Raw genomic sequence first — 72,089 nt, forward strand, 5'->3', positions numbered from 1 at the left:
ACACACACACACACACACACACACACACAGAACACAATTCTGAAGAATTCTTTCTCTCTACCTGGTTGAAATACTCGAATGATACTGAGAAGAATATAATGGGTTTAATCCTCTTTTTTTTTTTTTTTTTTTTATTTATTGTTGGGACAGAGAGAGACAGAGCATGAATGGGGGAGGGGCAGAGAGAGAGGGAGACACAGAATCGGAAACAGGCTCCAGGCTCCGAGCCATCAGCCCAGAGCCTGACGCGGGGCTCGAACTCACGGACCGCGAGATCGTGACCTGGCTGAAGTCGGACGCTTAACCGACTGCGCCACCCAGGCGCCCCTAATCCTCTTTACTTTAGGTAACTCATTTATGGTTCATTTATATCAGCTTGAAGTATCTCAATGGGAAGGAAGACTTAGAAATGGACTAGGAATCTAACTGATGAGTCAATATGGACTCTCATAGCAGCACAGATGGGTTTTCTGGAGGCTCTGGGGTTAAACAGCAAGACCAACCACTGCCTGTTTAAAACATGGTGAAGGTCCTTAAACTCCTTACCTAATCTACCTGTCTGAGAAATATGAAGAGGTGCCTATATAAAGTATGCATAGATGTTCATCATTACAAGTAAACCACTTAGAGAGGCCCTGAGATAAAGGCACCAACTCTGGGTTAGCTCAGTGAGACAAAGTGGCAGAGAAGGTAGGTAACTCACCAAAGACACAGTATTTGAACTGAGTCTTGAGGAGTTACTACTTTACAGGCAAAGAGGGTCGATAAGAGAGAACAATAATGATAATAATAACTAACATTTACTGAGTGCTTACTATGTACCAGGCACTAGCCAAAGTTTTGAAATATATAAACTCATTTTTATCCTCAATAACCTTATGGAAATGTTGGTATCTGTATTATCTTCATTTTACAGATGAATAAACATGGTTTTGCGCACGTTACATGTTTCTGAGTAGAAAGAACAACATTTGTAAAAGTATAGCAGGGTATGACTAGAATGCTGGGTACAAATGAGAAATATTAGTAGATAAGAAAGGAAAAAGAAGCAGGGGTGGGAGTCTATAAAGCCTTGTAAGTATGATTCTACTTGGAAGGTGACACTGGAATTTATGTAACTGTGATTTTCTCTGCAATACATATGTATTACTTATTTAGAAAGGAAAATCAGTGTAAGTATAAACAACTTTGGGAATTTGAGCATGAGGGATAGAAACAGTGTTCTCATATGAAGACAGTAGGTAGTTGATGAAAGGGGTAGGAAGCAGATTCATAGAAGGCACTTTCACTATTTAGATTTTGCTTTTAAGATGGGAAAGTCCTGGATATATTTACAGACCAAAGGAATGATATTAATGACACCGTTGGAAAATGAAGGCAATAAAATGATGTCAAAAAGCTTGGGAAGAAGCCAGGGTGGAAGGATGATGGGCACAAGATTCTGAATAAGGGGATGAAGGGGTTCTCCTAAAGTGAGCACTGATCTAGGCAGACTTAGAGGCACAGGAATTCAAAGAAACTCATGATTGCTGAATATGCTGAATATGGCTGCTAAATCTCTGAAACTTTAGCAGTTCAGGGCAATGCAGGGCAAGGCCATCAAGCCGGGTTATTGCAGAGGGGAGGGTGTCTTATTGCCATCCTAGCTGAAGCCACTATCTCTCTTACCTGAACTGTTGCAATAGTCACATAACAGGTATTTATGCCTTGTCTCTTGTTCATCTTTTCCAACATGGTGGCATGAGTGATCTTTAAAAAGCATAAATCACCTCATGCCACTCCACTATTTAAGACATTTTAATAGTTGCCAATGAACTTTAACAAAATAATTCCTTTTTATGGTGTATGGGCCCTTTATGATTAAGGCCCCGTCCACCTCTCATACAAGATCTTCGTTACTTATCTTCTTTCAAACTCACGCAACAAACTCACTCAACTAAGGGCCTTCACATTCCCTATGTCATTCTTCCTCCAGATTTTACATGTCTGAGTCTTCTAGTCACTTATGTTTCAGATTATGTCTCCTCTTTAGAAAGACTGTCCTTAAAGTAGCTACCCATCCATCACCAACCCTCTGTGATGTCTCCTTGCTTTATTTTCTTGACAGCATTTGTCAGTGAATACTATAGTCTCTTGTTTTATTCATTGGCAGTCTCCATTCCTGCTCTTAAAATGTACGTTCCATAAGACTAGAATAACAATTACAATTGTTGCAACTTCAGAGTCTATAAGAGTGTTTGATCCATGGCAGGAATCACCTTACCCTCTCCACTCATGTTGGTTGGATGGGTGAGCTGAGAGGCTGGGCCTGTGAAACACAGTCCAATTTTTTGGATTCTGAGCCAAACCCTTAATCTTATAGGCAAAGGTCTGATGGTCTAAGAGGCTATGGTTCAAGATAGGGACAATTAAGAAATTGTATCAGTGAGCCCTGGTGAGAAAACAAAACCAACATAAGAAAAGGCACTACAGTAGCGTGAGCACCTTAAACCTAGTGATGAGCCATCATAATCTTCTAGAAAGTCCAGGGAGCATTATTCGCAAAAGCTGTATTATTGAGAGACACTTATAATGTAAAATACAAACATTTTACACACTCAGAATTAAATTGTATTGCTTTCTTCTGATTTTCTAAAAAGATAAAGTGTAAGGTAATAAAACAAAAGCTTTGACTTCCCACCAAGTCTCTCTCTGATCTTTATTCCTTAAAGTTTCTGGATGATCTTACTACAAACGTAGTTTTAAACACAGAAGGTAGAGGCGCCTGGGTGGCTCAGTCAGTTGAGTGTCCGACTTCAGCTTATGTCATGATCTCATGGCTCGTGGGTTCGAGCCCCGCGTCAGGCTCTGTGCCGACAGCTCAGAGCCTGGAGCCTATTTTGGATTCTGTGTCTCCCTCTCTCTGTGCCCCTCCCCCACTCATGCTCTGTCTCTCTCTGTCTCAAAAATAAATATAAAAATTAGAAAAAAATAAAACACAGAAGGCATATTGAGATTTGAGTCTCGGAGGGAAATTTGAAAGAATCAACATGTTGCTGAGGGGCCAATACAATTTTTAAGTTATTTGAACCATGTGCCTGTTTCTGTTAGTGATGGTGTTGGGGACATCTCCAACAAAAAAGGCAGAAAAATAAGAGTTCCTTTTAGAGTCAGCATGGGAGTCAAAGCCATGTGTGCTTTTAAGGACTAGGACCTGGGGCCTTTCTAAGGAAGAGATTGGATAGCTGACAGGTGCCCTTTGCTAGTTCTAACACTTCTTCAAAGCAGTACTCTTGTTACCAACAGAAGATATCATTGATATACACTAAATGGTGAATCCTACTCAAAGGAAATAAACCATTTCCCCATATCAAGAGGAATCTTTAAGAAAGCCTTGCCTTCTAAATGACCTAAGATAGCATTTAAATGCAACATAGGAAATTGAATTCTCCATGCCATTTAAGAAGGAAGGAATCATCTGGGTGAAAAATTACTGTAAGCTAAGTTTGGAAGCAAAGACTATGAAAACCAGTATTCACGGATTTGAGTCTCAGAGGAAAAGGTTTGGGGAGAGGTGACTGTTATTATTACTAATAATCAGAACAATGATAATAAATGAATTTAATCCTAAAGCAGGAGGTATAATTGACAGTGTAGGCATGCAAGTCTTATAATTACCCGAGTCTCAGCTGTGCCTGGGCAGTGAGAGTGGGAAGAACTGGAGAAAGGAATTACAATTAAAAAGAAATTGACATATATGAATTGAATCAGGCACATTATCTCCAGCTTCTGGTTCAGAGTTTGTATTATAAAATTAAATAGAGAGGCTAATTATACTGCAGGAAAACTTCCTCTGAACTCCACAGTTTCCATCAGGCAAGAAGAAATGCCAAACAAGGAATGAGAAAATAGGAAGAAGAATCAGAAGTTTTCAAATTACTGATTTCTGATTACAAGTGTTCCACTGAGAAAACAAGTAACTGAAAAATGGGATAGCTGTCAAGCCTGGAAACCCAGACACAGACACATACTAAATGTTTTCCTGATATTACAATACGTGACAGTTTTCATGACATTGGTGACATGACATCCATGACAATTAGAGTATTGTGATCTGTTCAATGTGAATAGTCACCTGTTAGCAAACGTAGTTCAGTATACTGTGCAAAATTGTGATAAACACAGTATGTTGATGTCTTTCCAACAATCTTTACATATGTGTCTTTGAGGCTCTGCCCTAAATTACTTGTGCCTCTGATTTTCATTTAAGAAACATGTGCTTTGGGCATGCTACAGAGACAGTAATCAAGAGTATTCAGAACTGGGGGACATGAAGCCTATTCCACATGGTCATGCCATTCACTCCAGTTTTGGAAAATTCTATTCGGTCAGTCCTATACCACTTTGTTACAATAATGGGATGGTGCTTCATTCTGTGGGAAACCTTTTGAGTGGGCTTCTATTAGCCATTCAAGTACGGGCATTAACTGGGTCACCTAACATGGTCAGATCTGGTGTATTTCCAGACTTTAGAGCCAAACTGTAGACCAAAGACTGAGAAACATGATGCAGGATGATCCCTACTGCAGGGCTTTAACACAGGCTCTTCTTTTTGCTTGGAATACTCTCCCTTCTCCTCCTCTTTGGTCTCACCAACTTGTCATCCTAAATGGCATAGTTCCTGTACTGCATCCTCAAGAAAATCTTTCCAGATCAGAAAATAAGCTCAGGTCCCTTTATGCTTTTTAGCATCCTGTCCTCCATCATACCTGTCAAGACTGCGATGAAATAATTGTGAAATTGGTTTTGTTTTATGGCTTCTTCCCATGACGTAATTCTATGAAGACAGGCAGCATACATCTGTCTTATTCAGTCTTTCATCTCAATCTAGATTCTTCTACACAGTACACAGTAGCCAGTAAATATTTATTAAGCAATTAATCTTCCTTTTTCAATTCCCTACCACCATCTTGAATTCAAATTAAATACTAGAAAAAAGAAAAGAAAAAAAAAAGACTACAAAGACCCCTTTTGCAAATGCCACCTCTGCCTTACAAGAGGTTTGCCAGAATTTCCACAGTCCTTTAGGGGGGAAAAAGAAACACTTCCACCTACCACCTGGGTCTCTCTCTCCTCAAGGAGTTTTGGAGAAGGCTGGGAGATCTGGCGGAGGCCTTGTTCAATTGTAAAATCATTCCCTCAGCCTCATTTATTGAGCTCTTTGGGACACAACATGATTTAATAGCGCCAGACATGACAAAGCCATCTCTGATATTTTCTAACATAATCGCCTTTCATTGTACATTGCAAAGGAAAATGTCTCTTGAATTTAAAAAGAATGCTGAGATAGGAAAATGTTCACAAGAGAAGAAAGAGGAAGCTCTCTTAAAAACTAACATGGTGAAGAGGAAAACAGAAGAATGTAGCTCACTGAAAATGAGGGTGGGGGAGAGAGAGAAACACACCTTAATTCCCCTCTGATCAATGACATGACTGGCACTGTTTTATGTGATTTATATTTCCCTGTAATTACTATGCACATAATCACAACATACCAAAGATTAGTGTTCTAAGACATTTACTGCAAATCTCAAAAAAAAAACACCTATCTAAAAAAAAAAAATAAATTAAAAAATAAAATAAAATAAAATAAAATAAAATAAAATAAAATAAAAAAAAAACATGAATCTCCCTGTAGCTATTAGAGTCAAAAGCACATTTTATAGGAACTTTCTGTATGGCTGTATGGTACTTTCTCTATGGCTTTGGAAGTGAATTTTGTTATTTATCCCCTTCTTCAAATATTTTGATCTACTTCAGAGCCTCCAGAAATCTTTGTTTTCTGGTTGGAAATGTTGATAGAAATGATTCGCTGTAGAAATGGCCTTGGGAGTATCCTCACCACCTACACTCAAATTTCCCCTGAAACCTCCTATTTGTGATTTTTTTCATTCTGGCCTTCAATCATCTCTCCTCCAATGAATGTAAACCTTTGGCTCATACTTAGTGTAATTACTTAATCAAAACCTATTTCTAGTATATATATACATCCCCATAATAGCCATGACATTAATTCACTGATTTTTTTGGAGCCCTATCTGTGTTCTTAGAATGAATTACTCCTCATGAGGGGCAGAAAATATGTGGGGGTAATTCTGCAGCACCTATTAACTAGCACATGTGAAGTGAAGCTAATCAATATGTTACAGTGCTAACTAATACTGATGGAAACTGAGAGCCAAGAGAACAGACTTTATTGCCAAACACTGTATGATGAAACTCAATGGCATGCCAACACACTGACTTATGTTTCATAGCATAACAATTCTGAAGTGACGATTCCAATCCTTGTCCCTCTGAAAAATATACACATCTGACATGTAGAAGACTGAGCTATGCCCATTTCTGGGTGCAAAATATTCCAAGTGTGTGTGTGTATACACACACACACACACACACACACACACACACACACGTATATATAATAATTTAATTCATATTCTCTCTGAGGTGGCCAGGTAATGAGTATTAGAATGAAAGTAAAAAAAAACAAAATACACAAAAATAGACGCCCTAAGGAAACACAAAAATATTCAAAGTTTTGCCTCAGTATACAGAAGGAGTTGATAGTATAATTCTTACCAGAATTTTGCATTGATAGTAAGTTTTACTATATAATACCACTAATAATAAATATGAAATATAAAAGTGTTATATATAAAATATGTAATATGTATTTATTATATATAAATATTTTATAAATATATAAAATACATTTATGAAATATTATAATACTCAAGGCTCCACTACACCATTTATTACCTTCCAAACTCCATACTTTTCTGACAGTATCGTTGTTCCTTGTGTGTATTTCATATATACTTAGTTATAGCTGAATTGAACAAATTATACCCAAATCAGGGTGCCAATGTAGGGCAGCTAACGGGCGAGTAACAACAGTGCTACAAGAGCACAAAGCTCAGGGGGAGGCAGAAGGCAGTTCTGGAGATCCCAGCTATAAGTGCCAACTTGAGGTCTGTTGATAAGAGGTTGAGATTCAGAGAAAAAAAACAAAACACAAATAACAACAGAAGAAAACCAGGTGCATGCTAGGAATCAGACATCACACTGTTATTGCAACAACTGTAACACTGAATGCCTGAAGACATTGGACAAATGCTTTCAGATTTATTAGTGAAGATGATTTCTAACCTATAAGCTTCTCCCACAGAGAGTATTAAGTAGGGGTAAGAATGGATAAGACATTCTTCAGATAGACAAAATCTCAATGGTTGTACTTTTCACCTGTCCTTTCTCAGAAGGCTATTGGAAGACGCACATCTTTAGAATGAGTGAGCAAACTAAGACAAAACTTGAGGTTTAACATAAAAGTGAAGCCCAGGGATTTCCCAGAATGAGAAGCAAGGAAGATCCAAGATGACAGCTGTAAGGCTCAAGACATATCAGACTGGAGACAGAAAGAAGACTGTCAAGGATTTTGCCAAGAAAAAAGTATTAATGATAGATTACCTGTGTGGTATTTGTTTGTTGTTTTTATCGAAGAATAATTGACATACAATATTGTATTAGTTTCCAATGTACCACATAGTGATTTAACATTTATGTCCATCACAAAATTATCACCACAGTAAGTGTAGTTACCATTTGCCACCAAAGAAAGTTGTTACAATATTATTGACTATATTCCCTAGGCTACATTACATCCCTGTGCCTTATTTATTTTATGACTGGGAGACTGTGCCCCTCAATCCCCCTTCACCTATTTTGCCCACCCTCCCATCCCTCCCCTCAGGCAACCATTAGTTTTTTCTATGATTCTATGAATCTTGTTTTAGATTCTATACATAAGTAAAGGCATATAGCATTTATCTTTTTCGGACTTATTTCACTTTTGCATAATACCCTCTAGCACTATCCAAGTTGTTGCAAATTTAAGATTTCATTCTTTTTTATGGTTAAGTAATATTCTTATTTATATATGTACATAAAGAAAATATGCACACTTGGGTTGCTTCTATATCTTGGGTACTGTAAATAACACTGTGATAGGAGTGCATTTGTCTTTTCTTGAGATAAAGAAAATTTTTGTTTTCTTGAGATAAATACCTAAACGTGGAATTGTTAGACCACTGTTTTATACTATACCCAAAACTAAACTCAATGAATTAAAGACTTAAATATAAGACTGAAAACCATAAAATTCCTAGATGTAAATGGGCAGTAAGTCTTTGACATGGGTCTTAGTGATTTTTTTCTGGATCTGCTTCGTCAGGCAAGGACAATAAAAGCAAAAATGAACAAAGTAGGCTACATCACACTAAAAGGCTTTTGCACAGTGAAGGAACATCGACACAATGAAAAGGTAACCTAGTGAATGGGAGAAGATATTTACAGATGATATTTCCAATAAAGAACTACCATCTACAATATACAAAGAACTCATAAAATTCAATATAAAACAATCTCATAAACAATCTCATTAAAAAATGGGCAGAGGACCCAAGCAGACATTTTTTACAAGAAGATATACAGATGGCCAACAGGCACACAAAAAGAGGCTCAACATCACTAAGGATCAGGGAAATGTAAAACAAAATCACAATCAGGTGTCAATTCACACCTGTCAGAATGGCTAATATCAACAAGAAAGAAATAATAAGTGTTGGAGAGGATGTGGAGACAAGGCAATCCTTGTGTGCTGTTGGTAGGGATGTAAATCAGTGCAGTCCCTATGGGAAACAGAATAGAGGTTCCTCAACAAATTAAAAATAGAATTATCATACCAGCCAGAAATTCCACTTCTAGGTATTTACTTGAAGAAAACAAAAACACTACCTGCATGTTTATATTGAGAGAAGTTTTATAGCTATGTTGGCTACAACACTGATAAGTCGTTAGAAAAATAAGTTATGAGATGATGAGGGTATTTATTAACAGAGTTGCAGAAGAAAGGAAATATCGTAACAGTAGGATGTTATGTCAGGAGCAGGCATTTATTCCATTTTTTTTTCACTGCTTGTACCTTCAGTTCCTAGAATAGCACCTGGAATATTCTAAGCACCCAGTGAACATTTGTGGAATAAATGAGTACATGTATGATTTTACATTTTTCTCAATAAATGAAAGTCATAAAAATGTAAACTCATAACACTGATTCAATCAAAATGTGACAGAATGTTATTGGCAAATTGAAGGTGAGGAAATGTGTATGAGTTGGAAGACGGAGGGGGTGAGAAAATGCAATTCTTTTATTCCAGAGTCATAAGATATTAGCTAATATGTAAAACTGAAAAAGTCAAGAAATAGAAGCATATCATTAGACATACAGAGGAAAATATCCAAAAAAGCAACTAAGAGGGTTTCCAGTGTGGAGTAGGACCATGAGGCACAGGGAGATGTGGAAAGAGACTGCTGTGCTTCTGCTGTTGCTTGCTTGTTTTCTTTTAGGTTTCTAGACACTGTCCTCCCCCTCCACTCCATTGAAGTATAGTTGACATACAATATTATATTAGTTTCAAGTATACAACATAGTATTATCAACATTTATATATATTACAAAGTGATCACCATTATAAATGGAGCTACCATTGGTCTAGATACTTTCTTAACTTGGGTTTCTCAGGAAACAGACTCTGAGAGCTAGTTCTGTGTGGGGAAGTTCTGGGAGGAATGCTGTCCAAGTCTAGAGCCAGGGAGGAGGTGAACTTCAAAGCAGTCACAACAAAGACCTAAGCTGACCTCAACACTCACATGGGGCTTCTCTAGCTGGAAGGCCCTTCCCAGTTGTGCAGACTTGAACAAACAGCTGGATCCTTTATATATCCTCTCAGCCCCATCCACTACTCACTGGATATGGGCACATCCACTGGAAGGGGCTTGACTTTGGGCAAAGCGGCTTCTTTAGTCAAGGACAGCTCCAGTGAAGGAATCAGCTGATAGCCACCAGCTGGCACTCCTAGTGGTCGAAGTAACTATGCCTCTGCTCCAGAGTAATGGTGTCTCTGCACTAAAGTAATGGAATACTGGGTGCTGGGCAAGGTTTTGAGCTATGCAGAGGTATTATTTTGATAAATGTTAAAAACTTCAAATTAATACATGCTTATTGTTTACATTTAAAAAGGTGGGCGTACAATCTGCCCCCGGACATACAGATTTTAATGATGAAATCAGAACCTAAAACCAGATTGGCCCATCTCTAAATCTCAACTAGTTGTGTGGGATTGAATAACCGAACCATCTCTGAGATTCTTCCCATATAAACATTCCATGAAACTAAAATCTCAAGGCAATAAGCAAAATCTTTGCAATAACTATTGTAAACTTAGTCCTTGAGAGGAAAATATGTTTCAGATGCAATCATTTTATTATAACGTGGTTTACTATTGCCATCTTTGCTAGCCAACAAAGACACTGTCTAAATTTGAAACTTGTCTGTTTTGAGTAGACATTAAAGACCTTATTTTTAGAACTGACCTGTTTAAATATAGGTGGCTGCTGTCTTCTGCGTCTATACCTGTAATAGCAGATCAGTATGCTAACTTTCTGTAGAACACCTGAACTCAAAATGAGCTCATATTTAGAAAATATTTAAGAGCCTTACCAGATTGTGCATGAAGGCCGAAAGATACTCATTCTTTGTTTCTCCAAAGCCTGGACTCTTCAGGTGCCCAATGTTTGTGTAATAGATTATTTGCCCCACGAGAAAAGAGGCGTTTTGTCTGTTTTGGATTTCTGCAGCCCAAGTGCCTAGAATAGTAGCTAGCCCATACTAGGTACTTAATTTACTCAAACATTTGTTAATTGAATACAAAATCCAACTTTTGAAGTTGCGTTTGGCACTGCAGCTACACATTCCATATTCTCATAAAGTCAACTCTGGAAATACAGCGTTCTCTAAATCAGATTATAGTACTTTCGGTTTGTGTTAATGAATTTGCCACTTTATCAGTAGACACATGTGTGGTGATAATGCTTTTACTATGGTCCCATCTTTTCAACAAGAACCACCGTTCTGTAGTCCTCTTAAATAGCAGAGCCGGAAATTACTTGGCAATCACCTTTTCTTTGAATGAGAAACAGGGCAGAATCAGAAACACAATACCTACATAGAGAGAATTATTTTTTTAAAAAAGTAATCCTTTCAAAACTTGAAATCAACTAGGATATGGAGGCAATTATATTACAGGAGTTACAGAGCAATGAAATTATTCTGTCCAGTCTTTTGCATAAGTGGTCAGGAATAACATTTGCATATGTTATATCATATTGATTCTTGTAGACAGAGACTCAATAAAGACAAAAGAACACATGCAAAAATAAATGCCTAGGAGGGAAGATACAGAAGACACAGATGGAGGCATCTATTATATTCGGCTTTACAATAAAACAACAAAAATAATAAAGCAAACAAAACCAAAAGTAAACAGCAACAACAGCAAAACCCCATCCAGGTCAGTTCCCTTTAGTGTAAAGTGTCTATTTCTACCTTGTCCTTGCTCATTTCTCCCACATGAAATCTGCTTTGAAATGTCATTCCCCCCCCCTTGCCAAACAGAATAGATAGGGCAGTAAGAAACTAATAATGATAATAATAATAATGAGAAATGGCCTCAGAGATATATTTCACGTTTCTTTCTTTCTCCTTGTCTTTCTTCAGAGGAATAGCTTCCCAGCCAGTGGGGCATTAATCATCAGAACAGCAGCTCCGAGATAAAGCCTGGGTGAAATTTCATTGTGCATTATAGTGTGAGTTGTGGGTGCATGAATATGTGTCTCTCTCAGTATCGGGAAGGAGAAAGTGAAGAGGCAAAGGAGAAAAATCTGTCATTTTATATACTCATACTGCTCAAGATGGTCAGGACTGGTTCCCCATTGTTACTGCGGATTAAAATCATTCATGTCCTTCTGCTTTCATCAGAGGTCACCTCTCAGAAAGTGGGATAAATATTATGACAAGTTAAATTCTAACTACTTTTTTTTTTAACCCATCTGCCTTGGGGCATGTACCAGAGTAAGGGACAGGAGGAGGGGACTGTGGAACCAGGAGCAGGACTGTCTGATGGTATATGTTTTTCCTTGTTAATCCTCAATTGGGTATCCGTTCCCTCACTTACATAATGCTTTGGGTTAGCAATTCCTGTTTTGAAGATCCCTGAATGAAGTGTGGGGAGACTGTCTGGGAGAGACGGCTAAACAGAGGCTACAACTGCTCAGCAAGGAGCTGTAAATACCTACTAGATCCCTGCTCCCCAAAGTGAGGTCCACACCCTGCAACACGACAGCATCTGGGAGCTAGCTACAAATGCATCATCTCAGGCCCCACCCCAGAATGGAGTCACGATTTGTGCTTTAAAAAGGTCACCAGGTGACTTGTGTACACAAAACAGTTTATGAAGCACTCTTCTAGCCAATACATGCAAACACATGAGCATCCTCTCCCTCCCTTTCTTTTTTAATTTTTATTTATTTATTTTGAGAGAGAGATAATACAGAGGTGGAGAGAGAGAGAGAGAGAGAGAGAGAGAGAGAGAGAGATTGGGAGAGAATCCCAAGCAGGCTCCATGTTGTCAGTGCAGAGCCCAATGCAGAGCTGGAACTCACAAAACGTGAGATGATGACCTGAGCCAAAAGCAAGATTCAGATGCTTAACTGACCGAGCTACCCAGGCGCTGCCTACTTTCTTTCTTATGCAGACACATACCCACACAGACACACACCCACACAGACACACACACACAGACACACACACAGTTGGGATGAGAGATAGAAGAGGCTGCATTATGTACACAAGTCAATCAAATTTCCATCAAGTAATTCTCTCAGTGACTGCTAGCCACCACAGATATGGTGTGCATGTATTTCCCCAGCCATCTCATCCCTGCATGATGAGAAAACCAAGGAGAACCTTGCATTCTCCATTTAGCTAACAGAACTAGCTCTCTAGACAACCCAAGGCATTAATTAGATGGTTTCAAAAGGCAGGGCTGTCATAACAGCTTCAGTGTGTTTCTAATTTTTACAATCATTCAAACATGCACCAGAAAGGTATGAAAGCACATCCCAGCCCTCCTACTGCCTTGTCAAAGACAGAATGGAAATATCCATCTTGAAAGCTAGCTAGCAATGACTGCTATTTGAACCTCAGTTTAAATAAGAATCATTGATTCTTTCTGATGACTCAAGAGACATTAAGTAGTTTATCTTCTACATAGAGGTGGTCATTGTGGAATTCCTTCTGAAAGTTTTCAGCAAAGAAGAGGGAAATGAAAAGCATCATTATTTGTATCGTGATTTTAACTATATCAAAGATATTCTATTAATTTCTCTCAACCTTAGCCATCCAATCCATGAAATGGGCAGGTGGTTCTTAAGCAACATAATTACAGAGTATTTATGCTTATTATCTCCTCTCCTTTCTTCAACTTTCCTTGTCTTTCCTCCAGTTCATTTATCCAGCCACCAGCTGTTACAGTATGTGCAAGGCACCACATTAGATACTGTTGAAGATATTGGAAAAAAATGTGAATCTACTCTTAATGCTTGTTAAATGAGGAAAGAAAGTGTTTTCCTTTGATAAACATTACTGAGCCCTTTTTTGTGGCAGGTGCCATGCCAGGACCTCAATGCTGAGTGATGAGCTGCATAATGCTCTTGCTCTCAGTGTAGTGGTTTCTCATAGTATCTTCCATCAATGTTCTTTCAAAAGATTCTGAAGACAGGTGACTGTGGAGCCAGCGGTGTCATAGGGTCATGATCAGGGATAAGTGGGTTCATATAACATACTCAGCCATAAGACAAAAACAAAAGAGCTAACAAAAGCAGGTCGAAGATTCCCACCGACCTACACACACACATACAACCAGATAAATGAACCTCAAGTAAATTTTCTCTCCATACCAATGAATAGAAGCAGTGGGTCATTAGAAATAATTGTTATTTACCTATATTTAAAGGTAGGTTTTAGGAGAATTAAGAATTAAGTAATTTGGAAAAATAAGAAGGAGAAGAAATTGGAGAGGCAAAATGGGTAACATTATATTTCCAAAAGTGTTCTGAAAACTCTGAGCATTAGAAGAAGCCCTTGTTATTATGACAACAAATAAGCCCTAAGGAAAGAGAATTTAAGACCAGAAGTGAATAATATGTGCACCAGATACAAGGGGACCTTCCTGGGACTCATTATTATTAAGGCAAAAATTTAAGAGCAGCAAAACCACTGCTAATGACCACTGTCACTGATGAGCCCCATCAAGGAGGGGACCTGTCGGGGGTAAGGTGCTTGGAAGTGAGATCCAGCCTGTAAGTATTAAGAGGTGTGTGTATTCCCTGAGAAGGCGCTGGTAGATTTGTATGTTTTGACTAATACCGACTGAGGGTTTACCTATGCTGCAGAGCTCTAACAGTGTCTGAGACAAAGATCCTGCCATCCAGGAACTCACATACCATGAAGTAGAGACAATAAACAAATAAATATGTGGCATAATGTCAGGTATAAATAACTGCTATGGCAGACAACAAAGTACCAGGTAGTAGAGAGTGTTCTTTTATAGAAGACGGTCAAGGAGGTCCTCTCTGTTAAGGTACCAAATAGGCAGAAACTTGGATGAAGTAAGGAGTGAGTCATGCAAATACCTTGGAAGAGCTGCTTCAAGCAGAGAAAATGACCAGTGAAAAGATACAGAGGTGCTTGATACGTTCAAGCTGGGCTGGCACTAATGACGTATTCATCTAAGGTATAACATTTAGGGGTGCCACCCCAAATCACTTATTCAAGACACATGGTATTATATTGCAATATTTTGGAGTCAATATCAATGCAAACAATTTTCCATAAGCAAAATATCAACATTTTAAATACAGACAAGATCCAACTCTGCAACTGTACAACCCTTCTCGCCTCTTCTTTATCTGGGCCCTATGTTCAAGGAAGATCAAGAAGACCTATGTACCTGAAGCAGTGTGGCAGAAAAGAAGGCCAGAGAGCAAGGAGGAAATCCATACATCACACAGTAAGGATTTTGGCTTCAGACTTAGCCATGTAGTATGTTGGGTGATTGGCAAAACCACCTGGAGCTTTAGAAACGTTGAGGGTCCTCTACAGTGAGTAGTCAAGAGCTGACCCCACTTTTCTCCTGGTTGTTCAAAATAAGAACCATCACTTTATCAGCAGGTCTGGTGAACTTTCTATCCTAGAAATATTACATCCTAATTAGAATGGCATCTCTACAACTTCTCACAATTTGTAGGTTTCCTGCCTGTCTATGATAAGGACCTTCTCCTAGGACCCTATAAGGGACTAACCTCAGCTTTGGGAAGTACTGATCCCATCCACTAAAACTAAAGTATTAAAGAGGGGACCAAAAGAAATGACACTGTATTCTCTTCCCTGGCCTACTTGTACTATCAACATATAGGTCTTTAAGAGGTAGGTAAACCCACCAAGCGTGCTCGCTCGCGCGCTCTCTCTCTCTCTCTCTCTCTCTCTCTCTTTTTCCCATGAGAATGATGTAATCCCTGAGAGAAATTATCACTGGAGTCTTACCAGCTAATGAGAAAATTAGAGTCCAATTCCCTCCCCCCTCAAACTATTCTTTGAGAGGGGAAAAGAAAGTACCTGCATGAGGGTAAGGAGAAGACAGAAGATATTTCTTGGCTGGCAGCTTAAGTCTAATTAGACTGACAAATCTTCAGCGCCTTCCCCAGTTATAAGGCTTGGCAGGAAAGGAACGAGCCCTGGAGCCGCACATTATGTAAGGCTGTTAATCAATATTAGTTGAGCCCTAATCCTAAAAATAAACTTCCCCTGGAGGTTTTGTTGTCTAGTGGTAAAAGTGAGGGCTTGGAAACTGTGTAGACTACTGTCTCACTTCTGTCAAGCCGGTGGCAGAAAGAAAAAGGTGGAGGGGCCCTGAGGGGTAATTCCTTAGGCAAGTGCAACCATTCCTGATACCACGTGATCTACCTCCCATTATAAAGCATGATATTTAGGATGAGGTAAATAGACTTATCTTGTATCCCAATCTAAGACAGTTTGGTTACTCGAAGAACCTTGAGAAAATTTGGCGTTCTAGCCAAAATCTCAAAATGCCATTGATAACTGTATTCTGTAAATGTGTGGGTCATGTGTTTTGTTGAATCATATAAAATTCCTGATACTTGACCATTTCAATCTATAAAAATGGCAATTTCATACACTTTGCCCTAATAGAACACTTTGATGTAATAACCATTCAGCAAAGCCAATTCCTACATCAGAAAATGAAAGACTTTTCTACAGAAATCTCTTCTAATTGAGGAGTTGAGGGCTCTGGTTCAATCTGGGACATTCAAAGGAAATCCTGGGTTATTATGGGGTTGTATAGGTCTAGACAAAATTGTTCTCCTGTACTGGGGAAAATTAAAAAGGGAAACTGTTTAAAATGGAACCAGGAGGCCAAGCTCTACCACTCTTGGTCAATTTCAGGTCCAACAAGAAGAGAGGGACCTGGTAAGTTGATAATACATTAGCTACTACTGTACTCTCCCAGCAGGAGTTAAGAAAGCTTTTCTCCTCCCCTGGTAACAGCCCAGCAAATGAGAGACCTCCACAATTCAGCCAATGAACAGCCACTAAACTTTGAACTCCCAGTTCACTCCAACACACTTACTGTTTATGATACCCTTCCCAACTCCCTTCTTTTCTCTATGAGACCTGTCCTCTCCTGTGTTTCCCAGACATGCCTATGGTTTTCCTATAGCTTGCTTGTCCCAAATTGTAATTCTCTGCTATTCCCAAATTAACCCATTTTTGCTGGTAAAATAACTGAGTTTTATTTTTAAAGTTAACATGCTTATATAACCAATCATACAGGACATCTAAGCCTTATGGGGATCTGTGAGTTCTGGGAGAGCCTCTTGGTTTGAAGTGGTTTCCTTAAGTCTAGGATTTAGTGAAATCCTAGGATTTAGGATTTAGTGAAAACTTATGGGTAGGTCATGGCCTAAGTTCTTTTCATGCATAGTCATATTTATTACTCACCACAATAGGAAAAGTACTGTTATTGTTATACCCATTTTACAGATAATGAAACCAAGGCTTAAAGAGGCCAGTCAACCTGCCCAGAGATACACAGCTAAGTAACTAGAAAAACTTGGAATCCAGCTCAGAAATTCTTACTCTAGAGTACACCCACTTCCCTCAAATATATTGGAACTCTACCTGAAATAGGCAGTATGAAGGATCAAGTTTTTAAACACTTTATTTATTTTTGAGAGACAAAGAAGACAAAGCATGAGCAGGGGAGGGGCAGAGAGAAGGAGACACAGAATCTGAAGCAGGCTCCAGGCTTCAAGCTGTCATCACAGAGCCCGATGCAGGGCTTGAACCCACAAACCATGAGATCATGACCTGAAGTCAGATGCTTAACCAGTTAAGCCACCCAGTCACCCCTGAAGGAGCAAGTTTTTAATCCTAAGTTTTTTCTTTGTTTTGTTTTGTAATAGTCAATATCAAAGCTGAAGTGTGTTTTTTACTAGTCCCAGCCTAAAACTGAAAGCAGACCACAAGGAGGAATTTCCGTATAGGTGCTGTTACAAAACCTAAAAAAACTGGCTTCCTTCTGGAATTTTTGAAAGTGGTTCATCTTCAACTGCCAAATTTATGAGTTCGAGGTAAGAATGAAGTCTCACAAAACTCTCAAGTCTTTCATTTCTACTGTTTATCAGGATAGCTCCAATCTGGCTGAACATTGTGATTTTCTGGTAATTTTCTGGTGCCAGGCAGCACTGGCCAATGTCAAGGTGACTTTACCAATGCCCAGCACAGAAAAAGTGGGTCACGATCAGTATCCTGCTAATAGCATATAAAGGATTCCAAATGGTGATTTGCACAGAACACACTGAATTCTTTCTCTACTGATAACAACTCGGTCTGTAGGCTTAAGGTAAGAGAATACACATTATTTTTGGAACTACTTTCCTCTTAGCCGTTTCCTGCCTCATAGGAACAATTTGGTTCTGGTGACCACTAATTTCCAAAGACTTTTATTTCTCACTTTTGCCTTCTTCCCTGAATGGGTATCAAGAAATTTGAACACAGACTGAGTTAAACTTTTCCATTTAAGAAGCTGACCTATCGGTGTCATGATAGTAACCCTGACACAGAGGTCAGTTGTAATACAAATGCCTGCATAATTGCTTGGGCACCCCTGGTAGTAAAACCAACAGGAAACCCAGTGCAGTTCTCTCCTCTTGGTCCTCTCTCATTTAGGGGAGTGTGGGGCCACGACTCTCAGAATCTGGATCTCTCGCCTCTCACAAACCTCCTCTATCCATTCTTTGTTCCAGTTGGACTTGGTTCTCTCTCTCAGGAATTACCATCCCTGATTTTGACAACTTAGCTTCTGATATGTAGCCAACTGAGATTTGTTTCTCATCACCATGTACCCAATTATACTCATCCTACAAGGTCCAGTTCCATTCCCACCTAATTTGTGGGATCCAGTCAAGCCATCCCATACTAACCCCTTCCTCTCCCCATACCACTACCATTTGTGGGTCACTACCTCATATTGATTGCTCATGTCAAACTCCATGATGGCAATGTTTCTGGTTCTTCTTTGTAACCTTAAAAATATGTGTGGATACATTTCATAACAAAACATATTCTTTGAGGCCCATAGAACCCCATGGTGGTTTAAAATGGAAGAGAAAAGGGGCGCCTGGGTGGCTCAGTCGGTTGAGTGTCCAACTTCGGCTCAGCTCATGATCTCATGGTTCGTGAGTTTGAGACCCAAGTCGGGCTCTGCGCTGACAGCTCGGAGCCTGCTTCGGATTCTGTGTCTCCCTCTCTCTCTGCCCCTCCCCCTGCTTGTGCTCTATCTCTCTCTGTCTCTCAAAAATAAATAAATGTAAAAAAAAAATTTAAATGGAAGAGAAAATTAAAGATGAGGAGTGAGCTATCAAAGAAGTCCATTCCTGAGATCTTAAAAACTTTTCATTTGCCAGGACACATTCCAGCCTTCAAATTCTACCTTGACCCTCCTTCAAATCCCTATCCCCCCAAAACCGCCTAGCCCCCACTGTGAACTACAGATGCTACTGACAGTGGAAGCAGACCCATTTCCTGAGGTAGATCCTTGCCTGAGAGGGTATTGACTTCCATACCAAATGTTGAGGACAGAGTATAATAATGTCAAAACATATTTAATCTTATTCTTTAAGATGTACCTGTTTTAAGAATTTTACTTATATTAACTCAGCTAACCCTCACAACAATCCCATGGTGTCAGCAGTACCTTGGAATACCCTTCCCTCCCTCTAATTTTACAACTTGGTAGGCTTATATTAGTTACTAATTCTTGCTCTCCTCCCATCGATAAGTGAGGTTAATGTCTCCCTTCCCTGAAACTTGGAACAACTTTCTCTAGGAGCCCTAAACCTCTATGAAAGAAAGCCTAGAAACTACATATAGGGGGTCATGGATCCAGCTGAGTCCAGTGTTTCTAGTTAACCCACCAAGTCACAAGGTGTGTGAGTGGAGCCAGACTCTCCAGACCAGTCACTGAGTAAACTCAGTCAGTTCCATGTAGAGCAGAAAAATTGCCTTGCTGAGCCCTGCCCAAACACTAAGTTATGGGAAAATTTGTTTCATAACAATTGCTAACTAGAACATATGTTGTGTTAGGGTCCCCTCCCTAAGGAAAGAAAACACAAAAAGACAAAAAACTCAAGGTAACAAGATACGTGACAACATCCCTCATGACCTTGTAACATGAGACCACTTAATCAGACTGCATGTTTGTGTGTGTTACCATATATGGGAGACAAACAAGTAGAAAATATATAAAAAAAACTATGCTAGGTGGTGTTCAGGGCTCAGTTCTTTGGGTATGAACCCAACCGAGCAGTGCCCGCATGAATAAAGCTGCTGCTTGGAAAGAAAAGCCTTGGGGTGTCATGACTCTCTGTGCTAGAATCCTGCTACAATGTGACTTGCTCAGAGTCACTTAACTCATATGAAGATCTAGGTTTTAAACCCAGGCAGCCTGACTCCAAGTACATGCATTTAACCACTGCTATAGCCTTACCACTGAAGAAAAAAAATAAAACTATCCAAAGCACATTGATCATCCTGAAGGGAAAACTGTCTGTAAGCCATGCCTCAGTCGCTAAGTGACAGGTATGTAATAAAGCCTTTTTTGTTTTCCAATTTATTCAATAAATATTTATTGAGCACCTACCTCTATTTAAGTACTATTACCCACGCATTCACTTTCTCAATGTACTCATCTGCTTCTCAATGCACCCACCTGCTTTCTCAGTGTTAATTTTTTTTTTTTTTTTTTTTTAATGTTCAGGAGGGGACCTGGAGATACTCTCCTTAATATAGGGTGAAGACCTGATGTTCAAGCACCATAGCTGTGAGTAATTTACACAGTGCATATGATCCACAAGCAGTTCTCTAACAAAGAAGAGCATCAGAAATATCAAAGTAGTGATTACTTCCAGGAGGCTGGGGCATTGAAGGGCCATGTCAACTCAAAAGCTATTTGTTTATGTTCACACACAGGTAAGAACAGCACTGAAGGCACTTTGCAGGTTTCCTTTGATCTGAAATCAACACAAATCAAAGCCAATCGGAAACAAACTGCCAAATGATATTTTCTTAGCTTATGTTTAAAGAAAGAACCACTGGAGGGGCATCTGGGTGGCTCTGTCGGTTGAGTGTCTGACTCTTGATTTCAGCTCAAGTCACGATTTTACGGTTCATGGGATTGAGCCCTGTGTCTGACACTGTGCTGACAACATGAAGCCTCCTTGGGAGTCTCTCTCTCCCTCTCTCTCTCTCTGCCCCTCTACCACTTGTGCATGCACACGTGTATGCTCTCTTTCTATCTCAAAATAAACTCAAAAAAAAAAAAAAAAAGGAACCAATGGATTTTTGTATAACCATATGGTTTTACACCAGGTTTTGATGCTTATTTTGTTTTTCCCGGATGAGTCTAATTTTAGGACAACCCTGGTCCAGCAAGGCTATCAAAGCAAAGGAAGCCAGAATAGAGTATCATCTAGAAAAGGCTATAAGATTTCATACATGATCGTTCTGGTAAACGTGAAATCCAGTCTTTCCCACTTTTTGTTTTCTCCCAGAGGTCAAAATTTTATGAGTGTATTTCACCCAAGAAAATTAGCTAGATCACATAGGGCATATTAGAGCTTCTGAGACTGACCTTCCTCACCCAAAATCGTCAGAGTCTGGGAATTGTCCTAAATCTTGGGTCCCCAGTCCAAACACAGGCTTGATGTAATCTGTACTTGAGATCAGAAAAGGGTTGGAGACAAGGCAGGCTATTGCATTTTTATGTAACCTAGGGCAAAGTTCTTATTTGTTTTAATTTTTTGTAGTTTCCAGTTTTTATTTAAATTCTAGTTAACTAATATACAGTATAATAATAATAATACAGTGTAATTTAATGATTCATCACTTACACATAACACCCAGTGCTCATTACAACAAGCGTCAGGGCAAAGTTCTTCTGGCTAGTTGGCAAGAACAAAAAAGTCCGCAATCCTTGGCATGATATTATTTCCTCTAGCTAATCTTTACAAAGAATATGGAGCTTTTTAATCCCTCATTCCAGTTTCATCCAATTCTGCTAGTCCACTGTCTTTCCTCTAAGAGTTTGTATTTACAAACCCTTAAAAGCAAAGAATGTCAACATATTTATAAGTCATTTTTATAGCCATTGCAGAAGCAAAAGGAAAGTCATGTAGATGAAATCCAATTATCACTGGACTCAAAGGGAAAGAAACACACCAGACAGGAGGCTATTAGAGAGAGCATGCTCCAGCTGTCCACATCCTTCACAATGACAACAGGTTCTATGATGTTCAGAGTCATAATCACTTGCAAGACTTCTGTACTTTGTACCCTACTCTTCTCTGGAAGCTCTGGCTTCCTTAGTTTTTGGAAAGACTCACTCAGTCTGCTCCTATGTGAATATCTGCTGTAAGAGGGAAAGCCAAAAACTGATAATTACCATAGCTTAGTCCCTATATCCCTATGTATCATTAAATCGTCCTGCGGTCAGTAAAAATTTGGTCTTGAAAAAGACTGTAGGACCAGCCATTCCTATGAAGAAGAAGCCATTTGTTCCTCTGCTTCCCACAGAGTTAGCAGAATGTATTATGACAGAAACAGAACAAGTCTGCCAGGACCTGTGCAGACAGAACTATCCTTTCACCAACCATAAACAGATCTGCTCTTGAGCTATAGAGAGTCATAATAGAAATATATATTGCCTTTTATCTTCTTTTCAGTGAGTAGAGTGAAGTGTCAGGAGTTATTGCTTTAATATCAGTAGGGAAGAAGCTATTTCTTTTTCCACCATGTATGTAGGTATACATGCAAGGGCACACACAACTATACGACTGCTATGTTAACCAGCTTCTTAGCCTTTCTAAAACACATAAAATTGGCCTGGTAACATCATCAGTGCATACAGCTTCAAATTGTTACTGTGGGATCCTGTAAGGAGCTGTCTGGATATTTCTGCTTAAAGAAAAGGGAAAAGGAAGACAACAGTTTTACCTCTACTTAACTCACATAAACTTAATTCAGAAGAATGAGAACACATAGGGGGCTTAATTGATTATTGACTTTATGTTTACAATGCCCACTGAAGCCAATGGAAGGGTGATGTCAAAGACTCAATTGAGCCCCTGGATAATGTCTTAAAACTAAGAAACAGAAAGGACAAGTACTGATCTACTGAATCATCTATAAACACTAACTAGGCTAGGGGTAATTTCCCCACAAGCAATTGGAATGTCTTATTTTATGCCACAGCATTTAAGGCTAATAACTCGATTAACCTCCTATTCCCTACTAACTAGATTTATGAAATGCCAAGGGAGTCAGCAAAGCATTAAGCTTTAGCGTGGGTATAATTACTTTTAAGTGAAAAAACAAAAAGTGTTTCCACAAAACTAAGGACTTCCTACGTAGCTAAACTCAGACCTTCACAATTTCTAATGTAATTAGGATCTTGGTCAAATACAAAGGAAACAAAATGGATAAAAAATAAGTGATTGATCAACACTTAAAAATTTAAACAAAGACTGCATTTTGTAAGGATTAGTTAAACTTCTAGCTTCAATTGTCCTTGATTTAATGCTACTCATTGGTCTCAAGTGAATGGTTCATGTTTCAGCAAAGCCACGAAGAGGATGTGAATAGAACTGAAGTAGGATATAGCCTTTCCTAGGATAACAAATTTTCCTTCCCCCTTTTCCTTTTTTGCTATTGAAAAGAAAAGAAATGAAATGAAAGGAGGGAGTATTTCATACTGAAAGTGTTAGCCATTCCTCATTTTGAATAACAGCCTTACCATTTCAGCGATAAATATGATAGGGATAATAACCCATGAGTGCACATAAAACTTTTATAACTTCTTTAGCAATGACTTTGTCTTTCTCTACTCCTAGGTCTTACTACTATAAGTGTCTATAGGCATCCTTCTTACAAACATGGTAAGTCAGATACTTTAGCAATATAGCAACACTGACATTATAGTAATGTCTCAAAGACAATCAAGAAGACTCAATTAATAGTTGTAGAAAGGCTTACCTGAATGCTTGCTGTAGAACGATTTTTGCGGGTTGTAGTAGTAGCCATTGTAGTGGTGGTTTCCATGACAGTGGTAGACATTTCTGGTGGCATGGAGGTCGTCTGTGTTGTTCCCAAGATTGACGGGACTTCTCCCACCAACCGGACACTTCCATTGATTTTAATATTGGGGTTGTTCTCAGCCGCCATGTTCAGTACTTTCAAACCATCATAATAGAGCCCAGAGAGCTGCCCTTGGAAGAGACGTCCTTTGTCTTTTCCGCCAATGGCTATTTGCGCCTGGGTGTTGAAGATGGTTAACTGCCGTCCTAGTGGGTTGGGTGAAGGAAACATTATTATTCCCATATGTTATCTTCTTTGTCTTACCTGGTCTGAATGGACCAGGTATCAAAACAGCCTTCCTTGAGCAATTGAAGGGGAGAAAATTGGATAACAAAAACTCAATAGATAGTAGCAAGTAACATTTCACTATGTTTATCTCTTCCACTGTCTAGCTGAATATCCTAGATAAACTGAATAATTGAGTCTCTATTTCATTATTGTGAGGAATGAGAAATATTGGTTCAATGATACAAAGCATTGAAGTATTCTTGGTGGGTATGTAGTTGTGGATGACAGAAAGTAACCCCCAAATCAGGTGATAATAGTAATAAATACCTGTTGTATTCATTTTTACAGTGTCACAGAATAACAACTAAAAAGAATTATATATGGCAAACAAAAACTCTGTGAGGTAACTTATGACACTGAATTAAAAAAAATAGGTCTGATAACTAAATTAACTGAAATTAAATTTCAATTAAAGACTTGGATTCATTATAGATATGAACAGTTTACTCACCAAATACCTCATTTGCTACATAATACATAATATTCTATCTATACTTGACGTTTATTAAACAATAAACATCATGACAGATAATTTCCTATCTCTTTTATCTTTGGAGAGGGCGGATTATGGTCACACAACTATATCTCTCCCTAAAATATGGGAAATAAACAGGCATTGATAATGTTTCTGGGGCAGGGGAAAATGTCATTCCAAATCAATGCATTATAAAAGAAAGGATGGGTATTAACGAAAAAAAGAGACACAAAAAACTCCTTAAAATGATATAAAGGTATATTAATATGTTGAAGACTATCAGTAGCTCAACTTATTTGGAGTTCCCATTTGGAGAACCATTTGTGCTTCTCTGAATAGAAAATTATCAGAATGAAATCATGACAGAACAGAGTCTAGAATAGTGCAACTCAATTTATCTTCCTCCCAACTACCTCCACTTAAAAAAGCCTCTCTAGTGCCAGGTCTTTCCCAGAAAAACCTAAACAGCTTTTTAAGGCCAAGGCATTCTATGCTATTATTTCTCCAGATAATTCCTCCTGCTTTTGCATATGGATAAGTGGGGGAAACTTATTAATAGAATTAAATATATCCTTTTTGAATTTTTCTCCACTTAAGTCAGTAATAAAACAATGCTCCACAAATTCTCAATCTAATCACTTGGATTATTTTTAGCTATAAATGACTGGAATGTTCTGTTATTATTGCCTGATTATTAAAAGGGAGTTTATTTTTAAAAGACTAGGGTTTCTGCTCCACAATCTCTAATTTGAATAGAGGCATACTCTGATGTTTGGGCTCTTATCCTCTACCACTATTACATGTTCTTTAACTCTATACAATAATTACCTATCCTTGAATTTCTGGTATATAATGTGGAATGCCTTCTGAATGCATAATAATGGATGAAACAAAAGAGGCAAAGAAGGGAAAATGCATCTGCTCTTTATACAAGAGTCAATTCTGCTCATGGGGAAACTCTTAACAGCATAGTCAAGAATAATTTATAAATAATACCTTTTTGGAAGCTTCAAACACTGCAGTATGGAGAACTGACCAAACAATTTTGTTATAGTGAAAATGATCTACACTCTATAAAAATATTTGGAGCATGGAAACGGAATCTGTTGGACTTGATAACAGAATTGTCCAGATGCTAAGGGAACAATCAAAATAGATCTAATAGATTTCCATTATTTTCCCACCAATTTCTTCAGTGCTCTGTGCACATACATCATCACCTGCCCTTTGGTCTCTCATTTCTCACACAAGATGCAGCAAAATCTTCAATGAACAATAACACTGGATAATGACCTGCAGCTCAAATCTCTTTACTGTTATTTTTTGACTACAGCTTTATCTAGGAGCCCTAAGCTTACTGCATAAGAAATGTTATGATGGAAAGGGAGAATAAATACACCCCTATAGGCATAGGCATTGGGGGCAGCTTAACATAATAAAGAAGAAGCTGCCTAAAAGGAGATCTCTAGGCCTCAATTCAGTAGCTTACACCAGATAGCCCAACGTCAAGCTATCCCTTCCATTCACACAACTGTTGGCCAACATCAATATTTACTCATCTCCTTTTTCGTATATGCTTTAGCATTGATGATCAGTTAATAGACATAGCTAGTTATAGGTAAGAGATTTTATATTTCTAGTATTTCTTAAAGCACTTCACATCAATAACAGTCCTCACCTTATTTTCCTGGTGATATCATTCTGACAATTATTACAAATAAAAAGAGAGAGAAAATTGAAATGCAAAGTTGAATTACACTAGCTAGAAATGATGGATCTCTTTCATTCCAGTTGCCACATTACACTCCATAAAGTGGTCTTTGCTTGTTCAAGACTAACCCAAGCATGGAGAAGGGCAAGGCATGTTTTCTGGGCTACACAATTAAGCCACTGCTCCATTTCTGGCTATGGTTGTGATCTCAGAGAGATCTGAGTAATTATTTCTTGAGAAGAAGACACTAGTTGGGTGAAATAGGGAAGGAGGTTGTCTATGCTTCAATTTTCCATCATGCTATGGGAAGTGTATGGATTTCTGTTTGCTTATTTCATGGTCTGTTTCTGGCTATATCTGTTTTTCTTTTGGTTATAGACCCTTTCCTAGCCTTCTGTACCTTGGATTAGGAAGTTAAGAGTAAAGTTGGCAATCACTAAAGTAATAGTGGGAAACTCTCAGTTTCCCACCATCTCTTCCTCTCATCATTTTACCTCTCCAACCTAAGCAGGAGTAAGGGAATAAACTGGGAATCAGTCATCACTACCCTCTCCCTAAAAAGCGATATTATAAGGGACTGACTGGAGAAAGTTTTATCATTTGCCCCAGATTTCTCAAAATCAATGCCAGATTTCATTATTGTTATTCATTATGATCGATTGTGTTTTTTTTTATAATAAGCAGCCATTATATCTATATCTATAACCCAAACTAAGAATTGTTCTATTATCCATAATACTCAATTTGGTTATACTAGTACTGGGTTTGTAGCAGGTTACTTTCTGTTTTGTTTTAGGTGCCCATGTTCTTGGAAGTCATTATTGCTACCTCATTTGGATATCAAGTTCACATACTGCTTAAATTAAATCTTTGCACGTCTGCAGACAGTGTCACACAAAGACTAATTAATTAAACCTCAGAACACCCTTGGGGAATAGGCAGTATTATTTCTCCTCTCCTCAGATGGGAAATCTGAGATATAAAGAGGTTAAGTGGATTGTCTAAGGTCAGAAAGTATCAGTCAATAGTAGACAGAGCCAGAAAACAGACTCAGGGATGTTGTGACCCACATCTCTTCTCCAATGACAGAAATAACTTCAAAGAGGCATTCCAAGTACTTTCCTGATACGTCTGCCTATTCATCCTTCCATCTTTACCCTTTTTCACTCATTGTCTTTACAAGGTCTTTTGGTATATATTTTCTACTCCTTTTGAAGGGAAGGTTAGCTAGACAGAGGAAGGGGTAAAGCAATAGAATGAATAGATGTTACTCACCCAAAGTGTAAAAAAAAGTAATTTCCGTTAAAATAATGCAGAAGAGAGAAACTCCAAGATTGCAAATACCATTTTCAATATTATATGCATATATGAACATATACATATTTGGTTAAGAAACTAGAAAGCCGCCCTCCATCCCACCTGAACCACCCTTCCCCCTCGATTTGTTGTATATTTCAAAGTGTCTTTCTATATGAAAGCCAACTGATAACAATGCTATCAGCAGGAAAACTAAAAGCCTACTCATAACTTTATAATGGTTTATACAAATGAAAACGCCTGGCATGCTCTTCAACTTAGACTTCAAAAGGCAATGGAGTAAAAGAAAATATTATTAACATAAAATTGAAAGAAAAAAAAGTTCTCTCAGGCACATGAGACTCAGACATGCATCTAGTTTTCTTCTCCTTTTTTAAAAAGTGAGGCAATCGTAGTCTTTAATGTTAAAGGGACTTTATGAGCTGGTGATTACTAAACGAATTATTTGCTTTTTAGAGTTATTCTTAATTTATTTTTAATTAGACCACATACGTTAAAAACAGGGCAAACAGTTAAGTCTCAGTGAGGATTTTCCGTGTTTAAGGGTCTGAATGTTGTCACCCAACTTAAGACTGTAATTAAGCTTGCTTAGGTTGCATATTAATATATTCAATTACTTTTTGTGTGTAACTACATCAAATCTCTACGAATTTTAAGAACCCACTGAAGGTCTTGAGACAAGAGTAGCTTGCACTGGCTCAGGAAAGAAGGGAATAAATAGCTTCTGAAAATAGAGAATTTTCTTCATTGGAAGATAATAGTTTACGTCGTAACAAATAGAAGCCACACAGAAAATTCTAACATCAGGTATAACCGCTGCCCTCTTTTATTAACAAAGTGGTTGTTTTCTTCAGTAAATCAGAACTGCTGTTTTGCCTTTCATGAGCCTTTCTTTTCCAACGCATTGTCTTAACCACTTCCACTTTTGTTGCATAAATATTAAACACATAAGGGTATTATACAACCAAAGTGTAAAATAAGCTTTTTTTTTTTTAGTTTCAGCCAGCAACTAGGACACAATTAACCTCTTATGAAATACTTTTGCCTCTGTAAGTTTGAATCTAAAGGCAAAATTCATCTTTCTCGTTCTTTGTTTAAAAACAAATTGTTAAAAAAACACTGCTCCCCTTAATAACATTTGTCTTAGGCAGTTTATGTTATAAGAGTCGATCTGATGATTGTTTTGTTATCCATGCTAGAGAGTAAAGCCAAAACAGCCTCAAGATGTAAGTTTAAAGAGTACTTTTGAAATTTCTTTAGAAAGCTTTGGTATAAGAGGTAATTTAAAACAAATTAACAAATAATGTCATGCAGTGGTTAAATTGCCATAATACATTTCTTTTTTAGAGGATCCTGAAATTTCTTGTTTGTGGTTATCACGCTGATAGCAAGCTAGATGTTAGTCCCTTTAACTGTATTTTAATGGCAATGTATTATAGCATGATTTATCAACATATGGCAGGTGGAAGCTGACACAAATTATAATGAAAATTAAAACAGTCATTTATGCAGCAGGCGATTATCATTTAAGGAACATTTATTTGCAGGCTTTAAAAATGAGGGTTTAGAATCAAATGATTTTAAAATGAAAGTTTTAACGACGGTTACCTTTTTCCTGCAGCCACTCCTCTACGGGCCGGTTATATTTGAAGGGGATTTTCTGTTTTACCATTTGGAAGCGTTCATTATCAGTGTTGCCTTTAAAGTTTAAAAAACAGCTTAAAAAACAATCTGAAAAGTCAATACGTCATTAAAAACATCCTAGGTTGTTGGTTTGTTTATGAAGTTTTTAGAGATAGATATCAATTTATCTTTAGTAGAGGTGGAGTCGAAGTCACTCTGCCCATGGTTGACAGGTTTGAGGTCAGGCTAGTCTTAGCTATGCAGTGCTCCATCATCATATTTTGGAAATGGAGCATGAGATGGGAATCCATCTCACCCCAACCACACCTCAATTGGGCCAATGGAGGCACAGGATTTTCCTGGTTTGTGAATAATTTGCCTACCAGATCGGCTTTATCTATGGTAGGAAACTTGCATTGTCTCAGTCATGCATGATCTACTCTCACAGTACTGAACCCTATCAGAAGCATGGGGTCATGTACTTCCTTATTCTCAAGTGTTTGTAACTGCTCTAACTTCTGGTGGAGGGAAGAAGACAATTTAAGTCTTGATGGCCAAGGGTGACTTCTTACTCTGAGGCCTTGGTATCTCATCAACTATGTTAAATAGAGTATCACAGATGATTCTTTACATCTCTATTCATCTGTCCGGACTTGTTCTACATTTTAAAAAAGAAGAAAACCCAAAGTAAATATTTGTAAATCAAAGCAGCTATAAATATAGTGATAGAGTATTAGCAGACTTTTAAGTACCTAAATTTTATTACTACTAATAGATGCAAGCTTTATATGTTTATCTAGTCTCTCTCTCTCTTACCTTTCTATGAGAGGTCCTTTCTGAACAAGTATCTATTCATAAAGCCTGTTCAGGATACCTCCTTCAGGCATGAAATATCTAATTAATTTCAAGCCTCAAACATAATGCTTTTAACTGCTACGATGCCCCCTTATTCTTTTTGTAACTGTTGTTACCACCCTGGATGATTTGTCTAGTTAGGACAGACTTGGAGAGTAGTATTGTAGAGATATACCCCTAATGAATATGCTTCAAATCACAAAATAATGAAGCCATGTTTGGGGAACTGTTCTGTCTCATCAACCAACCTCACAGTGATCAAGCAGAAACTAGTGAATTTTAATTCATGAATTTTCACTCACAGCCCTATACTGGAACTTAGGGAATCCCATTCCAAATTACCAACATTAAAAATGAAATAAAAATTTCAAAACAGGTGCTCTTGGAAACGATTTACAAAAAAGTCTAAAAGCCAGAAAGAATGTTAGGATTAAATATAGCAACAGGCCAAGTTAAAAGAAGGTCACCATGGCATTTCAATCTCAGAGCCACCTTCTTATAGGAATTATTGACAGAGAAGATTCCACATGTGACTTAACTAGTACCTGCCTTCCATGAGGTATAAGATGGGAAAGGGGTGGCTATGTTGGGAGATGTTTCCAAGATTTCCCATTCATTTCTGCTATGAACAAATGATTTAAGAAGGTGACTCATTCTCCTTCCCAAGGAATAAAAACTAATAACAAAAACAACAACAAACACAAAGCTCATGAAAGAGACAACTATGGATCTGTATCCAGCCTCCATCATGGTATCTTCTCTGGTTGGGATAAAACATAATATTAACATATCAAAGGATAACCTACAATGAATGGAGTATTATTTTTTACACAAATAAAAAGGAAAGGGAGAGGCTGCAGGCAAGGAGAAAAAACAGAAAGGCAACTTCTTGGGGCGCCTGGATGGCAAAGTCGGTTAAGCGTCAAACTTGGACTCAGGTCATGATCTCCCAGTTTGTGGGTTTGAGCCCCACGTTGGGCTCTGTGCTGACAGCTCAGAGCCTGGAGCCTGCTTCGGATTCTGTGTCTCCTGCTCTCTCTCTGCCCCTCCCATGCTCATGCTCTCTCTCTCTCAATAATAAATAAATGTTAAAAAAAAAATTAAAAAAGAAAAAAAAAAGGCAACTTGGTGTTTCAAACTTCAGGGCAAAAGAAGTTAGTTTTATCTGCTAATGTAGTTACCAATTAGAGATTATCATAATGATCCTCCTTGTTAGATTTGGGTATTCAGAATTCTATTAATCCAAAATGAAGTTGGGTAAATTCTTACATGTCTTCACAGAAAAGGAGCATGCACTTTTCTGAAAAGAACCTATATCTCTAACTGTTAATCTTACCCCTAAAGAAGACAGACAACATGAGGGATACCATCCATCTTCATAAGCTTTGACCCCTCTCAAGTTTTAGTTACAACAAAACTTTATACTGAAAGATAAAGCATTATACTGAAAGATGGCAAATGGGTTGTGCCAGATTCACCTTAAATATATTCTATTACTTTGGGTTTTCTGTAACTTGTTGTTGGCTGCAACATTAATATAGTGATATCCGTCTCTCCACTCACTGTGGAATGGATTAGTGAAGTCGATAGCAAATATAAAGCTAAATATTCTTAGAAACATGCAGGGTAAAATCAGTAGTATCCAAAATTCCAAACTGCCAGAGTTGTATATGCACTAAATTAAGTAAATTAGAAAGCACAATGATTTACTTTCTCTAAATACATAGGGGCTCTTGGTCCTCCTAAGCATGCCCTCCCCATACACTCTGTCTCAAACCTAAAGCTCTACAGAAGATAATTTTGAGGCATGGTACACGCTAGTAAAAGAGAAAACTATGTTGGGTAATCAATAAGCGATATGTTGGGAGGACAGCATAGCCATGATTCAACCTTAGACCCATGGGGAAGTGAAAGAGAGAGAGTCATTCTTCTCCATCTCAGCTTTAAAGACATTTAGAAAAAAGTTTTAAGTTTTCCACACCAGACTGATAGTGTCTGGCACTAATGATAGTGATCTTGCATACTGTTAAAAGTTGTGAAAGATGGAAGGTCATTTGGAAAACCAAACCGGTTTAAATTGCCACATTAACATTGTTCTTAGTCTCTTTTCATGTTCTTGTTGGTTTTTATTTTAATTTATCTTAAACATTAGTAAGAACTGTTTTAGAAACATGTGCATGAGAATGAGTTCATTTACCCCAAGCCCCATTTGCTAGACTGACTAAAGAGTAAACAACCTTCTAAACATAAGAATTCATAGAGAGCGAGTACCCTGAAAGCTGAGCAAACCTTGTAAAAATTAATGTACATTCGTATTAAATCCTTAATGACATTCAGTTGTACATTTCATATAGCAACCAGTATGAAAATTTAAACAGAGTGAAATCAATTCTTCAATAGAAAGTAATGATATCCTCAAGAAAGAATGGCCTTATGAACAGTAATGTCATGATGTCACTAAAACGAGACATATGTGCATTACTAATTAGACCAACAAAATGTAATGACCATACTTCTCAAACACACTGAGAAATCTATAAATTATACCATGAGATCTTTAAATAGACAGTTCTTAAATTACTATATAGATGTGACACTCACCTACAAAGAACTGAGCTTTAGAAAAGAAATTAGTCACATTTTATTCTACTTAAAATAAAGGTGTGTAGGTGAGTGTATTTGTGTGTGCGTCCATGCATTTTTTATCAGAAATTGATATTTTTATGCCACTGGCCTCCTAAATTCACTTGCATTTGTATCATTGCTTCTAATTATTAAGTGTTTCAACTCCTGGAGACGCATACAACAGGCACTGTTGAATTATAATATTGTGAAGAACAGAATACTCTGAGGTGAGATTATTGAGGCCCAACTGGTTCATACATAGCTTCAAACTTTATTCAGAAATACCTCATGTTTCTTACATTTGAGTGAATCTATTTAGGATAAAAAAAAGAGAACAGAGTAAGTAAGACAAAGAAGGCAAGTTGACCCTTCAACAGTTCCCCAATACATCAGACCCTCTTTGTTGTCAAGCACTCCCAGAGGAGTAAATTTGAAATTTGTTGTCAGTCCCAAAGGAATAAGTATTCTTTAAATAGAAGAATGAAATGATACAGAGAACTTTTGTATAGCAAAGAAAATAAATTTTACAACACCTTTATATACTCTCTTGGTCCAAATGCAGATCCTATTCATTAGCTATTATACTTAGTTTCTTTAAGCCATAATTAATACAGCACAGGAGTTAAAAGCATGGGCTTTGGAGACCAATTTAGCTTTGGGTTCTAACTTTAGCATTTAATAGCTGTGTGACCTCATGCAAGTGACTTGGCCTCAGTTTCCCCATTTCCCAATTCACCATTGGACCTAGTATAAGATAATAAGAGGTACAGCATATTCAGAACACGAGTATGAAAAACATTCAAGTTTTAAAAACCATTATTAATACAACTCAGTTGTTCCCTAATGATCTAAAGGGTGTACTTCCATGGCCTCAGGACTTTACCAGGCCTCCATTCAAAACATGGGCATATTCCATTTGGTCTGACAAAGGTTATCTTTCAAAGATCAATGAAACATAGAAAAATAAAACATCCTAAATATCCCCTAAATCTCCTAGCTGTTGCTCTTTTTAGATTTCTGAGTCTTTTAAAATATACTCAGCTAACCCCATTTCCAAAACAAAGTGGGTTTCTTAAACCACTGAAAATAAAGGAACAATTCAGGCATTGACTAATGTGATTTCTTGGTCCAGCCACAGGTAATGAGGATATACTGCTTCTGTGTTGAGGAAGAGTGTCCTAAAGGTTCTGGCAATTTGCACCAGGCTGGCAGAAAATTCCTATAAATACCATCCGAAATGTTGTCAAGCACATGGACATGCTAATAGGAATACTGTAACAGCATTCATCTGTGCAAAATTAATGCCAGAGGTATTTTTTTTGCATTTTGTTTTGAGTCCTAGAATAAAAGGGAAAAAAAGGTTTTGTTTATTGTTTTCTTGACACTAAAAAATGAGACCATGGGTCTAACGAACAGTCAAAGAATGAATACTATGTATTAGAGCCAGAGGCAAAAGAAAATCGATGTGAGTAGGCTCAAGTAGTAGGGCTTTCAGAGGTTCTTACAAAGTCTCTCTCCCTAAAGAACACTTCGTGAGTTTCAAAGCAAATATAAGACACTAAAGAAAAGGAACTGGGGAAATTCTCTAAGCTTGGCTCTGGTCTCCTTCCTGATGTTGACTCAGATGAACTCCCCTCGGAGTCAAAAAGTGGGCTACTGTGCTACCCAGAGGGCACCCTGAATGTTTGGCCACTTGTAAGTGATGGATTAGACCTCAACAAAAACCAAATAACTAGTATTTATAAAGCGCCTTTCAACCAAAAAGTTCAAAATGCAATTATAAGCATCATCTCATTAATCCTCAAAACCACCTTTGGGGCTAAAGAAAAAAGAACTATTTATATACTATGAGCTTGATCCTACCATGTGCCAAGGAAAGAAATTAATCTCTTGGAGGAGAAAACTGATCAACTGGGGGAAGTGAATTAACAGACTAAGAGCACAAGGGCATTATTAAGTAAGCAAGATTCTCCAGACTTAGTTGGGTGGTTCTGTGAGCCAAGGGATCCACCTTTCCCAAGTGATGAGATGCTTGCTTCTGGAAAGCAGTATGGGTCACCCAGGCATACCCTAACTTGGCCAAGGAATCTTACTATCTCATGTGTTTTGGAAACGTTCAGGAATGGAAGACATATGTGGAAAACCATATTATTCCCTTCCTGTATCAAAGTAATTTTGTATTAATTCACCATCTCTAGGCTACTGGAGTTAAGCTGTTGAAGCAAAGATGGCTCAAACATGAACGAAAAGAACATTGGCTGTGGAGTCTGAGAGACTCTGGGTGAAATCCTATCTCAGACATTTACCATTTCTGTGAACTTGAACAATTTACTTACTTTAGATGACTAGAGTTTCTTCACTTAAAAAAAAAAGAAGAAAATAATAACTTTTATTGCAAGGTTTTATACAAATTAAATGCAATAATCCAGGAAAGAGCTTAGTTTAGGAGGTGTTCAAAGAGGTTGAGAATGGGGAGAGTTTACAATTTATTTTAATTCTCAGGATCTTTCCCTAACACATGTTGAGAGATGAGGACCATGTTAGAGATGTAACCCTGGTCAATGTCCAGGTATCCAAGTGACCATGTCTCAATTCCTTAATCTTTGTTCCTGGCTGAGGTGAGTTTTTGTGCAAATACGTTAACATTGAACTTCTCTTTCATATCCCAAATCTAAATGAAAGTGCCATTTCTGTTGAAATGTAATTATATTAAAGACCATTTACACTGATGCAACAATGAGAACATATATTACCAGTCCCTACCCTTTCCCTGCATGTTGATGCCAGTCTCAACTCTCTTTCTGAAGCCCTTTTCCCCTGAAACTTCTCATTTCTCCTCACCCATAAAGGATACTTTCAATCCCAGAAATATTACTAAAACAGGACTGCAATATCTTTGTTTACATAATTTCAAGGAATATTTTCAAGCAATTTCTAATGGAATCTGCTTCAGTACAATAGATCTATGTAGCATCTATTCTTTATTTAAGAGCCACTTTCAAAAATGACATGCTACAAATTAAAATATAAATAGGCTACAAGATTTTATTTCCTTCCATAATTATTCCAAAATACGAACTAAAGCTAGACTAGTCAATAGCAATGTCTGAATTTTGTCTAGTTCCTTTCTGGTAAACATGTTTAAAATATCTATGTCTTGTGTCTTCAAGCTGTATTTTCTTCATATATAAAATGAGGATTATAATAATAACTGCAACATGGGGTTGCGGTGAGAACTAAAGGTATATAAAGTCCTTAGTACAATGTGTGGCACAACTTAAGTGCTCAGTACATGACTTGTCCCTATTGTTGCTATTATTAAAATAGTGCCCAATTCAAAAGGGTTAAACTCAAAAGACGGTAAACTCACAAAAATTACTTCAGTACACAATTTTTAGTGTCAAGTCTTTTCAAATTTCCTTTTGACATGAAGCGCTAATGTCCAGTCTTCAACCATTTGACATATGACCCCTTCCAGATCCCCCCAGGCGCCTTTTATTCTTATCACTTATTTCCTCCTTGAGGCAAAAGCCACAGTGTTATTTTGGGGTCATTTTTCCCTGTGATTCATGCATCCCTGTGTCTTCTTGTGTCTCTTTAATCTGTTTCTTTCATTTCTTTCTAGCAACTTTCCTCTCTCCACTCCCTTTTCCCTTTCATTCCTGTCATGCAGAGGAAATCAAAGTCAATGTTTTTAAAGGCAGAATGCTAGAATATTTGGTAAAAAGAAAAAAAAAATATCATGCATGTGCAGTGTTCCTATACAGCTCAGAGGATAGGTAGGAAGTATGGAAGGACAACTTTAATGGGTAACAAATATAAACATTTTCATCCTCATCAATAGGAAAGTCACACCAATATCAACATGTCTGATGCCATGATAAACCGATACTGTCGGAATTCTTCTGTTTAGATCTGACGGAACTGCTGGTATTTATAAATTATAGGTCTTCTAGACCCACCTCAAACCTTATACGTACAAATGAATATATTATTCCCAAGGGATCTAAAGACCACAGTCACTGTATTGTGTACTACCCACCCTTGATCTGGTTAATATACTGGTTTGCAACACTTGTCTAAACAAACACATCATGGGACTGTCACACATGAGGCTTATTTCCAACTAAAACCCAGCACGATTTCTAACTGAATTGCCCTCTGCAAAGTTTTGGCCATCTTACGGTCATGCAACACTCTTTATGAACTTCAAAGCAGGACTTTAATTACACCCCATTAAATTTATTCATTTTTCTTTCATAGCAGCATTCCGACCTGATAAGAAAATGCTTAACTCTAGGCCTTTTGTCTCTTGTAGGAGACACATTTCTCAGCTTTATGCCATCTGCAAATTTGATAAGCATAACTTTGTGCTTTTATTCAAGACCCTGAAAAATTTACAGAATAGGATTTTGTGATGGCTTTAAAATGTCTACAAATTCTTTAAAACTCCTTTCTGTAAGACACAGGGCTTGATTCTCCAACCTTGCATGTGGGCTCTACTTAGTACGGACTCAATTCTAAAGAACAGCGTATGTTGGAAGTGACAGTGTGTGACTTGAGAGACTAGGTCAAAAAAGGCACTGTGACTTCTCTCTCTCATTTTCTCTCCCTCCCTCATTCTCCCACTCCCTCTCAATACCCATTCTAGGGAAGCTAGTATTATATCATAAGGACACTTAAGCCCTTTGGAGAGACCTACATGTTCAAGGACCTGAGGCTACCAGACCCTCCATGCCTATGTAAGTCTTGAGATGACTGCAGACCCAGTTGCGATCTTGATGCCAACTCATCAGCCACCTTGATCCAGATCCAGTCAACTAAGTTGCTACCAAATCCTGACCTACAGAAACTGTGGGATGGTAAGTTTTTGTTGTTTTAAGCCACTATGTTTTGGGGTGATTTGTTACACAGCAATAGATACAGGGAACTAAAAAGCTTCATCTGACTGTTTCAGTTCAACTAGAGGCAGATCTTCTTAAGATACTGTCATAGCTCTCTTGATATTATACTCTTCCAGGGAAATGAAGATACACTGTGTCTATAACATTCTCTCATCTGCCAGTTTGCTAATGTCATCCAAAGGGAATTAGACTAGTTTGGTAAGACTTGTTTTGATGAGCCCATGATAGTCCTTAGCCATTATCAGATTCTTTGTTAAATACAGTTAAATGCATAACGATTTTTCTGTTACACAAAACACTTGAGAATTTGTATGTATCATTCTCAAATTTAAGAGATTCATCCTTCTTTACAATGTAAAATTTAGGACACTTTTCCCAACCTAGGTTTCTCTTATGACTGAGCAGACATTAATGGGGGCTTGGGTTCAATTCCTTAAGCATCAGGGAAATTATACATCTAAGACCCAGAGATTTGAACTCCCTTGAGAAACTCTATTACCATTTCCTCAGAGTAAAGGAGAACTGGATTTTCCTATTCATTTGTGCTTAGTGGCCTTTACATTCCTTCCCCCCCCCCCCCCCCCCCCCAGCTTTTACATTCTGAGGGAAATTTTCCTTTCTAGATGACGCGTTGGTGACAGATGATGTGTAAGGGTGAAGGGGTGGGCTTGAAGGGAAGGATACACAACCACAGAGATCCTGCTTAAGCAAATGTTGTTATGTTTTATAGTTTAAAATGCTGCTTCTGGGAGTAGAGTTCTTTGGAACTTACAGTTTATATTTTGGGAGAAGGGGTGTACAATATTAAGGTGGAAGGGATTTCAAAGATTATCTAAGAAATATATTTTCCCTATTTGAATGTTTCTCAACCTTCCCATTTAAAATGTCACTGGAAATAGGACTTCTAGCATAGGCAAGCATCAGAGACTACAGATTTTAAAGATAACCCTCCCCCCATCAAAGGTATTAATTAAAGAATTGTCTGAACTCCTATTTGTTTGGTTAGATGGCATTTCCGAGGCTTTTCAAAAAATGAACTAGTTGGCAGCCACGCATCATTTGGTGCAAGATTCAAAGGTCAGATATACACTACTGCAATGTGGTACAAGAATCAAAATTTTCCCCGGGAGGAAATGACCTCAGGGAATGCAATAGTTGTAGTATATCTTGAATTCATACAATGCCTCGTTAACTCTACTTGGCAAATTAATTCAAATTGATTTGTTTATGAGAATTGCAGCACGGCCTCAAATCTGGCTATAAACAAAGGGTAATGATAAACAATGCATGGAGCTCAGAGAAAATGTCTATAGAAAATTATAGATCAGCAAGGGGACTGTTTTTATAGCATAACTATCTTTGCTAAAAAGAAAAAAAAAAAGGGGGGGGGGGGGGGCGGTGGGGAGGGGAGGAGAAAAGCAAAGGAAAAAAAATGAAACGGACAACACAGCCTATACAAATTAAACTCTTTTCATAAATAACACCAATATATCACAAATACTCAAAACAAAAGCAGATAAAGTATTTGAAAGTATACAAAGGGAATATAAAAACAAGATTAAAATTTTAAAAAATGGACATTTAATTTTTAAAAAAGCAATTAACTCAATTTAGGCACAGTGATAAGACATGCTGAGGAAAATAAAAAAAAGAAGAAGGCAGCCATATGATATGGCAGTTAGAGCCAAGATTAATTCCAAAGTGTCATACTTTAAAGAAAAAAAGTAGGGAGGGGACAATGCCTCAGTGAAAGCCACTAGTTTACAACTTCACATTGAGTCCTGAATTTAGGGTTGAGAGAACGAATGTGTAAGGAAATACAATTACAGCTGTGACAACCTTTCCCAAGCTTCCTACTAAAGCTCTCTGAAAAATAGCTACAGTTCCATTCTGATATCCACGCTCCTTTGCAATGAGACGTTGCCACTCCGCCCATCAGAGCTTTAGTTTACTTTTCTACCCCTTGATTCTGGGTTGGCCCTGACACTTGCTTTGTTTTGCACAGGGCACATTAGCAAACAGGATGTAAGTGGAGTTTTGAATAGCCTTGGCATGATAGTGCTGCCCTCTCATGCTGCTGAAGCCCGAGATTGCCATATCAAGAAAGCCAAAACCAGTCTCAGCTCCTGGAGGATGAGAGATCATGAGAAGAAAGACCCCAGCCATCCAAGCCACTCCTCCAGTTTAGCTGAGGCCCCAAACATCGGCGGGAGGCCGTCAAGACCATCTAGCTCCATCCAAGCCAGCCGAAAAACACACCTATAAGACCCACAGACACATGAGCCAATCAGTAACAAAGGTTTGGAACGATTCTGTTATTCAGATACAGCCAGGGAGTTGGGAAATCCAGCAAGGACTGGGAAGCAGAGACTGGGTAAATGAAGCAACTTCCTGTGTGAGGGTTTCCATCAAGGACCAACAGAAAGAGGGGGAGGTGCTCAGCTGCTATCTGTGGAGTCAGAGGAGCTTGTGTGGTGCAAGCCTTAGGGGTCCTGGAATGGAGACAGGGAGGCATCAGGACCTGCCACCTATATTTAGCCCTCTTGTTCATTCTTAAGAGATAATTATCTATTCGAAGGAAAGGGATGCAGTAACACAGCTCCTCAGAGGAGAGGGACAGGTCAGGAAGCTGAGGAAGCCGGGACAGGGCAGGAAAACCAGAGAAGCGCTGATACTTCTCTGGTCCCCATTTCTAGCTTGGACCAGATTAAGAGTGGGAGGGGGTGGGGCTGACTCTAGAGGTAACAAGGGGCTATTCAGCAACTTATGTAACCTCCTGTCATCACTATTCAAATGAGGGGTAGATAGAGGCTTGTAAGAAAAGCAGGCTGGACTTAATGGCAAGATGTTCTGGAACTGTAGCCCCTACTTACCAATGGATTTTTTTTTTTTTTTTTTTTTTTTTTTTTACTCCGTAAAGGATTCCGTGGGGAATAGAGAAGGATTGCCTTTTTTCTGAGCTAACATTGCCTTTACTCCCATCCCTTACTCCAACCTTCGAACCAAAGCAAACCATTGATGTTCCTGCAGGATATGAATAATCACTGATTACAAATAGCGTTCCTGAGGCTTAGAATAGAAAGATCAGCTTCACCACACTCCCTACTAATACAAGACAATAAAAACAAAGCAAAACACTGAATTGAAGACCAAAACCAGACAAAACAACATTCCCACCTTGCAATTTTGGCTTTTAAAAAGCAGGCCCTGCCTCTTCAACTCCTTTTAAAGCTAATGGATCAGCGAAAAGTGACCTTCATAAACTCACTGAGGAGAGTTTAGAAGTTATTTTTCCAGGACTTAATAGCTGGTGTCAGAATTGTATTACGTTAGCATGGCAGTTGGATTGTAGAAAGAAGCATCAAAACAATCAAAATCTAAGGGATTAAAGAGTAAGAACAACTAACATCTAGATGTTTTGACTGACAACTCCAATGACACATAGTTGTCAATAATTAGAAGTATGTCATGTTTCAAGTCACAACTCAAGTATTAGTTCAAATTGTAAATGTATTGGCCAGAATATCAATTTCTTAAAAGAAAATCAGTTTTTTTAATACTTTTAAGAAAGTGGTCAACAATTCTGCAATATTATCCATACATTTAAAATATTTACTTAGAACCCAGACTCCTCTATCCTGCAAGTGAATATCAGTTCTTGAGGGCATGTTTTGTTGCTGTTGCTATTGTTTGGTATGGAACTACAATCACCTTACAAACAAGATTTAAAGAAAAATCTTTTCACACCATCCTACTTCCACAATCCCTTTTCTAACACAGAGTGACATGAAATACTGACACATATTAAGTGCTCAAGAATATTCATGAAATTGATGACTAGACTACTGCTACCTCAAACAGAGGCAGGTGCTCTGACTCCAATAAATTATTAACTTATTATCTTTGAAAGTTTAAATGATTACCAAGGTTCTTATAACCTCTTAAAACCTATAAATTTGAAATATATTAATAAAATATTAATAACTCTCCCTTCTTTTAACTATTTAATATAAAATATTAAATAACATGATATTAAATCTTGGTTATCTGAGGACTATCTAAAGATCATTAGGCTATTTTATGCTTCAACATATTTATTTGTGCTGACGCAAATGCAAGGTTTTTAGTATTTACCCATTGATGTGTGTGTGTGTATCCTGTATAGAGAGAATTTATAAATATCTCAAAGGAGAGAATGTCTTCATATATTCTCCATAGAGCTTTGCACCTTTCCACAAGAAACAGCTCCTAGATATCTATAAGAAAAAAATATCTAGGATTTAAAGAAATAACTGAGAATAATTTCAAATGACATTCCTAGTGATAATGGAGTTGAACAAAAATGCTTTTCAAGCCAAAGAGGAGAAATAAGACAGATCTATTTTCTTGGTAGAAGAAAGGCAAACTGTATCATCTGTAACACTGCAAATTATACTAGTCAAATTAGAGTAGTCCGTTTGTGTTGAAATTTCTGAACCAACCAAGAAAATGTACCAGATGATCTAGTATTATTACCAATCTAATTGCTAAGTTCCTTTGAATTTTACTCGTTCAGAAACCCCACTTTTATCTTTGCAATAATGATCCAAGATATTAAAAGAAGGCCCTTGAGTGACTCGATTTGCCTACTGAAGTTCATGCAGTGTCTGCTGATGCCTCATTGCTGTCTTGTCAAAAAGCACTGAGAACATGACTAAGTATAAGGCACAATTAGGACCAGAGATGAAACAGGTGAGAGAAGCACATGCAGTTTTCTTGTTTTGATGTTTTCATTTTGGATTATCAGGGATGGTGGCTTATTTTAAATCACATTGGAATCGTTACAGGTTTTTAGATTTCTGAACAGGGATTGCAATTTCCCATCTACCCAAATTCAGGGATGCTGTCCAAAGATGTATCTTATTATTTTTTTTCTTTCCAAGATTTATATCTGGGTGTGACTCTGAAAGGGAACCTAGACACAGTGATTAGTAAATAAATAAATTTCTTCCTTAATTATGCTGTTTGATTTAAATATGTTCTGATTGAGGGGCACTTGGGTGGCTCAGTTGGTTAAGAGATCAATTCTGTTTCAGCTCAGGTCCTGGGCTCATGGTTTGTGAGTTCAAGCCCTGTGATGGGCTCTGAGCTGACAGTGCAGAGCCTGCTGGAGATTTTCTCTCTATCCTTCTCTCTCTGCGCCTCCCTGCTCAACAAGCTTGCAATCTCTCTCTCTCTCAAAATAAATAAATAAATTTAATATATATATATATATATATATATATATATATATATATATATTCTGATTGAATAATGGTCCAATTCCTATTTATTATTCACTTCCTAGTACAAAGATTTATAGAGATGGATGCTTAATAAATACTTACACAGAAGGATCTGCATCGTTTCTGTTAACAAAGGAATGCAGATACTAGGGTTGTTTCTGTCCCTAGAAGTTGGCTGTGACAATTCGGATTTCAGGTGTTAGTACCCATTTAAAAGGCAGTGAGGTTTGAAGGTACACAATTACTGCTCAAACTCTTGAGCAGTTAACAGTTCACTTGTTCAAAGTAGCTGCCGTGGAGGGGAGTGACGCAAATCAAGAAATCAAAGCCACAAGCAAGAGGAACAAAGTATACTTATATTGATTATTCTCATTGACCAGAAAAAATTAAAGCAACTACAACCTGACAGAATGATGCAGCTATGTAATTATGCAGCCACAGAATGAGCTGGATTTACTGGCTGAAAAGTTCATTAATGTTTTGGCCTGAGTGTTTATTGGTGACCTCTACAACTACTAGTGCATTTCAACCAGATCACTAGAAGGTAGGGCTTGGAAGAAGTGTTGTGGATGAATTTTGTACAGCTACTGGGGATGGGAATAAGGCCAGAGAATTGTCGTAAAGGCCTGGGATCAGAGTTGGTCAGGACTCTGAGTCAATGTGTTGGCAAAGCACCTTGCTCAGTTCAGTGGCCTTATTTCAAGAACAGATCTGTTAAGAGTATTTCAAAATTCCCTTTATGGACCTTCTTGGAACTCAAAATTCTCTGAGGTCTTAGTAGAAGAAAGCCACAAAATGAAGCAAGACTGTTAGATTTCACTTGGTTTCTCCCCTCTAGGAGATCTCAATTGCCCCCTGGGAGCAATATCTTCTTTTCCATGTATTAGCTTCGTTTTTTTTTCCTCTCTGGAGGTCCAGCTCCACCCTCACCACACAGAAAATTCAGTAAAATTCTGGCTATTCATTTTGAAAGTCTAAAAGCACTTTGGTTCTATTTCAGTTTGTACTTCACTTATATAAATTCCTATTTTATTTGAAATAGTCAACAGCTCACAACAGTTTTATATAGGTTTGAAAATGACCTACTAAGTATTTCTAAACCTTGGCTGTCTGAGAAGATTTTAGATTTATTTTTACTCTACATGTATATCTATGTCAGATTTATATTTAGTTATTTTTTAAACTTTCATGGATGCCTGAATGTTCTTTTTCTCTTCTACCATTTTGTCTAAGTACACTGGGAAATTCACTCTTCAAGACCTATAGTGAATCATCTCAAATAAGATTTAATTGTGACAACAAAGAAAATTTCCCAGTAAAATTTCAAAAGCTTTTCATAAGAAAAAAATCTGTTATATTTGGATTTTATTTAAAATGAAATTAAGTATATTAAAATTTCTTTAAGTTTATTTATTTTGAGAGAGACAGAGACCGTATGAGTAGGGGAGGGGCAGAGAGAGAGGTGGCTTAACCGACTGGGCCACCCAGGTGCCCCGAAATTAAGCATATGTAATGCTTGTAAAGGATACTCTTTACCTTGGTGTACACTGTTGTATATACACAATGGAATCAAAAGTCTTCAATAATTTCAGCACAGATGTGCAGTTTAACATTTATTGAACACCTGCTATATTGCCACTTTGAGTCAAAAAAAAAGAGGTGGGGGGAATTAATAGATTCCCCCACTGTGACTACTTTGCTTGGGTGGTAGAGAGCAAAGTCTGGTGGTATATGCTTTCTACTCTGAGAGTGGAAACTTTGACTCTTATTATAGTCAATACTGAGGTCAGAAAAATGTGAAGGGGCTGCCATTTTCTATTAGTAAAATCTGGTCTTCCTTAGTTTGATTTTTAAAAATTTAAACTTGTGCATGCTATGCATATACATATACATACACATATACATACATATATAAAGTAGAATCTGGTACTTGTTCCTTTAATAAATAGAAACAGATTCTAAAATCTCTAGAAGTGAACAAAAAGAAATAAGCTGGATCACATCTAAGAAGAGTCCACCCTAGAAATGGCAGATCAATGGCCAAAAACAGAATAAAAGCATAAGTAGGAAGCTCCCAACAACCAGTTAGGGACAACCAATGCCAAGAAAATGAAAAGAAGGTTCTCTGGGACTCAGAAGATGGACATATCAGTGAGTGGGTAAAAGAAAAGATAAATGCTAAGAGGTCAGCTGGAGCCTTTATGCAGAAGGGCTATGGAGAATGGGTTAGGGAAGCTGAGCTGGCTAAAATAATAAATAAATAAATTCAAAAGAAAAGTATGCAACTCCCTTAAGAAGTGTGTGAGAAAGAGTGTATTTGGATCACTACCACTTACCGTTACAAGTAGAAGTAACAGAACTAGAGGAATATTAAGGCTTTTAGTTTGTTATTTTCAGATCTTGTTCTAAGCAATGTATGACATAACATAAATGAAGGTAGAACTGAATCTGTGTCTTTGGTGTTCAGTTAAGAAAGCAGTGTATGGTTGGATTTTTGTTTTAAGTACAGGTACATGGATTGTGTGTCCCACTTGTGTATTTCTTTTTCCTAAATTAACCTCACCAGTGGGTCTACAGTACTCTACTTAACAATACTATTTTCATGTCTCTCAGATTTAACTCATCCACTTAGCGATTATCTTGTTCCCTTTATTCTTAACAGAGATAAAACAATCCACAAAATAAAGCTAATGGATCAGTAACAACAGAGCTATAGGCTTCAAAATATGCATGATCTAGATCGAGGACTCCTTAACTACAACCAATGGGTAAATCTGGCTTATAGTTTCTTTCTGAAAATTGTTTTATTAGAACACAGCACTGCCCATTCATTTATGTGTTGTCTAGGGTTGTTTTGCACAACAGCAGAGTTAAATAATTGCAACAAAGACCTCATAATTTGCAGACCCTATAATTTTTATTATTTGGCCTTTTAGAGGTGAAGTTTCTCTAAATGAAGATATCAGGGGGGCGCATGGCTGGCTCAGTCAGAAGTGTATGTGACTCTTGATCTTGGGGTTGTGAATTTGAGCCCCATGTTGGGTGTAGAAAACACTTAAATTAAGTTAAAAAAAATAAATAAATAAAATAAAATAAAATAAAATAAAATAAAATAAAATCAATCAATCAGGTTTTCCATGCCTATGTTCAAATCCAAGTTGGCCTCATCACCTACTAGTTGTAGGATACTGGAGAGTATATTACTCAAACTCTTTGAGACTCTGTTTCCTCATCTCCAAAATGAGAATAATAATAGAATCAATTTCTAGGATGCTGTGAGAATTCAAGGTGATAATCCGTGAGCCTGACACAAAATAAGCACTATATCAGTGTCACGTATTATTAATTAACATTATTCCCCTAAAATCCCTTATTCAAGGATATGTTACAATATCCTCATACCCTTGTCCAGGATACACAGCTCTCACATACTTGCAGGCATTTGGAATGAAGATTTCACCATTGAACTCCGAGAAAACCACATTTCAATAATGTGATTAAAATGAAAACAAATTTAGTTTAATTAAACATTGAGACTGGCAATTGTGCATCAGGCAGAAACACATTTCTAGTAAATGTTTAATAATGTGATTACAGAGTGTACTGCATGCACTGGGATGTGGAAAACAATAGTAAATTTGCATGTGAATTTACCTCTGTCAGCCAAATGATTTTGAGCTCTATACACAATACAAACTGAAGTACCCCTAGGAAACAGATGGAAATATGGGGTAAGAGAAAGAGAGAGGAGTATAGGAACAAACAAAAATCTATATAGAATCCCAGTGTTGACACCTTCTGCACCTGTGACTGCAACAAATGTGATCAGCTCCCAGAACCTTGGCTTATTCTTCTATAAAAGAAAGAGATTAATACTTGTCTTCTGTAACCATTGGGCAGATCACACTAAGTGAAATAAGGTATGAACAATGGCTGCCCGTTCGTTCCTTCAGTGTGAATGTTGCAGGTTGTCATGTCACAATTTATGCTTCTGTATGTCTAGGTAGGTAGGGGAGCAGAGTTGGTTAGCATTGTCCTAGAGAACCCTAGGTCACATCCCAAATTCTGTCCCATGCTACTCCTATCTGGTCCTCAGGCCACATCAGGTACTTATGTGTGCCACTGAATCCAGATGTCACCTGCAGTGCCTTCTTATGCTACTTAGAACTGTAGGTACAATATGGTCTAGTGCACAGAAGCATTACATTTGCCTCCCAAGAGATACAGGCTTGAATTCCAGGTATTTGTGTACTAGCTTAAAACCCCGAGAGAGCTAACCTAACAGGCCTCCATGTTACCATTCATAAAATGTTGATAAAAATAGTCTCTTCCTCTTAGGGCTACTTTAGAGATTTAATATAAGTTTTAGTGTGATGCCTGGCACTTAATAACTGCATAATAAAATTTAAGTATGAAAATTATCTTGCTTGTGTATATGCCCTTCTCTTTCACTAGGCTATAAGATCCTTGAGGGCAGAGGCTTTGTTTTATTTCCCATCATCTACCCATCATTTGGCATGGATTCATATGCAAAGTAGGTTTTGAATTAATATTTGTTGAATGGTGGAATGAATAAATGCATAATAAGGAGATCACTCCACTCAAACTCATCCTGTTGATGAGGATGGGGGATTAGCAACACCTCTTCTTAATAAAAGGCAACATCAGTTAGTGAAGAGACTTCTGAAGTGTCACTGCTGCTTGAAAATACAATATAAATTTTCTTCTGGCCCATTATCAACTCATTTCCAACATACAGTTTGATATAGCCTTAGCTTTTGGCTTGAACTGTCATTTTCCACTTATATGCCTAAGTCCCCAATTGTTCTTCTGCAGCACTGTATATCAATCATTGGTATGTGGCAAACCCCTCCATCGAGGCACACACAGAGCATCAGGGACTTACTGTAAGGCTATAAAAGTACCATGTGAAAAAGAAAGCATCTCATAAACCAAACTAAGTATCAGTGGGAATCAAATCCAGTCCACATTCACTCCATGAACTGAAGATTAAAAGTGTCCCTTTGTCCTTGACTCATTCTCTCTTTCCTCCTCTGACCCTGCTTTGCTCCTTCTTCAGCCTGCTGGGGTATTGACAGGGATTTTAGAGGAGTGGAAAGTCTTTATCTCTTTGAGATGAGCTGCAATATGATTACAATCGATTGAGTGATTTACAGTTTAGAGTGCCTTTCATTACCCTCTGTGCTTTATAGAATTATAAATGACATACTGTGTGTGAATATATATTATTATTATTGGATATTTATGCACCGCCTTTCTATAAGAAGCTCAATGTTCTTTTTAGACTTTAAATAACTACAGGGACCCTGCAACCTTGTATAAGACTTAAACTGAAGAGACTGAAGTGGGAAATTTTTCTATAAATAAAGCTACACTCTTGGACAGGTCTTAGGGCATTTGATGTCCATCTAACTCTGGGGCAGAGAGAAAACAGTACAGGATAGTTGCATTTTATGGTTAGGATAATGATTCTGAATTTTAATAATTAAGACCCATTTTGTAGACCAGAATTTCTATTTATTATCTAAACTAGAGCTTCTTGGTGACAATAGGAAAAATCAAACACAATTCACTTAGCCTGGTTTTGACATTATGCAATATTTGATGATTGGTTTAATTTGGAAGAATCTGTGTTAATTATAGATGCCTTGCATAGAATGAGATGTCATTAGTACTTTTATGTCACATTAATCTCAAGTGAGCATAATTTAAAAATCACATAAAAGGTGACCACACTGTATTTCTAATCTTGAAAGTGTTTGGTTTCATATGTACATGTACTCATTATTCACAGAAATTAAGAAATCCTTTTCTTTACATATCTAGTTAAATGACCTTAAGGGTCTGGAAGTGACCCTCAATTTTCTCTTTACTTCTCTCACTGAGTTCCTAGACTATAACATATATACCATTTAATGTATGATTAAGTAAATAATTAACATATGGCTTTTAATTTGTTAAATTCCATCTTCCCTTCTAAATCTCAAGGCAGTCTATGAAAGATGAGAAAAGCATGAACCAAGACCCAAGATGTGTACCTCATAAAGTCCTATAGAAGTTTCCAGAAACACTATTCTTTTGATGAACAACTCTCTATATCAAAAGCACTGCCCCATTTACAAATGAATTCTGGATAAATAATGTCTTTAGTCACTATAATTGCTGTCATATTATCTGGTGTAAATCTTCATAATGGTTACAAACTCCTTTGCGTGTTATTTAATTGTATCATAAATAACCTTGAGTCATGTGTTGGTTTAGTGTCTCAGGGACATGTGTCTTGTGTCCATGTGTCATGTGTTTATGAGTTCCTTTTCCCTCTATCCCAAATGTTCCCTTCCATAGGGTGTGTGTGCATGTAAACATATATGTGTATATAAATGTGTTTGCGCTTGTGTGTGTATTCTTGTCGTTTTGTGGTGGTTATGTTTAATTTTAGCATTAGTTAAAAGCTCACAGTTTGCCTTGAAACGCTTATCAGCTTCTAAGAGACATTTACAGGGACAGGAAGACTCTAGGTTTGATAGCAGTAATTGTATTTAACTTGTAAGAGACGAGGCTATTTATCTTGTGGCTGGGAATTCACGGAAGAGAAAGGAAGGTTGCCTGATAAAACAAAAATTAAAGAAAAAAAATACTATGCACCCTCTCAAAACTCTCCTATCCCCCAAGCAAGACCATTAAACAGTAAAACAGACTTTCATCTAATAAAGCCCTTCCCATCCATGTAGAGATGGTGCTAGAAGGTAAAAGAGGATTGTGAAAAGAAAGAGGCTGCCAAAGTCCCCAAAGAACTAACCAATGTTGTGGAGCAAAGCAAATGTCATAAATGCCCAGGGAAATGCTAACTTGTAACTTGGCAGAAACTAGAGATTTAACCTGAGAGAAAAATTCTGTGAGCTAGTCAAGTACCTAAAGTCTCTGAACAGCTCCTATTCTAGGAAATGGGCATAAAATTAACAGCGATCTCAAGGGTTGTACCAAGGGTAAATAATATGTTATACCTGAAATGGGAAGTAGGTAGGAAATGCTCAAAAAGGGTAGCCATCACCATCTGGACGAATTTGGTTGATAGTAGCATCTGCCATTTCTATATCTCTGGGATAACAATCCCATGATTCAAGTGGAGTGATTAACCAGTGATTGTACAATGACGAAATACATTAGGTGAGTTCAGAAGGTAAATGAAGGTAAATGCCCATGAGTTTACTGATGATGTAAATATTTACATTTATATAATAAGTAAAAGGTAATAAGAGAGAGTATATTCTAGTCCTGCACTGTCCAATATAAGCCATCAGCCACTAGCCTCATAGTGCTGGCCAGAGGACTGAATGTAAAAAATGTATTTAAATCCTCAGTGCTTAGGACATAATAATTGCTCAATAAAAATAAATTTTCAGGGTCTCAGTCATATCAGTGGCATTGCAAGTGTGGCTAATGTGGTTAATTAGTGGTTACCATGTTGAACAACCCTGTAGTCAGTCTGAAAGGAGAAAAAAGAGTCATTTTTAGCTTTCTCAATAACAGTGATTCTCAAACCTACCTGCATACAGAATGACCATGGGAGCTTTTTAAAACTACTGATGCCTGGACCAGTGTTTTTCAAATTTAACACTCCACACGGATTACCTGAGTATCTTATTATAATGCAAATTCTAATTCAGTGGGTCTGTGGTGAGGCCCAAGATGCCCCATTTTTAACAAGCTGCTAGGTGATGTTGATGCTGCTGATCTAAGGACCACACCCCAGACCAATTAAATTAGATTACCTGAGACTGGGGCCTGAGAACTGGTAGTTTATAATAGTTCCCAGGAGAATCTCATTTGTAGCCCAGTTAAAGAACAGTGCTTCATAAAAAGATAAAAATTAAAAAAAAATCTACTGAAAAGATTTTGAACATTTTTAAAATAGTTTTATTAAAAAAATTATGTTTATTCTTTTTAGAGAGAGAGACAGAATGTGAGTGGGGAAGGGACAGAGAGAGAGACAGAGACAGAGACAGAATCAGAAGCAGGCTCCAGGCTCTGAGCTGTCAGCACAGAGCCTGAAGAGGGCCTCCACGTCATGAACTGGGAGATCATGACCTGAGCAGAAGTCTGACGCTCAACCAACTGAGCCATCCAGGCACCCCTAAACATTTTTTGTCACCAAAGACTAACCCCAACAAGTTACAAGTCCCTTATAAGTAGAAACTCACCTGTTTGTGACTCCTAATTCATTCCTGACAACAAGTTGAACTATTTAGCAGTCCAAGTACTCAGGATGAACTGGTTTGAGAGATTAATTGATACTTTTTGTGACCAAATGTTCGAAGAACTTATTTATAAGATGGTTTTTAAAATGTACCTAGCAATGTTCAAACACATTCATTAAGTGAGCTTCTCTCTAGTTGCCATTATATCTGTACAGTCTTGAAAACATGTTCAAATCGGGCTTTCCCTCTTGATTGTATTTACACTTGTTAGTCCCCTTGCAGGATTTCACGATTGGTTTTTATTTTTCCTCCAGTTGAACTGAAAGCAACACTGGTCCTGAATGGATGAATGAGCAAGTAGATGGGGCTTGTTTTAATGCTTGCTTCGAATCTGGCAAGGCCTCAAATGTTTGCAGGCAAAGAGAAAGAAAAGGAATGAAAACCTCCTGGGTAGGAATTAATGAAAACCCAAGACCTGAGAAATTTCAGCATCATGTCAAGAACATAGACTTGTTTTTAACTCTTCAAAATCTCAATAATTGAAGATGAGATGTGGACAAAGAGATCTCTCTTATTGCATGTGTACTGTGTAAGCTATAAAAGGACAATAAGCATTTGAAATAAAATATGTTGGAGACTTTCCATAACTCAGTGCTGTTCAGCCAGGGGTAACTGTGTCCCCCAGAGGACTCCTGGCATTGGAGACATGCTACTGGCCTCTAGTAGGCAAGTTAGGGAGGCTGTTAAACATTCTGCAATACAAAGGACAGCCCCCTGCAACAAAGAATTATCTAGCCGCAAATGTCAAGAGTGCCAAAGTTGAGAAACCCTAACTAACTGAACTGGTCCAGGCAGGGACTTCTACTTGAGAATATTTCTGGTGAAAAAACGAAAAACAAAAAACAAAACAAAACCCTAATAACCTAATGTTGGTATCAATAAAATCATGACTCTAAGAAATAGGAAAATGGGTAGGAAATTTGAATTAGTGCAATCTGAAGATCAGGATAGGAATCTTGGCTTTACTCCTTCAGCTGTGTGAATACTGGGTAAGTTATTTAGCCCCTCACAGCCTCAAATGTAATCTGAATATGGCTATGGTGGTAATAATACCAAACTTGGTCCCTCTCACAGGACAGAGTGATGCTCCAATGTAATAATGCATATGAAGGCACTTTGAGCATCACTAAGCACTATAACAATGTTTTTGCTTTCAATACTTATAAAGACAAGATTCTGTGGAATTTGACATATTCAAATATAAAGAGTTTTCTAATCTACTGTCCTAGAAGAAGAACCACTTCAACATCCTTTTGAACCTCTTCTACATCTTTCATGTTCTGAGCTGGGTGGTCAGACATTTAAGCTCAGGTCATCAGGGGGCATTTTACTGACTGGAAAAGGGGAATCCAATCAAGAGCCCTTCCAATGAGTTGGCATGTAATATGAAGAAAAAAAGAAAAGCAATGGATACTCTGGTCTCAGCACCATCTGCAGTGGGAAAAGAGAAAGTCCTATACATCAGAGCTGCTTCTCAGGCTTCAGTTTCCAGGAAGCCTGTCTCTGACCTAAAAGGCCTCTTACTGCATGCACCCTGCTCAGGGTTCTAGTAGCCCCAGTGACATAAGCAGCCACCCAGGCATGGCAGAGAGGATCTTTAACAATCCCATTCAGCTCAGTCTCCCGGGTTGCCTGGAGCTGGGGCTAAAATTAATCCCTCACGCTTAACTCACCTTTCACCTCCCCTCTCTTGTCCCCACTACTGCATTGTGTCAAGACAGTAATCAGAGGCTTTATAAGGAACATTTGTCAGCACCTGGATGCCAGCTCTGGGCTGATTCTTCTTTTATTTCCCTCTCCTGTTCCTTAGCCTTTCTATTTTCAGGTTCAAAGAAAGAAGTTGCTTTTGAGTTCTATCCTGAGAATTAAGTGATATCAGATCCGAATGGCTATAGAACGACTTTCATTTTGGATCCTTCCTGATTCACAAAGAGTCAATACCGCATGCCCTGGACCCAGCTGGTTTCTAAATATTTCACAGTGGGATGTTTCAGTAGAGCCACATAAAATCCTATGAATGTCCATGAGAAGATTTTGGAGTTGACCCATTCATCGTGATACACAGGGACCTGTTGGGCAGGAACACTTCCTGAGAGCATGCCCTCAAAATGAGATAACTTATGTGAATATGCTATAGGAGCTCTTCCATATTTCTTTACTGTTTAGACATTAGCAAGAGACAAGTAGCACAACTAAAGTCCTTTTGATGGTTTCTATACTTATCACAGTGAATGAAATAGGATAGCTTGGGAAAAGAATACATCACTTTTGTAGAAATTGTGTCAAGCTTGCCTGACCAGATGTCTTTTGTTCCTGGATGCCCAGATACAGGGCGTATTTTAATCTCACGGTTTAATATAAATTAAACCTTGCCAGATTGCTCTGACGATGCTTTAAATTTAGTTAAGAGGATCCTTTCAGTAGCAGAGGGAGAGAAAGAAGATATCCAAAAATCAAAAGGTGACCACTCCTACGGAATCGAGCGGAACATAAGACTAGAATGTTTCAAAGGTAAAATGTTTCCAGGGTAAAATAAACATTTACCCTTTAAAAAAATCAAAAATAGTTTTGGACTTTCTAACGCCATTTTCCAATCTAGGCAATGAAGTATGATGGTCACTCCTTCAAATACTCAGTCTTCCTTCAACTGCTTCATGGAAGCATATTGTCACTGTTGCCAGGAGGACAGCTTGGACTCATTACAAATGAGTCTTTCAGCACAGCTCAAGAAACCTTTTCTTTTCAAAAGGATCTTTGACTCCACATCTTACAATAACCACCTCTGCGTGGTGATTGGTACTGACCTATGTAATAGGACACTTAAAAAAAAAAGAATAAATTTAAGATGACACAAGAAGAGAGATGCTCATTTCTATCCATGCATTTTTCAAAATATTCCCCAATTTTTGTGGGAGCAATAGTGGAAATTGTGCCCAGTTAAGAATGGGAGAATATGGTCTTTCACATTTACTATGTGACTTTAGGAAAGACACAGCATCTCCCTGAGATGGGCACAGTGGGTTGTTTTTTTTTTTTTTTTTTTAATTTATTTATTTATTTTTGGGACAGAGAGAGACAGAGCATGAACGGGGGAGGGGCAGAGAGAGAGGGAGACACAGAATCAGAAACAGGCTCCAGGCTCCGAGCCATCAGCCCAGAGCCTGACGCGGGGCTCGAACTCACAGACCGCGAGATCGTGACCTGGCTGAAGTCGGACGCTTAACCGACTGCGCCACCCAGGCGCCCCCACAGTGGGTTGTTTAATAGTCAGTGAAGTGATCTGTTTGAGTGAATACGTAACAGTCAAAAAAAAAAAAATGCTACCCAAATGGTTGATCATTCTCATAGCTAACATTTATTGAGTACTAAGTAACAGAGTATTATGTTGAACATTTTACATGTATTCAGCTCAATCTTCATGTTACCCCTGGAAAGTATTACCATAATCCCATTTTACAGACTAGTTAACAGAGGTTGGGAGGTTAAATAACTTGCCCAAGGTTACTGGTAGGAAGCTGGATCCACAAACAGGAAAAATACACACTTAGAGAACCAAACAAAATAGTAAAAAATGAGAATGTGGGGAGAAAGAATGTATTTTTAAAGCATAACGTGACAGAGAAGAAAAATCATATGTGTTAGAAATTCTTACACACTTACTTTATGGTACAGTGTTGTTGTATTTTGAATTACATGTGGGGAGAGGCACTAAATATTTCAGTGCTTATGGCATTTCAAAATCTTACTCCAGCCTGCCTTAGACTAACAGCTGACCAACTCCAGCCACTTGACTCCAAAACCCATACTTATAACTGCCATACTGTATCATGCTCTGTAATAATAATACTTATTATTACTAAATAACAGTTACCAAGGATTACTAGTAACAATTGTTTTCAGTGGTAAGCAATGACATTAAAGAAAGGTTTATTCTGTTTTGAAAACATAGTAAGCAACCCATAATTTGGAACTAAAGATACAAAGAGATAGGCACACAGCAAGGGTCACTGGTTTTCTTACATATCTGTGGTTATGAAATGGCCATTAAAGAGTCTTCAGCAAACTTCTGGGTTCTACACTGGCTCAGGGCAAGTGGTTAATATAAATTTAGAAATCTTTGAAATTCCTAATAGAAACACAACAAATCCTACAGCACTACCACTGGGCCAATGATAACATGCATGGAGAAAGAGCGATGCTTCCATTGAGCAAATGAACAGCTTTTAAGATCTCAGGCTATTTTGATTCCCCTGACCACCCATCCCCCAGAGTTTAACCACAAAACATTTAAAAATCAGGTCTCTTAGTGTCTAGCAAATTTCGATGATGATAAGAATTCATAGTAGCTGCTAATAGTTCTGGCTCTCTTCAAAGGCTCAAAGATAAATGCATGAGGTCATTTTGTGCTTTAATCTAACAAGTGCTAAGGGTATGACAAGAGACTCCCAGTAAAGGCTGAGCTGGCTATTGTACAGAGACTGACATGGAAGATAAATGGGTCGGTGAGGCTTTTTATTTAAATAACTTGGGAGTCTTGTATGCTGTTTGTAGATGCTCTCATGATTCTTAAAACATAGGAAGACTCTGGCTATGGGATGGGAAACAGTAGCACAATTACTTCTGATTGGTTTTTTAAAGAAAATGAATCCGAATTGGGCATGAAAACCATCACAGCCCTCAAGTCATTCAAAATTCTTGTGCCACAAATAGGTAAATTTACTCGATGCTATCTCCAATGATAATTATTAGCTCCGAAGCTCTTAAACTTCTGGAAGTGTGTTTTGGGTTTCCTTCCTCTGTGCTCACTCCACTAATTGACAGGATGGCAGTGAGAGAATTATGGGGTAGAGTTTGAAGTGTAGCAGACAGAGTAAAACATAGCATCATGCCCACACTAGTGAAAAATTCAGTATTCTGAGCTATTCTCTTGCATCCAGGTGATGATACAATTGTGGAACAAAGACCCTTCGCCACAGTATTTTCCCTTCTACTCCTGGAACGTTTACGATCAGAATTGAGGGCCCTTTTCCTGGGAGAAGTGAGAGATGAGAGGGAAAGCTAATGGATCATTTGAATGATCTCTTTAAAAGAAAGCGACCTTTCCTCCCTTTGCCCTTGATTTGGCCATCTGGCTCTGGGAGTTCGTTGGCAAATGCTCCTTGACCATAAAATTTAAACAGATGATTAACCCCTCTCCCTCCCACACCAGTTTGCTTGCTGTTAAAATGCCTGCTAGGACCACTCTCTGAATTATCAAGGAAGGTTTAGTGTAAATGAAAGAAAAAATTGGCCAAGTCAACCAGATGAATGAAACTCCACTCTTAGTTTTTCTCTTATTATTACCCTGACTTGATGGTCATCATTCTAAGTTTAGTAAACTTCATTTTACAGTGTTTATGAACTCTCTGACCATCTGTATCTTCAACTTCATCTGACTAAATGTCACCACAGAGTCCAGATCTCAAACTGATTATTCTGTGATTATCAACAATAGCTCCTGATAGAGAAGGCACCCCTTTCCTCCATTGGTCATCATTCGCAATGCCCTGGAAAACCTACAGTAATCATCTTTAGTATGAGCCAGTCAGGCAGTATTCCTCAGGTTAACATACAGTGTTCAGTGCACAGTTAGTAAGTCTCCAGAAGCTCCCTACACTGAACCAAGCCCTACAGGAATACCTTATCTTCTCATACAAAAACAAACAAACACACACACATGAATGTGTGCTTAATATCCAGTGTTTCATGATTTGGTGACAGTTATGAGAAATCAACACTTAGAGTAAGAATGGGAGAGCAAAAGATGGTATGTGGTCATTGACAGTAAAGCATGTACCTGTGGGATAATGCTCATTCACTGGCCAGTTGTCCACCTGAAGTGTGGCATTGCCGCCGTTCCTGGTGAAGCGCACCACGTGGTATTTACCATCATTTACAGGGGTTCTCTCCTCTTTGATGGAGATGTCAACTGTGCCAATATTGAAGACAACTCCAATTTTCCCCTGTTCCTGTGATAAAGAAACACAAAAGGCATAGTTATCACCAACCATAAGGTTTTCTCCCTTTAAAGTTGATCTTCCAACTAACAATAAATCTGTAGGTACCCAGAGGGAGCTGTCAGCATGAAGTTAACAATAGTATCCCACATTTCTCCATGGGCTTTCATCCTGAACATAAAAACCAATGGTATAAAGCCACCCAAATTGCTCTCACAGGCTGCACTGTACAGGTTACATCATTTGATTGCTCTCAACAGATATCAAAGCTGGAACCAGAGAACTACCTAACAACTGTGTAGTGACACTGAAAAGTTGATTTCTGTGAGATGAATGAAACCTATTTTCTAAGAGAGGTAATTAGACACTGGACTCTAGATCACCTCAGTTTAGATTAAGGATTAGGGAGGAAATATAAGCATGCTTGTGCATCGTGGGAGGGGATCAAGCCCAAGGGAAAGTGTGCATTGAATGGTTAGAAAGCAATGGCAGAAGGGTTAGCATTATAGGTCAGCACCTGATGATACTTTTTTTTAGGTCTAAAACACATAGAACATGTACCCTAAGTAGAGGCCAGTGAAACTGAGCTTGACTTTTCAGGGTCAGGCGACTGCCACTCTTTCCACACTTGCAACCCTAATCCTAAGGTTCATCCAAAGAAGGGTGTCATCTTCAGTGCTATAGTTTTATGCTACATAGCAGAAGAGAACCTCAATGGCCCCCCAAAAAGACTTCTGGTGGGGGGGAACACAATGAATTCCAGAAGAGTGACACTATGGCAATGAACGTGAGGATTATGGTGAAGGTGGAGGAGGCGAACATAAACAATGCGAATAAAACTCCTGCTCTTTCTTCTCCTCCAGTAATTTATTACAACTAAGGGTTGGGATTGGAATTCACAATGAGACACAAAATGGAAGTAACCCTACTGATCACATATTTCAACCTTGTAGAAGGGTATCGTAGCATGTGGGATGTCAGGACGGATGGGCAAGGAGAGAGGGAGACACCTTTTTCCACTTCTCTAGTTGTCTGACCTACTAGCTAAGCAATGGGTTGGACATTCAAGGATAAGAAAATTTAGTGGTAACCCTGCCCATCGTATTTGTTCACATATTGTATTGTATTTGTTCACATAGTCTTCATTATTCTCTATTTCCTTATTCAAGAATTAAAAGGAGAATAAAAAGGAGGAGGTGGAAGAGGAGAGGGGGGAGGAGGAGGATCAGGAAGAAGAGAAGGAGGGGACAAAGGATGAGAAAAAGATATGGGGGTGGGGGGAAGTCCAGAATCCACATAAACAAGATGTAGGAAAGATTTCACAGAATCTCAGATTTGGTAATTGGGTTCATTCATTAATTCATTACATAAATACAGTATTTATTAAGCACTTGGTATGCTTAAAGTCAATAAATTAAGACTTCTGCTGAGATTTTAGGCACTGGTTTCCATATAGTTTGGTACACTTCACTTATTTTTTCAAAAGACAGGCTTTCTTCATCTTGCCAATTTTCCTTTAGTATGTGAACACATCTTATTCCTGATAAAAGAATAAACAGGTACCCAGCAGTCTTTTTTAAAATAAACTTTTTTTAATGTTTATTTATTTTTGAGAGGAAGGGAGGGGCAGAAAGAGAGGGAGACACAGAATTTGAGGCAGGCTCCATGCTCTGTGGTGTCAGTACAGAGCCTGATGCGGGGCTCAAAATCACCAACTGTGAGATGATGACCTGAGTTGAAGTCAGACACTTAACTGACTGAGCCACCCAGGTGCCCTCCAGGAGTCTTGATTTTAGAAAGTAGGAGCCTAAGCTAAGAAAGGCTGCTTTCAGCATGCAGGGATGCTGTGATACAGGGCGGACATCATTATTTCTTTTGTGCCCTGATAGCACAACTTGCAATGTAAAATGATGTCTGCAATTCCCATGTTCTGTACTCTGAGAAACGGTGCCTCCTCAAATGGGGACTAAATGCACTCATGAGTTCACAAATCCCTGTTTATTGTGACACTATGTTCTCTGGGTTTTTTTTTTTTTCTACTTCTGCATCTCCAGTACTAAATAAAGTACCTAGCATTACAATGGATAAATGAAACTGATGATAAGGTTTTCTTTTTGCATCTTCCATGCCCATAATTAATAATGTTATGATCCACTTTATTCTTTCTCCTTAATTCTCTAGGAATTCTGAAAAGATAATATGATTTTTCTGCATTCCCCTAAAGCGTTGGCCTTCATTTCTAAGGGGGTTTGTGTGTGTTAGAACCTACTCATCCTTATACCTAAATAAGCAGGGCTATAGTAACCTCAGTCATAACCTGTTTAGCAGAATGAGAGAACTGGAGGAGTTAAGAAACCATGACTGCAGACACCATTACTCCTCTGCCCACCCCACAAATGTGGGCTGTTTATTGCACCATGGTTCTTCAATGAGAAACCACTATATAAATCCTGGATACATGGAAAGGACTGCTGGTGATTCAATTCACCTCTGAGTCACTAATTAATCACGGATGGAGAACAGTTTTAGGCAGAGAGAGGAGACCTTTAAACCAGCATTCTGCTGCTTTTCAGCAACAACAGTGGCAAAGTACAGTTCTGGCTGAGTGAGTTGGCTGATCAGCGAGATATATTCTTGGGCAGATTTTCTGCAAGATCCATAATAGATTCAGGGGAAGAAAAGATTTAATCTCTGCCAGAATAAATATTTGGTCCTTATCTGAGGCGCCACACATTTGCCACTGCAATCACTGCTTCGGAGAGATCGTCTTAATCCTGCTAGCTCTACTGCCAATGTCAATGGAGACCCTTATACCCAGATGTTTCATTGTGTTTCCCCACGGTGGTAAATGTGGCTGTGCTAGACCTCAGATGTGGTCTCTTTACTTGCAGTAATAAGATTTCATTACTGCAACCTCCTTGTCATTTGTCATGGGACCACAGTGGCTTTATAATCTGTGGCTAACTGCTTTGTCTCAGTTCATTATAAGTCTTGTGGCAAGTGCCCATACAGTTGCCGATGGTTGAATCCATCACGCTCAGCTGCCATGAAGATAAACTCTGCTGGCTCATGTGTCCAGAGAACATTTGAGGGATAAAATCATTGGCTTTGGAAAAAGCCCTGACTGATCTTTGGGCAAGTTACTTAATTTTTCTGAACCGGTTTCTTAATAATGTATTACGGGGACAGGAAACCAGTTTTCCAGGCTTCCTAGGACTGTTATAAGGCTAAAATGATATGATTATAATCATTAATATACCACTTTATAAGAAGGAAAATATCATTCAAATATAAGGGATAAATGAGATCATGAGAAGGAAAAAAATCTAAACATTTGACCACATGCAACACCCTGTGAGCACCAGAGAAATTAACTGGTTCAATAGGATAAACATTGTTTTAGCATAGCATGGCTCAAATAATACCTCTCTCTGGTTCTGAAAGCTATATGACCTTGGGCAGGTTATTTAACTTCTAATTTCCCTGCTCTAAAGGGATCTGTGGAGGAAGGGAACAGCGAATTGCTACCTTTGAAGCTTTTTGTGAGGATTTTAGGAGAACACACATGTGGGAAATGCTAGCACGTGGCTGTGCATACTTTGAGACTTCAATAAATGTCAGTCATCTTGTCCCTTTCTTTCCCCTCATTAGTATAGTTGAAAGTGGTGGCACGAGCTAAGGACTGGCTAGTTTGGCAAGAGTGTCATCAGAAATATTATCAAAATAAATGTAAATTTTAGCAAACAGAACATCAAAAAAATAAAATTTGCACCACTGTTTTCCTGTCACAATTTGGTAGTTGCTCTCTCTTCACATTCCTTGGTGCCTTTTATGAGCCCTTTCAAGACAAGCAAAGTGTAGCTACAAAACAGCATGACTATAAATTTTAATAACTCCACGCCCATCACCACTAAAGTTGCTACCAAAGGCAATCAGTTCAATGTATGTTTTTCCTTGATATTAAAAACACAGACAAGTGGTAAATCAAAAGACATTACCAAAGAATCCTCAAGTGCGATAAAAAAAAGTCTATTAAAGAAAAAAAACCACAAAACCAAGACTGAACAGCACAAGAAAACAGCTGTCTTTAAATAGCCAGTAAGTCATTCTTCATCAATAATGACTGTTTACGAGCCCACCTGGTTCCTCAAATTAGTCTGGCTCCAGCTTTCTAACCTTCCATCAGCCACATTATAGTTATTGCTGTGAAGGTGACCCATAAGATACTACCAACACCAAGGTCATATTTTAGAAGCCGAGATGCACAGGGGCAAGACAAATCCTCAGGAATAAAGACCTCCCTGAAGGCAGTCTCTTCATTCATTCCAGAGTGCCCCCAGGGAAGGCAGAATGCACCATCACTATTTTAGAAAATTGCAGCTGACAGAAACAGAACTGGAACTCTCAAATGTATGCCCAACAGATGTGCAAAGGAAGTTCTGAATATCTTGACTTCTAGGCTTCCTACAGAATCTGTGAGTTCAGGGCTAGGCAATAATACAGGAAGAACAACAGGTATGTGATCCTTCTTGGGGCCAGACACTGCCAGGTCAGGTCTGGCACACCCATTCCAAAGTCTGGGTCACTGTAAATAAATCAGTGGCAGTGTTTATTACATTCTTCTAGTTTCTCACATTATGGGCTCATAGTAAGAGAGAATTTCTAGTTCCCCTTGGGATATGGAGGGCCAAGAGACCAGTGTTGACTAATAAATTAGGTGTCACTTCCAAGCCACCCATTAAACTGCTGGTGTGAGACCCACCAGAGCTCTCCCATGGTTCTCAACCACTGCATCCGGCAAATTCCTGGCCGTGGCCTCTTTTTCAGCCTGCGCCATTGAGTGAGGATGGCAACAAGCCAACTTGCAATGGACATGGAAAACGAGAAACAAAGCTTGACTGCTTTATGCCACCAAATATTGAATCTGCTTGTTACTGTAGGATCATCCAAACTACTTCAAAGAACAGAGTAGGTGCTTGGCAAGTAGTTTTTAATAGAATAATTTTTGAATTCTCACAATTACCCTCCAGATTTTTTAGGTGAAAAAGATGACGATTCAGAGAATAGGGGATTCACACAACCAGTAGGAGATACATTTAAGATTTGAATTCAGGTCTGACTTTAAAACCCATGTATTTTCTACCATGTTATGTTTCAGGCACATGTATTACATGTTGCAATTGAGTTATTTATATAATAAGACAGTGTATACATTACATATAATAACTTTATGTTTGCTTAACCTATCTAACCCGTATACCTAACCTAACTATGGGTATTGCAAATATAGGGACACTAACAGGTGCTCGGTAAATGTTAAGTTAATGGATAAGTGAATGAATGAATAATGAAGTAGAATGTGTGGCTTTGGTAGAAAAAAAAATTGTGCTGATTAAGTTTTTATAACTTGGGAGGCTAAATAGGTTTGAATAGTATATGATAATGAAAAGAGTTGGTCATCCATATTCACATTTTTTTTGCAATAAATCTTAATCAAAACATATAGTCTCACTGTGCTTTATATAAGCGATCAATAAAAAACAAAAAGATAAGGTATGGTTTTGACTCACCAGATAATTTTGGCTGAGGGAGAATTTTACTGAAGTTCTCTAGGATAAAACACCCTTGTGTTTAGGAGAACACAGTATGGACTCTTTTCATAGCTAATCACTATCTTCCAGTGAAGATCATCAGACCATTCTTTCAGTGTTACAGTGTCCAGGTTCTAGACCCAAGAGAATTGTCAGCTAATAAATAGGGAGTGTGTACTTCCTGTGTGCAGAGCCATGTACTATTGAAGGATTCAAGAGAAGTAAGAGACCAGGTCTCTCCCTCAAGAAGTCTAAGCCCATCAGGAATTACCCAAGCTGACAAGACTCCAGCTGTGGAGCTTGGAGATGGTTTGGACTTTCACTATCATCCCAGTCCCCTTGCCTTGAGGTACTTGGGTGAGGTGGCTGTGACAGTAAGGGGAAGGGAGAAGAAAAAAGTCTGCTCTGGTTTTCAGAATACTTTGTATTTAGAATCAGAAGACCTGAGCCCATTCAGGCTCCACATCTTGTTGTCCAGGTCATCTTGAGCGGGTCATTCAACTCTCTGTACAAAAGAAATGAGAACAACAATACAAGACACAACAACAACACCTGTGTTAAATGGAATTTAAGAGAAATGAATAAAATATTGTCAAATTCTCAAGTGTTCTTCAAAGGATGGTATAAAAATGAGGTCAATGGTGGGGAGTGAAGATGGTGGGGATAACTGGGTGACAGAGAAATAGTATGACAGATGATGAATGAGTTAGAGGCTTTTGCACACACCCTACAGGATACCACTCTATTTAAAATGCCTGTTTCCCACTCAAGATCATCAACTCCACAATCTGTACTGACTGTTCCTAGAAAATTTATGTTACATGGCTTGGAAACAAATCCTATTTTCCTAAATCTGCACAGGTCTCAATGACCTTTGCACCCACCCAGCAAAACTGCATCCACCTTTCCACCTGCAGCTGTGCTTCTACTGTTGTTGCAACTGATGTCTGGTTGTGCTAGGTCAATCAATTAAAGTGGATTAGATCCACAGACTGAATTACTAACAGAGGGCCAAGAGAGATAAGACTGATAAATAGCTCAAGACAGCTCCATCTCTAACTCCAAGCAAAGAGAGGAAAAAAAAAAAAAAATAAGAGCAAGCACGGATGACAGCTCAGGACAACAGGAACTCTGACCTGAATGGGGGCAGTCAAGGAAGGACAAGACAGCCAGTGCAAGTAAATAAGATGCAAGTCAGAGCCACAGCTCTAACGTCACTGGTCGCAAATGGCATCCTGAGTCACCATGTCCTTCAAATCTACTCTGAATGCTCACTTCTAATCCACAGACCTAATGTCATCCTACCTTGTTTGGTAGTTAAGTCTGACCACAAAGCAAAAAATTAAAGTTCATTTCAGTAGAAGCCCCAGTGCTGCACCTGGACCAGAAACAGTCTTCTGACAGGATTCAGGCAACAGCTGGCAGGGCAGTGATGACTACAACCCAGTACAGGTTGAATATCTCCTATAAGTGCCTTGCCTTATCCCCAAATCTGTACCGCAGATGTGAAGAACTACCCAAAGGCTTTAATTTTTTTTTAAGTTTATTCATTTTTGAGAGAGAGAGAGCATGAGCAGGGGAGGGGCAGAGACAGAGGTAGACACAGAATCCGAAGCAGGCTCCAGGCTCTGAGCTCTGAGCTCTCAGCACAGAGCCTGACGAGGGGCTCGAACTCACGAACCGAGAGATCATGACCTAATAAGCTGAAATCGGATGCTCAACCGACTGAGTCACCCAGGTGCCCCCCAATGGTTTTAATAAAGAGATCCTAGGTTTTGTGCTCACAGTAACAACCTATAATCCTCAAAATAAAGAAAAAAAAAACCACATTTCAAATCACCTAGAACATCTTACATCTTACTTATATACTTATAAAGTGTGATCCTGGGACCAGCAAGCATCAGCATCACCTGGGAACTTGTTAGAAATACAAATTCTTGGGGCGCCTGGGTGGCTCAGTCGGTTGGGCGGCCGACTTCGGCTCGGGTCATGATCTCGCGGTCAGTGAGTTCAAGCCCCGCATCGGGCTCTGTGCTGACAGCTCAGAGCCTGGAGCCTGTTTCAGATTCTGTGTCTCCCTCTCTCTGACCCTCCCCCGTTCATGCTCTGTCTCTCTCTGTCTCAAAAATAAATGAACGTTAAAAAAAAGTTAAAAAAAAAAAAAAAAAGAAATACAAATTCTTGGATCTAACGCCAGACCCTCTGAATCAGAAACCCTGAGGTGGGGCCCAGCAATGTGTATTATCACAAGCTCTCCAGGTAATTCAGATACTTGCTGAAGTCTGGGAACCACTTTCTTATGTCTTGGTTCCACTAGACCAGTGGATTCAACAGATTTTGTGTCCAGGGACATTGGGCAATGTCTGAAGACATTTTTGGTGGTCACATCTGGGAATGGGAGGTGCGACTGGCATCTAGTGGATATAGGCCAGGAATGCTAATAAATATCCAACAATACCCAAGAAAGAATTATCTGGCCTCTAATATCAAAGTGTCACCATTGAGAAACTGCACTAGGGAGGACAAAACTTCACACAAGAAACATCTATCTATAAAGCATGTGTGGCATCACAGAAACTATTCTACAAACATTTTTATATATAGGTCTACTTTATTCCTCACAATGCTCCTTCTTTGAGGTATATATGCATATATACATACACACAATGCTTTCTTTCTCTCTCTCTCTCTCTCTCTCTCTCACACACACACACACACACACACACACACACTGCACATGTATATAAGTGCATGCTTGTGTGTACACACATGAGAATTCTCACATATTTTGTCCAAAATCGTGATTTAGCCCTCAAAGCACAGGGTGAGCTTTGAGCATCTTTGAATACTTGGACTCTCTCCCTACTCCTTGTTGTACTCAAATGTCCATTTTACAAGTGTAAAATTGGAACTGCAAGCTCACATGACCACAGAGTGGCAGGTCTGGAATACATGCCCTGTGTTATTTTCCCTGTCTGGTCTTGGTAACCACCTTCTCTTTTAACTAGCCCCTAACAAAGTGTCCCAGTATATCTCCCAGCACAACAACATTAGCTGAAAGTTCCAATTCCAATTTCGTCCCTTGACTCTTCATTCCAGACTAGGTAATTTTAGTCAGTTTCCACAAAGATGGATGATCATTTTTTGAGTGGACTGCCAAGGAGAAACTCCTCTCCCCAAACTAGATATTCCAGCCCAACGATGAGCAGCAGCTCCTCTACAGAAAACAGACAAATAAGCAGCCAGTAGTAACCTTTCAAGACCTACTCTGTGGCTGTAAGGAAACCTTTTGTGATTCTCCAAAGTGTTTTATTATTTATTTGTCTTTTAAGTGACAGACTGAGTTAACATTATAGCTTCAAGGCGAATGGACCTATGTGAATAGTAAACATCAACAAAAATTTCTGGTTCAATAAGTAAGGCATCCTCAGTCACTTGCGTTGATGAGTTCCTACTCTAAATCCTACCCCATTTTCTAGATGGGGGAAAAATGTATGCATGTTTCAGAACTGAGAGATTTCATATTCTGGATTATCAGAAAATACAATACAGATTATTGCATGTTTTAATGATGCCTTTGGAGAATGGGCATGCAAAAGTTACAGGAGACAGATTGGGCTGAAAGAGAGATCAACAAATAGTGGGCCAGATCTGGCTGTTGCCTGTTTATGTAAACAAAGTTGTATTGGCAGATAGCTGTGTTCATTCACTTACAAAATGTCTGTGGCTGTTTTTGCACTACAACAGCAGGGTTGAATAGTTGCAACAGAGATCTTGTGGCCCAGAAGCGTAAAATATTTAGTCCCTGGCCCTTTACAGGAAAAGTTTGTTGACCCCTATTATCGAAGCTTGCACAATTTAAGGGTAGCCATGTTTTTTGTTCTGTTTTGTTTTCAGTTTTTGATCTATAGTTTATATTTCCATGGTCAGAATAACATAAATATCAGTGGGAGCGTCAAATGGGGAGCCTGTACCTGTTCATTCAACTATTACCTGGAATATAGAACAGATTTCTAATAAGACAACATACATAAAAAATTCACCCGATGTATGTATGAACTAATCTATCTTGGATCCATTAAGGGTGGTTTAGATACTAAAATCAATTCAACAGAGCACTGTTTGAAGGTAGGCAGCCAAGGATACAGAGAAATAAATTAGAGGCTTCTGGCAAAAGATGATGGTAGCTAGAAATAGTCTGGTAATGGAAGAGATGGAGCGAAGTTGTAAAGTTATTAAAATTATAATGATATGACATTTCTTTCTGAAAATTTATCTAGTTCTGTGGAGTGATCATGTACATGCTAAAGTATTGGGATTCTGAAAGCCAGCACACATCACTCTGATGCCGGGACTTCAGTTTATTACATTAGTTGGAATGGGAGAAGAGAAAAGCATTGCTACCCAATGAGTATGTCTCCGTCTCCAAGGGCTCCAATGCATCTGCAAGAGACTTGAGTCCCTTGAATGATAAATGGTGATTAACTGAACTCTCTTGGTCTACCTGCAAGGAGAATCTACCGTGTCATCATCTATGGATGAACACACTGAAATAGGGGCTCATTTTTCCTTTCCTGGTTATCGTAAACAAAATGGCAAGCACACTCTAATATATCAGCAGCGCCTGTCTGCACACAGGGACGATGGTGTGTGTGTGTCCTGGAGATAGTGTTGCAGCTAGGTATTTCATCCAGGTGATACTTTACAGTCCTCCTCTTTGTCAACTATCACCACTGTAACATTCCTTCTGGGATCATATCAGCATTTCTAATTCAAAACGTTGATTCTGACCTATCCCCAGCCACCTTAATGAAAGCAACAGAGGGAAGAAAAAAAAATGAGATTTAAACAGCTACATCACATCAGGAGAAAGCGGGCCTGCTGGCTTCCATGCCAGTGTCAAAGCCACTGCAGGGGAAGTAATCCGGACAAAGGAGCAGAAGTATATAAAGAAGACACTTTTCCTGGGTCCTGGGTGAGACTGGTAAAGGTGACCCCAAACAGGAGACTTGAAAGCATGCCACAGGGAGCTGACTCATGGCTTTGGAAAAGTGTCCAACATATCAACAACTGAGAGTTCTTTTCAAAGCTGCATGCTCTTCTGATAGAATAATTAGGAAACAGAACTCTTTATTTTAATTTACTTGAATTTAGTATTCCTACCAAACTGTAAATTGAGTTACATTACAGCCAAATGGGGAACATACCCCTAAGAAACTAGGGAGTCATCACTCCCCTATCGTATGGCAGGCATTGGGAGCCATCTGGGAGCCAGCAGCCACAGCTTTAGATACACAAATTACCCACTGAGTTCACAATAAATCAATACACAATATAAAGAAGTGTTTATATTATCGCGTTTAAAGGGCACAAGCATTCTTTCTCTCTCTTCTTTATGGATGCACTACAAATTTATTCATTTACATAAAGATGTCACATGATTTTATCCAAATGGTTAAGGAACACAGTGCTAGAGAAATAGAGTTGTGTGTCTACTTATGCCCATGTAAGTGTGTGCATGTGTTTGAATGAGACCTTAAAACTTAACATATCCAAAAGCTGGTTTCTTGGGGCACCTGGGTGGCTCAGTCAATTGAGCATCCAACTTTGGCTTAGGTCATATCTCAGAGTTCGTGAGTTCGAGCCCTGCATTGGGCTTGCTGCTTCGGCTCAGGTCATGATCTCAGTTTGTGAGTTCGAGCCCCGCACTGGCCTCGCTACAGTCAGCGCAGAGCCTGCTTTGGATCCTCCATCTGCCACCCCGCCCCTCTCTCCAGCCCTCCCTTGCTCACGCTTTCTCTCAAAAATAAACACACATTAAAAAAAGAAAAGAGCAAAAGCTGGTTTCTCTGACCCTCTCTTTTGCTTATTAAGTGGTGATAGCTCAGGAGAATCCAGGTCCCTTTGTATCCATCAAACAGCATCTATAGCCAAGTTCTAATACAGCCTATCATAGACCAGACTCAGAGAAAACTGTGTATTTCAGAATAAATTAAACATGAGGAAGATTTTAGAGTCAACATGACCTCTAGGCAATGGAACTGGTTGGTCATTAGGGATCATTAATCCAGTAATGATTCAAAGACAGGACAGCTCCTCTAGGCCTGGTTTAGCCCAAAATTGTATGGGGTACCCTTTCCCATACAGAGAAGGGACTTTTCTCTGCCCAGGAGTCCAGCTTTCGTAACCAGGGTGCATAGATGTATAGAGATGAATGAAATTCTACATGTATGCCCTCCCAGAGCTATCTTTGATTAACTAGGTCTACCTTCCAATTATCCCACAACTTCTCCAGTATCTATTCAACATTAAGATAAATTGTTTGCATTGATTCTTTTCAACATTTAATAGAATGATTCTTTCCCCAAACAGATAATGTGCACTGTCAAGGTAGAAAATTCATTTTTATTTTCTACGTCTTCCTCAATATGGGGGACTCAATAAATGTTTAGCTGAGTGCCTGACACAATGGCAAAAGCATCTTTGCATTTTTTCAGTAGGCAACACTTTAGGACAGAGCACAATATCTCCATCTGTGGTTTATTTACTGCTTTTAAATTTGCTATGATTTTGCTTTGGGAGAGTGCTTTTGAAAATGTGGACCATGATCATGTCTCAGAAGACCATGGTCATTAATTTACTTCACACAGACTACTGAATAGTCTTCAGGATAATTGCCAACACACCTATGTGGCTCTGTTGACCTGGAAGTGAGAGGTTCAGTGATCCATTTCCAAGGCCTTCAATCTACCCAGCTTCTTTATTGGGAGAGATTCAAACTAAAGTCCTAAAAGTGAACACTACGATCCCATTATCAGTTTCTTTAGCCACTTAGTTCCCATTCAAAATCATTTTAACGCTTGAACTATCTAAGATATCTACCTACCTACCTAAGACTTCTAGAGAAACTTATTTTTATTTTCTGGCCTTCTTCTACACTCCTCAGTGTCTGATTCCTGGTCAGTGTAATGTTCCAGCTCTGCCCGTTGGGAGCCCGTCTCCTCATCATAGTATTTTAGGGCTACCTCTGAGTTGGCTTTACTACAACTACCATCCATTTTCAGTTTGCACTAGACTTGCTGAATTGAGGATGTTTACACATAGTTGTATTTTTTAAACAATACCTTTATTTCTCCAAATCAATGTTGCAGACATCAAAGACAAGTAATAGAAGTTTTCCAGTCAACTACACTCTGCATAGGGCACTTTTGTAGGCCTATCAGAAGCTACACAAATGTAGTTGGAATTATTTAGCCCTCAAGAGTGTAAACTCCACTCCAGTACTGCGGAAAAGGGCAATAGCTTTGGAGTCAGAATACGCGGATCTAAATTCTAATTGTTCACTTAATGCAGGTCCTGGAACAATTCACAAGTACTCTGGGCATAGGCTCCTCATGGGAAAGATAGAGACGGCATCCCTGAGCTTGTTGGATGATATGTAGGTGAACAAAAGGTGTTTGTGGCAGTGATGTGAAAAAATGGGGCACTGGAAAAAATACATCATTACAGAATAGATGAAGACAAAAGACAAACAGAAACAAGCACACAGTTCCCTAATTAAGACAGAAGGATTGAAGGGCATTGCCATATAATATTTCTAAGTAAACATCCACAGTTAGTCCTTGACAAATTTCCCAAGTGACCAGAGGCACAGGATTCATTATGTGCCCTTCAAGACAGAAAATGCTTCCTTATTTGGGAGGGGTCAGGCCAAGGCTGGGAAAAAGTGGGGTAGAGAAGACATATTTAGGTAGCTGCTGATGAGGCGGTAAGGAGGAATAGGGGAAGGTTAGGAGGTTGAAGTCATTGTAATAAAAATGAGATTCAGTCCGTGAAAGGGAAAAATAAATACTTGACATATAAACATTTTAGAATATCAACCAGCTGGTCTGCTTTGTAAAATTTCAGTAATGTTGCCGAGACAGAACTCTTTGAATGTTAAGGTAGACTCTCAGGGCTTAATACTTATACTAACAAAGTAAAAGCATTTTTTAAGGTTCATAAACATGCTACATCTTAGAGAATATCTTCTCTCTTGCCCAAAGGTCCCTCCCCACATCCCTGGCAAATGTTTCTCTGATGATGGCACGAGTAGTTATGGGGTTAAGAAAACTTGGCTCAAAATAAAAATAAATGAAATCCCTTTTTCCCCCAAGTATGCCCTGCTCTTAATTCCCTTGCTTTTTGCTATAGGCATCTACTTCTAGCAAAGGAAGAGCTTTAAGAGTTTGTAAGGGCAATGGTTTATGCTGTGCTCACACCTGATGCTGGCCCAGAGGCTCAAGGCCATCAGGGAAGACATCACCCAAGTGATGCTAGAACACTCCCCTTTTGGCAGTTAGTAGTAATTTTAGTGTAGCTAACTAGTCACATCCATAATATCAGTGATACCTTTGAGTCATTTAAGGTAGTGATTAAGGTCAGAAGAAGGCAAAAATTTTAAAAAGAGGGAAGGAAGTAATGGGGAAACAGACAAGGAATTAGATGAGTGGAAGTAACTCTATCCACCAAGCCTCATCTGAAAGAATACAGAAAAACAGCTCCCCAAACCCTCAAACATACATGTATTTCTTGCCACTCTACTTTGTGCTGACTTCAAGAAACTTTCTGCAGGCAAATATCTAGAGGCAAACACCTTAGAAAGCCAGCTACAAGCAGAGACACCTTCTTTAGTAGACAGCAGGATGCACTTCTGATTCAACTGCCAAAGGATGCCTGCTGACGAGCCATACCAGACAACAAGGTCTACCTAACGAATGCACAGAAACAAGCACTCAGGGGACCTAAAACTCAAATGTCCATGACATACAGGTCTCATCTCCACTCTGGTGAAGCACAGAAAGAGGACCAGGAATCATGAATCTACCCCAGAGGAGCACAGTAAACAAACTATACTGAATCTAGGGGGCATACTTTTCAAAAAGGTACTGAAAATTTTTTTTGGTTTTTGTCTATTGATTATTTTTCCCAAGTAGATGCCTATTAATTGCATTATGTAATATAGAAGTTACCAATTCAGAACCTACAGGTGGGATCAGGCCCTCAGATGTATATTATTTTATTTTTTTAAAGGAAGGGGTACTCATAATATCTTTTAAAATGGAAATTAGTTTTCAACACTTAAAAATCAGTCTCTCATGAATAGTTTACATTTAAAATTTTTTTTTGAAAATAGTAAGATTTAGCCACACTGGGATAATATTTCTAAAACACAATTAAAGGGCAGAGTTGATTGGGGGGAAGAAAGGTACAAGATCCTTAATTCACCACAGTCTCCACCATCCTCTATTGCCTATTACCTGCAAAGTTTTGAGTGCTGGTGGCCATCTATCATCAAGTCTTCCTTGAGTGTGCTCTCTCTCTCTCTCTCTCTCTCTCTCTCTCTCTGGTATAACAGGGTAAAGAAGAAAGGGAAACTTCTCTGACTCTCAACAGACAATAGATTGAGGAC

This window comes from Panthera uncia, assembly GCF_023721935.1.
Source record: "Panthera uncia isolate 11264 chromosome B3 unlocalized genomic scaffold, Puncia_PCG_1.0 HiC_scaffold_1, whole genome shotgun sequence".
NCBI classification, from domain to species: Eukaryota; Metazoa; Chordata; class Mammalia; order Carnivora; family Felidae; genus Panthera; species Panthera uncia.